The sequence below is a fragment of the Stegostoma tigrinum genome, chromosome 34 (genome assembly GCF_030684315.1).
Source record: "Stegostoma tigrinum isolate sSteTig4 chromosome 34, sSteTig4.hap1, whole genome shotgun sequence".
NCBI classification, from domain to species: Eukaryota; Metazoa; Chordata; class Chondrichthyes; order Orectolobiformes; family Stegostomatidae; genus Stegostoma; species Stegostoma tigrinum.
The window spans coordinates 7,379,584-7,451,672 of NC_081387.1; the positions used below are offsets into that span (position 1 = coordinate 7,379,584).

General features: G+C 41.6%; 3 protein-coding genes and 2 non-coding genes across 8 annotated transcripts in view; 3 read left to right on the forward strand and 2 right to left on the reverse strand.

Moving 5' to 3' along the window:
* Positions 1-2,397: 2,397 nt before the first annotated feature.
* Positions 2,398-2,469, reverse strand: trnae-uuc (transfer RNA glutamic acid (anticodon UUC)). Its single transcript has one exon. It is a non-coding gene; the product is annotated as a tRNA-Glu (tRNA).
* A 3,616-nt stretch (positions 2,470-6,085) lies between these two features.
* trnas-aga (transfer RNA serine (anticodon AGA)) lies at positions 6,086-6,167 on the forward strand. The gene has a single exon. It is a non-coding gene; the product is annotated as a tRNA-Ser (tRNA).
* Positions 6,168-24,882: 18,715 nt separating this feature from the next.
* On the reverse strand, positions 24,883-38,381 carry LOC125446427 (zinc finger protein ZFP2-like). Of its 3 annotated transcripts, none has more exons than XM_048519994.1 (2): positions 37,992-38,381; positions 24,883-26,783 (listed from the first exon to the last, which is right to left on the reverse strand). In XM_048519994.1, exon 2 carries the CDS (start codon positions 26,686-26,688, stop codon positions 25,735-25,737), a length of 954 nt encoding a protein of 317 aa, XP_048375951.1. In that variant the 5' UTR covers positions 26,689-26,783; positions 37,992-38,381; the 3' UTR covers positions 24,883-25,734. The 3 variants fall into 3 exon arrangements, with proteins under 3 accessions (XP_048375951.1, XP_048375952.1, XP_048375953.1); XM_048519995.1 differs by lacking the exon at positions 37,992-38,381 and adding an exon at positions 37,877-37,984; XM_048519996.1 differs by lacking the exon at positions 37,992-38,381 and adding an exon at positions 37,631-37,827.
* On the forward strand, positions 38,110-41,697 carry LOC125446428 (zinc finger protein 239-like). 2 transcript variants are annotated; one of them, XM_048519997.2, is made up of 2 exons: positions 38,110-38,198; positions 40,549-41,697. In XM_048519997.2, the coding sequence occupies exon 2, from the start codon at positions 40,906-40,908 to the stop codon at positions 41,578-41,580; it is 675 nt and encodes a 224-aa protein (XP_048375954.1). In that variant the 5' UTR covers positions 38,110-38,198; positions 40,549-40,905; the 3' UTR covers positions 41,581-41,697. The 2 variants fall into 2 exon arrangements, with proteins under 2 accessions (XP_048375954.1, XP_048375955.1); XM_048519998.1 differs by lacking the exon at positions 38,110-38,198 and adding an exon at positions 40,257-40,298.
* Positions 41,698-67,476: 25,779 nt separating this feature from the next.
* The window catches only part of LOC132206226 (probable G-protein coupled receptor 139), a 5,346-nt gene continuing 733 nt past the window's right edge, over positions 67,477-72,089 (forward strand). Inside the window, exons 1-2 of the mRNA XM_059639598.1 lie at positions 67,477-67,560; positions 71,912-72,089. The exon at positions 71,912-72,089 is cut by the window's right edge and continues 733 nt beyond it. Of these exons, the coding sequence (XP_059495581.1) occupies positions 67,494-67,560; positions 71,912-72,089 (245 nt within the window). The 5' untranslated portion in view covers positions 67,477-67,493. The remainder of the gene's footprint in view (positions 67,561-71,911) is intronic.

Consider the following 72,089-nt stretch of genomic DNA (forward strand, 5'->3'; position numbering starts at 1 on the left):
CTTATTTGCCAACCTACTTTTGTACCCAATACTTTTAATCCTGAGTGCAGGAAGATAAAAACGAGCCTAATAGGCAGCATTTTAATGCAGAGGATGGTGCGGATGTGGATTGAGACACCGGAGGACGTGATCCAGGTGGGTCTAATTATAACATGTAAACAGCATCTGAATGGGTATCTGTATCGAAAGAGTTTGAAGGAATATGGGCTAAATGTTGGTAAATGGGATTAGATCAGTTTAGAATACCCGGTCGGCACGGACGAGTCGGACTGAAGGGTCTTCTCCATGTTGTATACCTTTTGTGACTCAAAGTTTATTTCTTCTCTTGTGTTGTACGAGCTGGTGATTGACTCTTGTTTTGACTTTCTCTTAGCCATCTCACGGATTCGGGTGATCGGTCTTTAATGACAGGGATTTTTGCTTTTCATTTCCTGAACAGCATATGCATTCGGTTAGTCCATTTAGATGCAAACTTGCTAAAGCGTCGAACCACTGCTCCAAGAAAAAAAAATTAAAATCTGCACCAAAATTCTTGGAGTCAAGTCAGTAATTTCCAGTTAAATCAAACTTTCTATCCTTTGCTTCCGGGCTTCGTTCAGTGGATTATTTCTGTATTTTGTCAAAATAAGAAAACATACCTGCAGAATTAAGAACAGGTTGACAGCTGAAATTACACGCTATGACATCGAATTAGAACGATTCCAGGTCACGGAACTGAAATATTATTTCACTTTGTCTTTTTACAAGTGCTGTAGTAACAATAAAACATTTAACTGGATTCCTGTCAGCAGCAGTGCAATTGACTTTGCTCTTAGTTTTCTTCATTCCTGTCGGTACCAAGGGACGAAGATCTGCCTGTCTCTCCTTCCTGGACCTCTCTGTGTCCATCTCTCGTAACCACCCTGGAAATGATATCTATTTCAAACCCACCAACTCCCACAGCTACCTAGAATACACTCCTCTCACCCACCTTCCTGCAAGAATGCCTTCCCCTATTCCCAATTCCTTCGCCTCCTCGCATCTGTAAGATGAGGCATTCCACACCGGCACATCCCAAATGTCCTTGTTTTTCAAGGACCGCAATTTTCGCCCCACCCCAGTGGTCGAAAATGCCCTCGACCGCATCTTCGCTTTTCCCACACCACAGCACTCACACTCCTCCCCGCAAAAGCAACAGATTTCCCCTCGTCCTCACGTGTCACCCCATCATCTGAATTCAACGCATCATCCTCCACCACTTTTACCACCAGCAATCTGACCCCACTACGAAGGACCATTATCTGCCTTCCGGAGAGACTCCTCTCTCTGTGACTTCGTTGTCCGCTGCACACTCTCCACTGGCCCCACCATACCAGGCACTTTTACGCAATGTCGTTAGCACTGAAAATAAGCTTTACTTAAATACATCGCATGAAATGATTGAGGAATGTAAGGCGAGGTTTCGAGGAGGACAGGTGCTTGTGTGGCGAAGCAAATATTAAAATGGTATGGCTTTGTATTTTTCAGCATCAAGTGCAGACTTGTAAGAAGTGATAATGGGAACTGCAGATGCTGGAGAATCCAAGATAATAAAATGTGAGGCTGGATGAACACAGCAGGCCCAGCAGCTCCTGAGATGCTGCTGGGCCTGCTGTGTTCATCCAGCCTCGCATTTTATTATCTCAGGCATGTAAGAAGGTTGTTATCTGAAGAAAATAAGTGCACACATTAAGAAAAACAGGTCTGCTTGCATGCAAACTCAGTTTATTCTTTCGGCTTTTTAGCTGGCGTCACAAAGATCAAAATGTCAAGCACACCTTTCGTCATAAAGCGGACGCAGTGAACACAAATGCTTCTGTGAAACAATTTAATTCTGTTCTTCCTGCATCTGACCTTCTGTTTGTGGATAATGTAAAAATGAAATCGGTACCGATGCCAGCTGACTTGCAACTGCCACCTCCTCCTCTTCAAGCTCCCCCACCCCCTCCCGCCTCCGCCGAAACCTCACCCCGCCCAGCGGTGCGATATCCTGCGTGCAACTCAGTGGAAGAATGCTGAACTTTCTGAAAGGTACACACTATACAAGGAGACGTGATCTCGAAAATGTGGAGGGTTGACTTCGTGAAACAGACAAAACTAATCAGATTCGCCGAATATAAATAATGTTCTCGGAAAAAAAAATCAGCTTCAGCAGATTTCAGGCTCGAAATTGGGAAATTTATTCACTTTTACAAATATTGCTCGATAGGTATTTCCCATGTGCTTTGTGCGGTTTATAAACGATGTGTTTTTCTTTCATGCCAGTGAATGCGGAAGATTCAGCCTTTCAATTGCTTGCATCCAACTTCCTTGAATGGGGTCAAAAGGCGAGCACCGTGCGCCACGCTTGTTAGATTGAATTTGAATTGTAAACTAAAATTCCCTGACCGGGAATCGAACCCGGGCCGCGGCGGTGAAAGCGCCGAATCCTAACCACTAGACCACCAGGGATGGACGACTAAAATGTCTTTAAACATTCTTTACAACGTATTTCTTCACCGACGCGCTAATGTTTTTCAATTGTTGGAAATTGCATTCGTCTTTTATTTTATACCTAACAAATGGCAGCCACAGAATCATTTGTGGTGATTTCTGCCGATCCCGCGCACTCAAATCTAATATTCCACAGGATCTATTTGCAGCCCTGCTATTTGTTATTTACAATCATCCCTTCAGCCTCAACATCAGGAAACAGTACTCGTTTTCATCTGAATGATGTTGACTCCTTAGCTCACCACCCCAACCCCCGTGCCATTCAGTCAGTTCCTGCATATCTGCATTCAAACACGGAAACATATGGCTCCTGGAATACACTGTGCCATTCAGTTTGAGCGTGGCTGATCTTCTATCTCGATGTCGCATCCCCGCTTTTTCTTCATGTCCCTTGAAGCCTTCAATATCTAAAGAAATCTTCAATATACACAGTGACTTGACCTCCACGGCCTTTCATTGTAGAGAATTAGAGAGGGTTTACTATCCTCTAAATCAAGAAATGTTTCCTCATGTCAGTCCTAATTGTCATACGTCCCATATTAAGTCTGGGACACGTAGCTCTATACTCTGCAATCAGAGGAAACTCCTTTTCTCATCTGAAATAGTAGGAGCTGCAGATGCTGGAGAATCTGCGATCGCAAGGTGTTGAGCTGGATGAACACCGCATGCCAAGCAGCATCAAAGGACCAGGAAAGCTGACGTTTCGTGCCTAGGCCCTTTTTTGTGAAGAAATGTCTGGGGGCGAAACGTCAGCTGTCCTGCTCCTCTGATGCTGCTTGGCCTGCTGTGTTCATCCAGGTCTTTACCTTGTTATCTCTCCTCTTTTCATCTACTCTGTCTATTACAGTGAAGAGTTTATAGACGTCAAAAATATTCCATTTCATTGGTCCAAATTTGAGTGAATACATACGAGTCGAACTAGTCTTAAACGACAATACTGCCATTCCTGGTGTCAACCTCATGCTTTTGCTGTGTACCCTCTCTGATAAGTGCATTTTCTGTTTGACGGGGAAACCAAAGCTGCACTGAAAATTCCATGTCTCGTCTCCACCTGTTTATTTTCATTGACTAAAGTGCAAAGACAACCAGATGCTCTCGCTCTATATATATATTCCAATCGATAATCAGAGGTAATAATCCCTCTTTCTGATTTCACATCAGTTTTCATAACTGCGCATTTATTCACACGGTACTGCATCTGTTTGCCTCCACGTTTAATTCGCCTATATTGCTTTGATTCCTCTTTATATCTTCCTCAAAACTCACAATCGCACTTAATGTTATTTTCCAGTAATATACAACTAATTAATATTGATCATCCGGTAAAAAATAAAAAGCAAATGCATTTTTATTCCCGTTCTGTTCCTGTTTACTAACTAATTCAAAATCCAGGTCAAAATATTACTCCCTACCGAGTTTCAAGTCTTTCAATTTTCCCAAACAGCTTCTCCATGCGAAACCTTATCAAAAGCATTCTTAGAATCCATGCCACAGCCAGATAATCATCTGTGATGACGCTTCGTGTTCCTGATGACAAGGAAATCCCAGAGTGAAGGAACTTGACAGAACGTCCGTGTGAAACTGATGGGGGGAGGACACAACATCACTTTGAAGTTGGAGTCTGCGTGGAAGTGTGTCAGTATGATCTGGGAATAAGGATTGACGTCACAAACTCAAACTAGAAGAGAGAAAGCAGTGCCAGCGGTCTCAAAATAAAGAGCTTATAGACTATGGGGTCAGAATTACTGGGCATTGATAGATGTCCCTGGTAGGAGATTCGTACAAACAGCATATTGTTGGCAATGTTGGTCAGCATGAAACAAGTCAATGTCTCTAAAATTGGGAGACATAAATGAATTTCTGTGTTCAATTATGTGGAAATACAGTCAGTCAAAGCTAAATAAAATGCCATTCTTTCTTTAACACAACTGAATGATGTCACAAAATGCTATCATAGATTTTCCCGTTGTGCTCGCGGACTGCCTTTCCAGTTGCCGGTGGTCTATAGACTACACTGCACAGTGTAATTGGACACTGTTTGATCTTTAGCTTTGGCCAGATTGGCTTTGTTCCTGAAACCTCTGTGGCGTCCTCTTTCATGACCGCAATGCTCTCCTTAACTAATGCCACCAATTATCCTCCTTCCCTATCTTTTCTGAACACTTTGCACCCGGGGGTAATTAGCAATAAGTCGACCACTGTTAGGGCTAGGACTCTTTCGCGTTTTTAACCTTGGCATTATTAGGGCATTAGCTTGCCAACTGAGTCAAACCTGCACTGGAAGTCGCAACGTCAGATGAAACTTATGTGAGCTTCACGCTTCACTTGCAGATAAGTTTTTAAAACATTTGAGAACCGTCGGAGTACTTCCGACAGTTCATCTTTCTAAATAATAGCCTGGACTATTGATTGCGCACACGGCTGCTCCTGACGTAAACACAAATCACTGTTTTGAAGATGGGAGAGACAAAACCTGAAAATTCCGGAAATGCTCGGCGGTTCTGGTAATATTTTCAATACTCTTGGAAGGCTTTCCGTTTAAAAGGCTAACTTTCTTTTGCTTTCATGGTATTGTCAGCCATGCTGTGAGTTTTCAGCAGCTGTAGTGGGTAATTTTGTGTGAAGCTAATGGATGTTTAGTGATTATTATTTCCCCTCTACTTGTTTGGACACGGTTTCGGATCAGAAGCGCTTGCAGCAGCCTTACTGACCACGTCTTGCTGTTCCCCTGCGAAGACAGGGACAATGTGATTATTTCGTTTCTTTATTTTTCTGTTTCGTACTAAACGTTCTCCTGGCTCTGCCAGTTATCGGCGAATATTTGTCTATTGTTCACCATTTCCTTTTCAAAAACATTTTTCTTATTTCCTAATGGATATAAGTTTCAACTGAGCAATTGGTTCAAAATTCAACCAATTTTCACATCTACCGCATTTGCAGCTTACAAATAAAAGCATACATATTAAAACTTAAAAACAACTGCATAATTATATGTTGCTTCTAAGATGTTACTTTGGTATCTGCAGAATCGGCATTTTTCCCGTAAATTATTGACCGTACTCCTTGAGGCGCCCTGAGACGTGTCAAATTTGTGACAAGGTAAACAATTCTTCATTTCCTGAATTATCAGAGCTGGAAAGGTGAAACGTGTCTATACATTTCATCGTCTATATGACATTTGTTTCCACCTATCTCACTTTTTCTCGTTCCCTTTTTATGTCTCGGTATCTTTGACCAACCTCGGGATTCCTGACTTAAACTGCTTTCTGGAATTAAAAAAAACTACTCCCTCCAGGGTAGGTCAGTGTAATCACTTTCTTTTCACGATGTGATTGTTTAATTGTATGAAATGTAGAGCGGCAAACACCACCAATAATTTGCAGTTATTGCATTAAATATCCCTGCCGGATACTGTAAGACTGAAATAACGCGAGTGTAACTGTCTTAAGATGAAAAATTATCTTTAAACAACTTGCGAAGCTTCATGTTAGAACAACAACCATAAAACAGAACGAAAACTATAAACACGATCTATACGACTTTAATTGATCAATATCGAAGACCCCCCACAACTGTAGTCGTGGCCGAGTGGTTAAGGCGATGGACTAGAAATCCATTGGGGTCGCCCCGCGTAGGTTCGAATCCTACCGACTACGGCCATTCGTTAGTGTTCTTAGCTAATCGTACCTTGCATTTTTGTGATATCGCGTTTTTTTCTGCCAGCCAAGAACTGTGCTTTTTTCTCTGATTCGTATTCACAGTCACGCTGGTTGTCTGTTAATTTATCATTAGTAACCTAATCCAGTAACCTTTCAAAACGGAGGACTAAGAAGGGTCTAGGCCCGAAACGTCAGCCTTCCTGCTCTCCCGATGCTGCTTGCTGCTTCGCCTGCTGTGTTCATCCAGCTCTACACCTTGTTATCTTAGATTCATGTCTTTCAGGTGCAGGTAGTCGCCACTGTGCGTGGAATTTACCTGTCTTCAGACAGGTGGCGAAATTAAGGAACGTGACTAAGTACCAGCAGGCATAGCTATATTGGAAATGTAGACAGTTGAGTACAGCTTCGATCTCTGTTGCGAATATAGACAAGTGCACAGAGCCAGGTCTCATTTCAAAATGTAGCCAGGTACCTACAACTGATGTCTATTGGGATGAGTCTCAACTGCGATTGTCGCCCGGTGCACACAGCCGAGACCCTATCATTAAGTATCAGGAATTGGCATAATTTACGGAACAGGGGTTAACTCCAGGAACGCAAATAAGTACCTGCACATGAAGTTTATGTTCGTGATTCACAAAGACGAGTGATCCTACTGTAGTCGAACATTAGCCCGAAGTCAGAAGATAGGTTCAATTGACGGTGTGACCTTTTGAGAGTGAACGCAATGCGCGGAATGAATTTCCTGAGGAAGTGGTTCCGGGTAGAACTCCAACCTTTAAAACACGTCTAGATAACTAATTGACTAGGAAAGGTTTGGAGGGATATGGGGCAGGAGCAGACAGGTGGGACTATTTTATTTTAGAGTTACATTCGGCATGGACTGTTTGGACCGAAGGGTCTGTTTCCGTTCCGTATGCTTCGATGACTTTGACTCTGCGTTCTCGAAACTGTCGCTAATTCCGTGAAGTTGATAATGGAACGGTGAGAGCTGCAAGCCATTAAGCAACATAAAGATAACTTAGTTTTGTCGTTGAAACAGAGAGGGGGTTAGCTCATGTTGTACAAAAACACTCAAAATTAATTCTCGAATTTCACTTGAAAGGTTGTTCCATAGGTGAATGTCGGAATTAGGAGCAGGAGAAGGCAAATCAGACCTACGAGCTCGCTCCACTATTTAAAATGATTATGCTTGATCTTATCCTGGTCAAACTCCTCTTTAATGATGCCATCTTTCTGGGCTTGAACCTGAAAGATGAAAGCCCGTTAGATTTCAAGTACAACGCCTTAACCACTCGGCAATCACACATGCTTTGTTCGAAGGTGAAGGTTTTGATCGGGCAGATCCAGAAGGAGTGATAGCGTTGGCCTGTATGTGTATTGTCTTGCGTTGCCATCACTTGTGGTCGGGTCATCATGACTGGACAATGAGCCGTTTTCTGAAGAAGGGTCTAGGCCTGTAACGGCAACTTTCCTGCTCCGAAGATGCTGCTTGGCCGGCTGTGTTCATCCAGCTCTACACCTTGTTATCTAAGAATGACTGACAGATGGCGAGAAGACGCCCATAAACTGCCGAGTTTCGCGATGATGTCGGCAGGCCGTAAGTCCTGGAGAAAACCCATAGGTTTTGGGCCTTCCGTTCTGAGGCCGAATTCCGCTTTGATAACAAACTGAGGGTAGTGGCGATAAAAGTAGTCGGAGGTGGGCGGGCATTCCGTAAGCCCTCATCCAGGTAGACGCCGCTGCGACGAAGCGGAGATGCCTCCAGCGTGAGGGCTGTCAAGAATTTTGGAATGTGGTCAGGTGTCTACGCGCGTGTGCCTGGCGCCGTCAGGGTCCGGCCAGAGCGGCAACTCTTCTCGCTCCAGCGATCAGCGGTGGCCCTGTGACTCCTGGCACAGTGAGGTCGTAATGGCGAAGGGCGATGGTGTCATGAGTAATGTTCCTTTGTCCGGTCCCCGTTCCCCGCCTCACTGCTGTCCCTCCCCATCCGTTCCATTCCCCTGTAATCCAGATTGCCGCAATACCGTCCCCTCCTACCACCACCCCCCCAACCCCCTGGTTTGTGCCCATCCCCCTGTCCTTACTCTCCTCAGGCCACTGCCCCTCGACCTTGCCCGATTGCCCAGGATCATCTCGCTATCTTTGCCCCTCTGCTGTCCCTGCTCCCTCCCCATCTGATTGTGCCCGCGTTCCTGCATCTCTCCTCCTGCCCGCAATCGCTTTCTGCCTTTAACCTCACACTGCTGTTCTCTCCTCTCGCCAGAATCTTCCTAGCCGTCCACCCACTTTCCCATTGTCCTCTTCCTCTGCTGCTCACCTCCCTGCCGTGACTCCATCTCTTGCCAGATCACTTCCCTTCCCTGCCTGACCTTTCAGCTGTACTGTGTCCTTCTGGCTGCTCCCTCAACCCTGCCGGCTACCTCTATTCCCAAGCTCACCCTCCCCCTTTTCATGCTCTGCTCGCTACTCCCCATTTGCCTTGACCTTCTTACTGCCCCTATCCACCTGACCCTTCCATTGAGACCCTCCACCTATTTCTCATTTGCTCTCTTCCCCACCAAAGTCTCTGCCCTTGGAATTTCTCCACCCCACCAGCCACACTCGCTGCTCCCCATACCCTGTCGTTCATACAATCCCCTGTACCTAACCTTCCTGCTCTGCAGAAGCCTACCTCACGTTTTTGCCTCCTATAGCTGATTCCCACTGCACTGTCTGCTGCTTCCCTGCTCCTCCAATTTCCCACTGCCTCTTTCCCTCTGCCATGACTCCCTTGTTCTGCACCGTACCCCTTCAACCTTTCCCTGCCCTTCCCATTGCTTCCCGTCCCCGGAAGGGATCAAACTTTTAATCCCCTTCCCATGGCCTGAGTGTTTCCAGGTCCAGATTAGTTCTTTTTACCAGATTTTGGATTCAAACGGTGAGGTTCACTGTGAAGTTGACCTGTGATCACGTGTGTGGTCTCTCGATTTGTCTTGTTCGAGCTGTTCCATTTTTATCGTGATTTGACAACTGGAGAGCCCCTGTGATCCTAACTCTTTTTCCTCAGACATCACTGTTCTCTGTTCTTTCAACTGCGTGCCCATTTGTTTATTTCAATGTTTTACCTCTGCTGTTGAACGTATTTTCGATTTCTCAATTGTTATCTAATACAACTTTTCACAGAATCTGCACACAGTAAGACGAGCAGACAGGGCACAAAAAAAATGAAAGTGCTGAAGGATCATGAAGACTTGGTCAGAAGTAAGATGGTGGAATATTGGATACTGCAGGACTGAAACTGGGTCTGCACTCTGAAATGAAGTTACCTGCTTTTCTAATTTCATCACTGATGCTACTTCCAGCTAGCCATTTTAGATCATAACCCTCTCAGTGGAAGCTAATATTTTTCAATGTAAGTTTTGCTTTTTCTCCTCAGCATTGAATTGGCATTTTATTGCAAATTTTCTGAATTCTAATTCACACTGGCTTTTTTTTCTTTTTGTAGCAAGGTAACAAACTATAAATTAAAACGTGACTTGTTAACAGCAAAGGAAAACAAAAGAAGCAAAACTGCAAGTGTCTTCTCTGGGATGGTTCTGCTTCTATATTTCATTCTAAGAGGAACAAAGAATATTAGCACTTCTAGTAATATAGCATTTAATGATTGAATAGAACTGTAGTCGAGTGAGTTAAACTGGCTTCATCGATAGAGGAATATATGTATATATGATCACTCCACTGAACAGTCAATGTGGAATATATATGACAAATCTAAATTGAAGAAAACTTGCTTAGAATACATTAGGTGCTACATTTTTAGATCTATGCAGACACAAATATTGTTTTTGTTTGTTTTTTTTTGAGGGCACCTCTTGGGGATTTTTCTGAAGGCTAATTTTTCATTTTCATTGGCTCATTTATTTGGTGATATAGTCATGAAATAACTGCAGTTAGTTTCTTGACTTACTACCAAACCCAAATTTGGACTCACCCAGAAACAGAATTGGAATTCACCAATTTCTTCAATTACAACCAACTCTCTATTAAAGTTTAAGGCTGCAACACACAATGAAAATATTACTTTTCTGGATACCACAGCACTTAAATTGATACAATGGGACACATATGTGTGTAACTGTAGGAAATGAGTGAGGTTCTCAATTAATCTGTTCTATGTTTACGGTGGAGAAAGACATGAAGACTTGGGAACTTGAGGAAGTTAGTGGTGATATCTTGGGAACAGTCCATATCACAGTAAGGGAGGTGTTAGATGCATCAGAATGTATAAATGTGGATAAATCTCTTGGTCTGGATCAAATTTATGCAAGAATGCTGCAGAGGTCAGAGAAGAAATTGCAGGGCCCCTAGCAGATGTGTTTGCATCTTCATTGGCCATGGGTGAGGTCACAGAAGACTGGAGGTTAGTGAATGTTGTGCCCGTATTCAAGAAGGGCTGCAAATAAAAACCTGGGGACTATAGACAAGCAAGCTTAACATCTGTGGTCAGTAAGTTACTTGTGAAGATAATGAGGGATAAGGTATGCATGCATTCGGAAAAAAAAAGTTTGATTAGGAGTAGTCAGCATGGATTTGTGCTTGGGAGATCATGCCTCACAATGAGTTAGAATTCTTTGATGAAGTGATCAGGACTGTTGATGAGGGCAGTGCAGTTGACATAGCCCATGTGGACTTCAGTAAAGCCTTTGATAAGGTTCAAAATGGCAGGCTGCTGTGGAAGGTTAGATCACATATAATCCAGGGAGAGTTGACATATTGGTTGTTCAACTGGCTTGATGCTAGGGAGCAGAGAGAAATAGTGCTTGTCAGCTTGTAAGGATGCATGTCAGATGGGAGGTGTCAGGGATTGGTGCTGGGCCCATTTCTATTTGTTACCTGTATCAATGATTTGGATGAGAATGTAGAAGGCATGGTTAGTAAATTTGGGGATGACACTCAAATAGGTAGTATTGTTGACAGTGAAGAAGGCTATCAGAGATTGCAGCACAAGTTTATTGAATTGGGGAAGAGGCCCAAGAAATGCCAAAAGGAGTCTCATATAGATAAATGTGAGGTGTAGCATTTTGGAAAGTCAAATCAAGGTCCGAGTTTGAGGTGAATGTTAGGGCCTTGAGGAGTGTAGTGGAATATAGGGACCTTGGAGTTTAGGTGCATGGTTCTCTGAAAATGGAGTCACACGTAGACAGGGCAATGAAGAAGGTTTTTGTCACACTGGCCTTCATCAGTCAGTGTGTTGAATATAGAAGTTGAGAAATTATGTTGCAATTGTACAGGGTGGTGGTGAGGTCACACCTGGTGTAGTGTGGTCAGTTTAGGTCACCTTGTTATAGGCAGGATGTTACTAAACCATAAAGAGTGCAGAAGAAATTTATAACGATGTTGCCAGGCGTCAAAAAGAACTAAGTTATAGGCAAAGGTTGGACAAGGTAGGAGCTTCTTTTTCTTTAGAGCATAAGAGACTGCAGAGCGATCTTATAGAAATGAATAAGATCACGAGAGGCATGGATAGAGTGAATGCACTCAGTCCTTTCCCCCACAGTTGGGGAAATTGAGGACAAAAGAGCATCAGTTTAAGATAAGAGATGAAAGAATACATGGGAACCTGAGGGACAATATTTTTACACAGAGGGTGAAACGCAAATGGAATGTGACACCAGTAGAAGTGGTTGAAGCAGATACATTAACAAATTTTAAATGGCATTTGGACAACTACTTGGACAAGAAAGGTTTAGAAGGATTTGGGCCAGTGCAAGGAAGTGTGGTTAGCATGGATGGATATTTTGATCAGCATGGATTCATTTGGGCCACAAGGCCTGTCTCTGTTGTAGGATTCCACGACTCTACGGAAGAGGCTAGCAACAATTTTCTTTTCCAAAATTACTCACACACGCTTCTACATATACAAAATTGTAACCCTAACTACATCTGGCACATATTAATGAGGTCACAGCTAATAATTTTCCATCACATATACAAACAACAGTGAACATTTAACCAGGTAGTTACTAGAATTTTGTTTTTAACTGCATTTCAGATCGCAACCTCGATGGGCCGAAAGGCCTCACTTCCACTCCTATATCTTATGGTCTTAAATTTACCAACTATCACAGTGTCATACATTCAGACAATTACATTTTTCTAAGTATAGCAGTAGCTCCTGAACTTGCATAACCATAAGCAAGAAATTCCACATTAATTTGCAAGGAATTCATTATCACAGTAAAGATCTAATGGATCCCAGCTGATTGTGCATTCCTTTTATGACAGGTGTAAAACTTCTGTCTCCATTAACCTCCCTTGCTCACCTTGGTAACTTCCTTCTCTTTTCAACCTGTTTTCAGCCCCCTTTTCACACACTCCTCTTCAGTCTCTTTGTCTCCACACAATCCTCTTGCAGACCCTTCTCTTCCCACAGCCAAGCTGCAGATTCCCTTTCTCTCCACACTAATTTTGCAATCTCCTTATCTCCACACTACACTTGTAGCTGTTTCTGTGCTTCACACAGTCACCTAGCCAACTCCAGAACTGCTGGATGCAATTCACACCCTCAGCAATGGTCTGCTGTTCTGCCTGTTAAAGATGTTTCCCAACAGTGGCATTAACAAAGGCATGCCCTGATCCTAGGTTCAATTGAAGGGGACCCGAGGAACTCCCTCATTGCTATCACTTACTTCCTGAATAGTCAGTTGTTCCTCTATTCATAGATTTAGAAGGAATCATACAGCAACGAATGCAGGAGAGAATTGGCCTATCAGTAGTAAGCTTGTGAGCAAGCTGATCCAATTGTAGGTGTGGATTCCCAATTTATTTTCTTTATGGGTTCACAGGATGTAGGTGTCACGGACAAGGCAGCGTTTATTGCCAATCCCTAATTACCCAGAGGGCAGTTAAAAGTAAAACATATTGCTGTTGTTCTGGAGTCACATGTAGTCCAAACTTGTAGAGATGGCAGTTTTCTTCAATAAAGGACAAAAGTGACACAGATAGGTTTTTCCAACAATCAACAATGAATTCATGGCCATACTATTACTCTTAATTCCAGATTTTTGTTTTGTATTAAATTGAAGTTCCACAATCTGCTGTGGTTGGATTTGAACCATTCAATAATGCCACTATACCATGGCCTCCCCTTTTTCCGTTTGTTTTACAGGATCGACATTTCTATGATTAGTTGTCCCCATCATGGCATTTTTCTGGGCAACTTGGAAGTTGATTCTCTCACCATCCCTTCATGTTTTCAATGTGATTACAATGAAAGTATCGAGAGTCTTTCATCTCTCAGATTATTAATTTCTAAACCATAACATGATATTGCTGTTATTCTAATATTTGAAATATTTTCTCTCAATTAGATGCTGTGTAAAAATGCAAGCTTTCAATGTAGAACATGGAATAAATTCGTTTGCCTGCATAAGCTGCCAACACATGTACTGTCATATTGGGTGGAGGATGTTCAGACATTTCACAGGTCCAGCGTTAAAAGTTCGGAGGAGTTGATGTGCAATCAGTGTGTTCTTCCTCCGTGATGTTGTGTACATGGGAACTAATTTATTAATTCTACCTGCTAACATTCGATGAGTTAAAATTTGAATCCAGGCCTGTGTTCTGGTTTTATTGCTGCTGGTATTCACTTCTCAGATTAAAAACTGCCAGAAGATATTTGCATTTCGGGTTTTGCACGAAATTGAGTAATAATGTTATATCTTGGCCCTCTGATCTCTATTAATAATAGAAAATAGTAATTTGCAACCAACTGCATGGTTTATCGGGCAGTATTATTAGCCAATCTTCTTTACACTGCAAAGCACAGTGCCTTACATCTTTATAGGGTACAGTGTGTAACTTGGCACAGCATGATTATCCTCGGCCCAAGAAGTTGAATGACAAAGTGTTGTGAATTTCAATCTTGGACTGACAACAATGGATTTTGTGAAGTCCTTTTTACACAGTGATTTAGAAGGGAAAGATTACACACAGCCAACTCAAACCAATTTTTGTTCATTCTGAATTTCTAACCTAGACTGAAAGTGATGACTATGGTGAAATGAAAGATTATAGCTTTTGGGAAAAGTTGGGGCTTTTTGATTTATCCATGAGAAAACAAAGTTATCTGATGTAGAACTTTAATGTTCTGATAGGTTTGGAAATAACATTTCTGTTTGAAGGTAACGCAGAACCGGAGGAAAGAAACAGAGCCATGGAAGTCATTAGAATGTGGAACTTTGCCCGTCAAGGTGTGTTGATGAAAATGTCTTGAGTGTTTTCAAAGGAAACTAAATGTTTACATTAAAGAAAAAGGAATAGAGAAAAAAACAGGTTAGATGAATTAGAAGAAATGACAGTGTCGAATTGACTACAAACATGAGTAGTCATTAGCTGAGCGGAATGTCCCCTTTCATTATGTAATTCTATGCAAACACTTTTAACAGGATATTATATGAACAGAATTTGCAGATAGGAAGCTCAAGCCAAATACTATGTCAAGGTCTGTCAGACTCAATTCATCAGGACCTGAATATCAACAGCCTTTGAATGGGCAAGAGAAATATTTGTGTGTTTTGCCAGCTGAAAGAAAAGAAACTTCTGTATGACTGAGAAAGCAACCAAACAAAAGTATCAAACTGTTAAGTGCTCCAGTGCACTGACGGCAGAAACAGTTTTAATCAACTACTGCCTGAAGAAAGACAATCTCCCATTGACAGGGCTGGGGTCAGGGATAAACTGTACATGTATTCTAAGTGTGGTGAAGGCATCAACTGATAATCCAACCTAGAAAGATGCAAACATTCTTGCACCACAGAGAAACTGTGGAAGGGGTTTCAACTATCCCTCTGAGCTAGAAACTCATTGACGCAGTCACACTAGAGAGAGACCATTTATCTGCTCAGTTTGTAGGAAGGGATTCACTCAGTCATCTGGTCTCTACATGTACCAACGAGTTCACACTGGAGAGAAGCCATTCACTTGCCTTATGTGTGAGAAGGGATTTAATTTTTTATCCAAACTTCTAACACATCAGGAAGTTCACACTAATAGCAGACCTTCTGAATGTGAGGTCTGTGAGAAGAGTTTTAGAAGTAAGCATGATCTGCTGACACATGTACCCACCCATGCTGGGGAGAAGCCATTCACTTGCTCTCTATGTGGAAATGAATTTAGTCATTTATCCCACCTGCTGAGACATCAGTGAGTTCACACAGGGGAACGACCATTTATCTGTTCTGTCTGTTTAAAGAGATGCACTCAATCATCCCATCTCACTGAGCACAAACTTGTAAACACTGATCAGAGACCTTTTAAATGTTCTGATTGTGAAAATACATTTTAAAGCAAAAAGGACTTCCTGAAACACCAGCAACTTCACAGTGGGGAGAAACCATTCACGTGCTCTGTGTGTGTGATAGGATTCACTCGTTCATCACATTTAAAGAGGCACCAATGACTTCACATCTGACTGCAAGTGTTAGATTTAATTCTTGATGCTAATCATAATCTCAAGCAGGTGGCAATCTTGTCCTGATTTTGACAATTAGTGTTTGCACCTGAACCATCTTGAATTTAATTATTTTGGATAAATGTCAAATAAATTTTGTTTTAGACTTGTTGTAATTTTTCTGTCTTTCTCAGCTGCATAATTAGAATCCTGTGACTGGAGCTCAGAACAGATTATCTGGTAGCAGAATTACATGGAACAGAATTTGGCCCGAGATATGGTCCTTCAATGCCATATGAGTGGTACAAATGGCACTTTGGCCTTTTGCAGCTTTCTACACTGACAGCAATGACCTTATGCCAGTTAATTTTGAGGCATGTAAGAAATATGTTGCTACTGATCTGTTCCATTATCTAACTTTTCAACGCATTAATGCTGATGAATAAAATAAGTTGTTGTTCAGATCTTCTTGAACCCAACGGATGTCTTCTTTACAATTACGTGCAGATTTCAGATAGAAAATGGTGACCAGAGATTGATGTACAACTGTGATTTCTCCTATCTGAAAGTGGAAATGGCTGGTTTATGTTGTCAGCCTAAATGTGACTGTGGAAATGATTCTACCAAAGTCTAATGCATTGATGTGATTGTGCTGAGTCTGATATTTTAATGCAATTGTTAATCCGTTTGAAATCAACCAGTTTAAATAAACGGGTTCATGTTTCTATTCAAGTAAGAGTAGCAGGAGGTTACAGGGTCCAGTTACCTGCTGGTGTGATGTAAACCAATACAGGGCTTAGAAATTCCTGAATGATAGATGTTATTGTTCATGAACACAGGTTCGTCTGGAATACGGTTTAACATACTCACTCATCTTGCAATGTGTGTGCTATGTACACCATTTCCCTCAATGGAAAGTTTCCTATACGCCTGTTTGAGAGTTCACTGACATGGATCAGTACACATTTGTGCAGAGTGGAGCAGAAGATCTGTGTACCATGATGTAATATAGGCCTAAGCTATTTTGCCTTTTCAGCCAGTTACTAGTCAATATAATAATGACTCATCTAGTTGTGATCTCAACTCCAATTTTCTATCTACCCCCTATAATCTTTCATGTATCATCTATCTAAATTAGATTTGTTTATGTACTTCTTGAGGAGACAACTCTATGTGCTCACAAGCCTGAGAGAAAAATAAGGCACATCTGATTTTGAAGGGAGGTTTCTTTTTAAATTATGCCAGATTGTTTTAGTCTCGATCACAAGGATAAACATCCTCTGAATATCTGCCTTATCCAATCTCCTTAGGTAGCCATTTCAATATCATGAACTCTTATTCTTCTAAGTTTCAATAGGTACAGTCCTAACTGATATAACCTTCCTTCTAAGTTAAGCCTGTCATCCTAGAACAACGTTCAGTTCTGTGAATTTCTGACACAATTGAAATTTTATTCTTCAAATATACACAGCAATGTCGTACACTACTCAAGATGTGCTCTCAACAGCTGCAGTACAACTTTGCTCTTTTTATGTTCCAATAACTATGTAATAATTGGCTGTTTCCTTGGCCTTCCTGATCAGTTCTTGAAACTCTGTGACAATTTCCAGAATGTAAAGAATTTGCAAGGTTATAATCTGTGCATCTTCTCAACCTGTTGCTCACACCCTTATTGTATTGAATGTGATGATTTTAAGTACATCCCTCTCTATTGTCTCTTGATTTTCATTAGGAGGTTTCTCAAACTTATATTTTTTATAACTTTTTTCATTAACATATTTTTCTAATTAACCATTTCAGTGTTGTTATTGCACACCTCTGGATCAGGTGGAACTGTGAACTGGGGCCTTGTGGTCTCCAGGTAGAGATATTACCACCGCACCGCAAGAGCCATTTCTTCATCCTCACTTATTGCATGAGGCCAGACACAAATCACCTGTTCAAAACCTCAGTGATTTATTTCCTTTACATGCTCAAGTGAGCAGACTCCAAAGGACCAGTACTATCTTTAGTTACTTTTTTCCTGTCAGCATATTCTAGAATATTGCAATCTGTTTTACATTACTAGCGAGCTTTACTTCAATTTATGCTCGCTGTCCTTTTATTACCTTTTTAGTCATTCTTTGTTCATTCTTAAAACTGTCCAATCCTCTGACAGACCATTAATTTATTTTAATTTATTACGATCTTTACATTCCTTATTTTGCCATAGATGATTCATCATTCTTAGACATACGAACCTTTTCTCCTTGGAATAAATGCTTAAAGTTATTTACTATCTCCTTTACAGTTTGCCACTACAATTTGTTCAGTATGTTTTTACCTGATATTGCCTGTTGTAATTCATCTACGTAATCAAAAGCTGAAAGGGAGTACGTGGCCTAATGATAATCCACAAGACAAGGCTGTATGTTTCCATAACAACAGCTGATGGAAATTGATTTTTACTAATAATTCTGGAATTGCAAAAGCAGAGTTAGAAACACTCTGAGATATAAAAAAAGTTGTTGTAAAGATTGTTATAAACCCTGGTGACAGATAAAGATCTAGTGAAGTGCATCCAAGGATATTGAGGGAAGTAGAAGATGAAAAACATAAATACACTGGTCATAATTTTCCAATTCTCCTTTGAAGCAGGGGTGGTGCTTTAGGAGCAGAGGATTGCATACGTTTTAATAAAAGGATGAAACAATAAGCCTAGAAACAATGGATTGGTGAGTTTCATCTCACTGGTCAGGAAACAGATAGAAATGTTACTTTGGAACAAAATGAATCCGGACAAGTATTATATAATATGTTAAATTATTTAAGGAAGGATGTTAAAGTCTTTGATAGGGTACAGAGGACATTTGGTACCAGGATTGAGCTATTTTCGATACAAGGAAAGATCAGAGAAACTGGGCTTATTCTCCTTGAAGCAGACATGATTATGAAGCGACCTTATTGTGGGGTTCAAAATTATGAACAACTTTGACAGAGTTATGAAGCATTTTTGTTTCCACCAAGTGATGCATCTTTAACAAAGGGCGTCACAGTTTCAAGGTTATCAGCAAGAGAAATGAGACATGAGATGAGAAACTTCTATAATCAGAGTCTTTAGGATTTGGAATGCACTGTCTGGAGGTTTGGTGAAAGCAGGCTATGTACGAAATTTCAAAACAGAGCTGGTTATCTATTTGAAAGTGATGAAATTAGAGTACTGTGGACATAGGCCTGAACAATATGACTAGCTGGCTAGCTCTTTCCAGAGCTGGTATAGACACAATGGGTAAAATGGCTTCTTTCTGGAGGTAAAATTCCACGGTTTTCATTCAGATTCTGAGGACAGGTTAATTAAGAAAAGAGCAAATTCAAGTTTGCTTGAGTCTTTTATTCAGAAACAAGAGCGTATAGATGAAGTTAATGTGTTGATCAGGAGTAAATCAATATACAAAAATATTTGCTTAAACTGTCTCACAACAGACCTGTGAACACTTTTTGAGGTAATTACATAAATTAGAAATTATAATTGGGATGCAAAAAAAAGGTCTCCAGAAATGAACTGTGACATTGGTAAATTGTCAATGATGTTCCCCAGGGCTAATTGTTATCATTTAGGCACATTAAGCAGCAGCTGTCAGTATTGAAGCAAAATTAATCTGATAAATCTTGGCAGCATTTTTTTAGCTTCTTTAGCCGACCAAAACTCACAGCATTTTACTTTTGTGGGAGATTTTAACTTGATTATTGCAAATAAAGACATATTTTGTTGGAACTTTTTTGCCAGCATTTATTTTGTATGAAGGGCGAAAACTGATTGGTTGGAAAGTGGACAAAATTTGGTACAGGTATTAGGCTGTTATGTGCCAATGAACACACTCCCCAATACATTCTAAATTTGCTTTCCAGATCCATTGGTCATTCTTTGTAAATTATCCTGGCGATTGCAAAACTATTTTCTTTAAGGAATATTTAAATTCTGAATAACCAGATTGGAATTCAATTCGTTGAAGACTGTGTTTGAGCAGTTTTGATGGGTAAGTGGTTGAGATTGTGGATTTCACATCCAGTAGGGTTTCCCGACCAATTTAACATCCAATATAATATGCGAAAGAGTACACTTTAAAGAAAAAAAATCGACTTCATCTGGAAAGATTTTAACACAGGATTTTGATATTCATCCTGGCCTATTTCCAAAAAGACCTGCATGTGATTTAAAAGTATTGATTCAGCACAGGAAATGTTATTCTGACAGTAAAAGCAACAATACAAAACTTTTCTATTTTTGAACAGTTACAACTATTTATGTTTATCTTGCTCTTAAATGTAATGGAGGTCACCAAAACGCTTCATAGAAACAACATAAAACAAATTTTATCAGTGATAATGGGAACTGCAGATGCTGGAGAATCCAAGATAGTAAAGTGTGAAGCTGGATGAACACAGCAGGCCAAGCAGCATCTCAGGAGCACAAAAGCTGACGTTTTGGGCCTAGACCCTTCATCAGAGAGTGATCTAGGCCCGAAACGTCAGCTTTTGTGCTCCTGAGGTGCTGCTTAGCCTGCTGTGTTCATCCAGCTTCACACTTTATTATCCTATATAAAACAAATTTTGTCCATTCGGAGTGAACTTCATAGCTTGGCCTTATATAGCTGAAAGAAAGGCTGGTAGAGAAATTTTACAGATTACAGAGCAAACTGTAGAATTAGGATAATTTGGGGAAATTGGGAAATTTGAACCCTGGATGTTGTTTGGCCATATTAGATTGTATAGCTATGGTAAAAAATAAATGGAACACAATGGATAAATTTCTTTTAGCAGGAATAACATAAGAAAAAAGGCATAATTCTGCTGATGCAGGAAACGTGAATTAAAATTTTAAACAAACACATCAACATTAAGTTCATTGTTAACCTTTGTTTGTATAAGCTAATTTTCAGTTTCTAAACTGATTCTTAGTGTTAGCTAAGCATTCAGAAAATAGATTGAATAACTCAAAAAAGCTGGAATTGATTAAACATATTTTAGAATTGTTTTTGTTGCACCACAACTTTCAATGTTTACTTCCTTCATATGAGTTGCAACTCCTGTCTGTCAACTCTTCATATTAAACCTAACAAGTTGCTTGACTAACAATAAATTTCACCTTGTCTATTTTTTGGGCTGTGAAATAATTAACCGATTGCAGGTACTTGCATTTATTCTATAATTTTTAACTGTTGACTCCATAAAACATTCATTTGAAGACTATTAAATTGTGAAGGTACTTAAATAGGATCTTTAAGCATATGAGCTTCCCAACTTCAGACAATAATTGATTGAAGTATTTAATTTCAAGCACATAATTGGTTTATATTAAGCCTTTCTCTAGAGCCCTAGTTATGACAGACCAGGATACTGGCCTCAGTCTGGTTTAGGGGGAGACCATCTGAATGGTCAAGGCCCAAAGTTATCTACAACCCTCAGCAGACCTCCTTTCTTCATCCTCCTTTTATGGGTGATATCACCATAAGCGGACTATGGACTGAGGCAATCCTCGTAAGCCGGGCACCAGGCGAGTAACATAACATCAAGACTCCTGTTGTGAGCTGAGTATTTGTCCTCTTAATTGTAGTATCTGCCTCTACCTTTACATTCCCTTTCCTCCCGTCACTTGACGCACCGTTGTTGGGTCTGAGGAAATTCTGCGGAAGGGCCACCGGACCCGAAATATTAACTGTGTTTTTAACTTCGCAGATGCTGCCAGGCCTGCAGAGTTTTTCCAGCAACTTTGTTTCTGTTTCTGATTTACAGCATCCGCAGTTCTTTCGGTTTTTGCCGCAGAAAGAGAGAGTTGAACTGACGATTGGATCAGAACACAACACAATCTGAATGGTGGCACTTCTGGCATCTCCTCGCCATTCATTTTATCTGAGGTGCGGAGGGAGTGCACTTACCTAACGATGTCACTTCTATGATTGCTGCAGGGCAGTTGTAGAATAGTACGCATTGTGGGGCGCTGTGACTTTATAGTGGTCAATACTCTATTTTGTGGTTGCAGCAACCTCGGCGCGAAACCGAGGCATGCCAGCGTTTACTTGAGACGTTTTACTCTCTGTTACACCTCAAAGAACACACGTACGCTTTAAAATTTGGATGTCAAAACTTATTTACTCCTTCCACGTCAATTGGTCTCAGATGCATATGCTTGACGCAAAATAATTCAAACCCGTTTCCTCTCTGCTCCCATCCACTTGCCTTCCATCTTTTTAAAAAAAAATTAACTTTACCGCGTGATCTAACAGCTACATTCCAAACTCTCACCACTAGATTTGTTCTATTCTTATCGCTGTCGCTGGGGTGCGAGTACCAATGCGTCAAAGCACATCGATGCTGAGAGCAGTCACTTGAGGGCAACCTTCAGAGCCCTGATGACGTCTGCTGGCGGAAGTGCAACCTGAACAGACGGGCTCTGTCAGCGCAACATTTGGGCGCTTTCACTTACCAGCCGAGTAAAAAAGGCTTCTTTAAAATAAATGAGTGCGTGGCGCCGAAAGTTGCGCTCAGAAATGGGAGAGGAAAGACTGTGTGGAAATCTAAGGAGCCCTGAGGAATTCCATCAGCATTTCTGGACAGAGAGATCGAATTCACGTTTCGGGTTAATTCATTTTCTCCATTCTACACAAACACGGGTTGATGCTAATTTTTGCAAGACCCGAAAGCCTGAATCATCATCTTAATTGTTTTTCAGATTCCGTCTTCCACGTCTTTGTGGTATGAAGTAAAACTGCAAAAAAAAATCAAAACAAAACATTGAAGTCGTTGTGAATGAAACTAACCAGAAAATGCTGGAGAACGAGTGCCAGCGAAACACATCATTACCGTTTCAATTCGTTGTGCTCTTTTTCGAACTGAGGATATGCAGAATTCCTTCGAAATATCCTTCCATTAATGCCCTTTAGGGGAGGCAGCTACCATCCTGATCTGATCTACGTGGAGTCTAGACCTGCAGCAACCTACGTGTTGAATACTGTCCACTGGGCAATTAAGATGGGCAATAGATGCTGTCTTACCCAGCACTGCCCTCATTCCTATGAATGAATATATAAAATAACTTCTTCCCCCGAAATTACCGCCTACATCACTGGCGTCACATCCTAGTTTACCGATTCAATACAACCACTTGTGTGGTCGTCTCGCCATCATATGCAACTTTAAAGTGAGTTCTCGATTTGGTCTGCAAAAGTGTGGTCATTCTTTCCGGAACTATCACAACACACATTATTTTCAAAAACTGGCTCAATACGATACCTGTGAAACAACACTTAGGAACTAATCTTGCATGCATGATGAAATTGATTTTTTTTAATGAGAATTTTTTCTTTGCAAAACCCACCACCTTCACAGCTGGCATTACAGATCTCAAGCCCTCATCTTCTCTTCGATTCTTCTCTCTCCACAATCACTAAGCCTCCTTTACATCCCTACTTCCTTTTCATTACATTTTTAAAAAAAAAGTCTAACACCAACATTCAAAATTTGCACCGTTGACTTGTTTTACTACCATCACTCTGTCTGGTGGTAAATTTCCTGTTTACACCAATATACATCCTAGCCTTGAAACAAATTGTGCTTATTTTGACGTGTATAACCAGAATATGGACACTTAGAGCTAAAGTGCAACAATATGAATGCTCCTGAAGTTTTCTTGGGAATAATGAGATAGGTATAAAGAACTGGATTTTGTTTGAATAGCAGATTTATATTTTTTCCCCCCCTCGATGTCTTTGACATAAACGATTGCTGGGTTGACAAGGTAAGGCCCAAAAAAATGTGCTCAGAATAAATACCATCTTCCTTGTTAAAGTCATAGAGGGCCTTTATGTCTCCCAAATCCTTGCCTATCTCTCTGCAACTTTACTTCGAATGTTCAAGATAAATTTCCATTCCTGATATAGCTTGAAATCATGCCCCAAAGAACAACATCTGTAAAACCAGACCTATATTACCACCTCCCGTGGTATTTTCTAATCCATTCTTCCTCGAGAGCAAAGGAATGGAAAGTACCTTCAATAATGCTGTCAGGTGGAACTTACCCATAAATAACTTGCTAACTTGTGCTCAGATAGACTCCTGCCAGCTCAACTTAGGTCCTCATCTCATTGCAGACTTTATCCAAATATGGACAAAAAAATCTCTCCTCCAAAAGGTGAATTGTGGATGAATTCCTTGATATCAGAGCAGCATTTAATCTCGGGTGGTATCAAGGAAACCAGCAAAAGTGAAGTCAATGGGAAACCGTTTTGGACGGGGGAGCTTTCCACGGGTTAAAGTCATGTTTAGCACAAAGGGAGATGATTGATATAGGTGAATTATAGGTGCAACAGAACAACTCTGAAGGTGTTCCTCCACTTAACCATTATCACCTGTTCAACAATGACCTTCCTTCTATCATGCTGTCAGTTTCGTTTGTCCACTGATGTTTGCACAAGGTTGAGCACCATTTGTGACTCCTGAGATACTGAAATAATTGAAATAATCCCTATTTACAACTTCTGAACAAGATAAAGCCTTGGCTAACTAGTGTTAAGTAAAATGCATGCCAGGCAAGTAACATCTACTACAAAAAGAGGATCTAAACATCACTTCCTGAATTTCAATGCTGTTCCATTTATTCCATTGCTGAATTTCACTTCTATCAGTATCCTGTTTGTGGGGTTAGTGTGTTTACCACTGTCCAGAAACTAAGCTGAACTCAACAAGCCATATAAATCTACACTTTTCTGGATACTTGCGGCTTCAACGTAACTCAAGAAGTTTGAGACCATCCCATACAAAGAACCCACTGATTAGCAAATCATATTTCACAATAATCACTCACTCCTTTCGCCAAAGACACATGGTGGCAACAGGATATTACAGACAAAATGCAATGCAGTAACCAACCAGACATCTTTCAACAGCAACTTCCAAACTCGTACATAGAAAGAAAAATGCAGCAGTTGTGGAAGAGAACCACCTGTAATTTCCCCTAAAATCACACAACGATTTGGAACTGCACTGTTGTTTACTGTTCCAGGGTCAAAAACTGGAAAGAAAGAATACAGCATGAAAGAAGACTGCTGAATCTAACCGCATGAGGGTAGCCAGAGGTGGTCAATAACAGCTAGCCTAGCTGGTGAAGTGTGCATCCAATCAACAAATAAAATGTGTAAACATTGCTGAATTCTCAATTAATAGCATGTGTATGATGTTTTTGATAATTAAAGACACAATGCTACTTTTCGAAGTCAGATTGAGATTTATATTTAATTAGGTTATTCGAGAAGAGCCCACATCAATATAACAATCCTACTGAGAAACATGCTGTAGATTTTTCTGTACCTGGAAGTTAAATATCTGTTACACAATTATACCAGTAGCTAACAGGCTCCTGTGAAATTGTACATCTGTTATTTTAATGCAAACTCCAAACAAATTATTTTCAATAGATATTAAAATAGTAGACTCATCTCTTAACCAACACATTATAACTTTGCACAATTACCAACAGGTCAGTTTTCTTTCAGTTTCAGTGAGGAATAGGTCACAATTTGACATGAAACCATGATCTGATGGCACATGATTCTTTGTCGCTCTTGCAAATTCTAACCACAACTATAGAGACCACTTATGTGTCATTAGGGGCTCTGAACAATGGCAGAGAGGGCTCATGCCACAATCTTAATACGCCTCATGATTAAGCAGCATGTGTACTTTGCTATCCGAGCAGTACAATCAAGGAAGACCAAATGTGATTCACTTATTTTCACCTAGTACTTGACTATCACACAACGGAAAATATCCTTTCAACATTTACCAAGTGAAGTCCACAGGACCCTTGACCCTGAAGGAATGTGTCTAGACTCAATTCCTGTTCGATCCACGTGACCCTTCTCCCACATTATTCATTTCTAGTTCCAGCCAATTAATGCTAAACACTGGTGGGAAAGTCAAAATCTTGCAGCAATGTGTTCAAAACAATGTTGACCTAATTCACATTTTAAAATAATCTTAAAACTCCACTCCAGTATTGGGATTGCTAACATTATCAGAAACAAATCCTAAATGTCACAATGTTCAAATTTTGACTTCATTTACAGCAGCAAAATCAGCACAAATTAAAGTCTGCATTCACTTGTGAACACGCTGGTGTTTCAACAGATTGGATGACACAGTGAATCCTTTCCCACATGTGGAGCAGGTGAATGGCCTCTCGCCAGTGTGAACCCGTTGATGTTTCAGTAGGTTAGATGAACAAGTGAATCTCTTCCCACACACAGAGCAGGAAAAAGGCTTCTCTCCATTGTGAACCCGTTGATGTTTCAGCAGGTAGGATGAACATGCAAACCCTTTTCCACACTCAGAGCACGTAAACGGCCTCTCCCCAGTGTGAACCAGTTGGTGCTTCAGCAGGTAGGATGAACGGCCAAAACCCTTCCCACACACAGAGCAGGTGAATGGTCTCTCGCCAGTGTGAACTCGCTGGTGAGTCACTAGATGTTTTTTGCTTTTAAAGCTCTTCTCACAGTTAGGACACTTAAAAGGTCTCTTATCAGTGTGAACAAGTTGGTGTGTACTGAGCTGGGAAGACTGAGTAAATCCTTTCCCACACACAGGGCAAGTGAATGGCCTCTCCCCAGTGTGACTACGTTGGTGTACAGTGAGGTCAGATGATCGCCTGAACCCAGTTCCACAGTGAGTGCACCTGAATGGTCGTTCATCAGTGTGAACACGTTGATGGCACGTAAGTTCCCAGGAACTTTTATAGCACTTTCCACAGTCTGGACATTTAAAAGGTCTTTGGTCAGTGTGAACTCGCCAGTGCTTCCGGAGGGCAGAGAAGTGAGTACACCCCTTACCACACATGGTACAGGTGAACAGTTTCTCCCCAGTATGCATGCGCTGATGAATTTCCAGCTCAAATGGGTAGCTGAATCCCTTTCCACAGTCCCCACACTTACAGGGTTTCTCACTGGTGTGGCTGTGCTTGTGTCTTGATAGGCCAGATGATCGGCAGAAGCATCGACCACATATAGAACACATGTATGGTTTCTCCCCATTACGACTGGTGCTTTTTGCTTCCATGATTGAATGCTGAAGATGTTCAAGTCCTGATCAACAGTGTGATGTGTCAGCAAGGCCTTGAGGTTTCTGCCTAAATGTCCTCTTCTTCTAACACCCTATATCAATTTTAAACAGGAAAAAAATAGTGTCAAAAGAGAGAATCATCAAAAAGGTATGATCAAGGAATAAGACTAGGCCACTTGGCCCTTCAAGCCTACTCCACCATACAATAACATCACGGCTGATCTGATTTTAATATTCCTACATATCCCTGATAATCTTTCATCACCTTGGTAAACAAGAATTTATCTAGATTTGCCTTAAAATATTTCAATACTCTGTACTTACTGGATTCAGAGAAAGGGAATTCTGACCTTGGAGGGAAAGAAAAGGGTTCCTCATCTCATTCAAATGGTCACTGATTTCTTTTGAAACTGTGACTCCTAGTTCTGGATTCGCCCACAAGAGGAAACAGGCTTTCACAGCATACGAACCTAGCCTAACCAGTCTTTATTTATAAGGTAATTCACTGCTTCCCAGGTAGGAGTCTAATGAACATTCACTGAATTGCTTCCATTGTATTAACATCCTCCTTGTAAATATAGTTGTCAGTATTGCACACAGTATTTATTGAGCCTGCATCTAAATGTCCTGTAAAACTGAAGCAATAACCTGTGTACTCTTCCATGTAATTGCCCTCGTAATAAACCATGACATTCCATTTGCTTTCTGGATTACTTGCTGCATACCGACATAAGGTTTATGCACCTGGACATCTGTGTCTTGGCGCTCTGCAACCTCTCACCATTTAAAGACTATGCTTCTATTTTTTTCCCACCAAAATGAACAATTTGACACTTTACCACATTGCACTACAATTTCCAGGTTTAATCCCATTCATTTAGCATAGGTATGGCCCTTTGTAGGTTCATGTCCTTTTTCCATCTGTATTAATCAGCAAATTTTGTTACCATGCTTTTGATCCCTTCATCCAGATCACTTACATAAACTGCAAACAGCTGAGATGCCAGCACCAGCCCCTGTGGAACACTCATGACATCCTGCCAGCCTAAAAGAAACACCACTTATTCTTACTCTGTGCTTACCGTTAGGAAACTAATCTTCCATCCAAGCCAGTATGTTATCCCTTAGACCAAGAACTTTCCCTTTGCTCAATAACCTTTAATGCAGCACCTTATCACTGTTACTGGAAATCAAACTGCAGCCCATACAATTGTTCCCCTCTATTTACAGCTCAAGTTACTACTTTCAAAGAAATCCAATAAATTAGCAAAACATGATTTCCTTTGACAAATCCATGTTGGCTCTGCATGATTATCTTGAACATATAACTTTTTTAACAACAGCTTTGAACACTTTACCTTTGACAGATGCTAAACTAACTTACCTTTAGTTTCCTGTCTCATTCCCTTTTTGAATGAAATGAAATACATTTGTAAGTTTTCAATCGAAAGGAATCTTTTGAATTTACTGAATTTTGTAAAATTAAAACATCCACATTGGGTTGTTTCCCTACCACTGAGTTAAGTAGCCTGGGTCAAGTCCTATCTGCTTCAGAGGTGTGTATAACATTTCTGAACAGGTTGATTAAAAATATCTAAGAAAAATGTCAACAGGCTGCACCTTTTAAGTCCCAAGGTGCAATCCATCAGGGCTTGGGGACCTGTCAACATGCAGTTCAAACTGCTTAGTCAGAACTATTTCCCTTGTAACTGTAACTTTCTTGAATTAATTATCCTTCACAAATCCAAATTTATAGCTATTTCCGGGGAAAATGTGCAAACTTCACACAGACAGATGCCCGACAGTGGGATCGAACCCAGGTCCTTCACACTGTTAGACAGCAGTGCTAACCACTGAGACACCGCACTGCTCCCGTCCTAGCAATAATCAAAGCCCTAAAATCCGTCATAAAGATTTGCAGTGGTAAAATAGATAAAAGGTTCTACAGAATATTTGTTCTTAATATAACAATTTTACTTGTCTTCCTTTAAGGATTGTTCTGTTTTGTCATTAAGTTTCCTGTACAGTGTCCTTCCAGTGCCAGCTTTACGTCAGATAATACTGGGTTTTGCTGGGCTGAAATCATTTAGGGCTAAACCCACAAGATCCACCTCCATGTTCACCACAGCTACAACTCATGCAAATCTACACAGCAAGACAAGACGATCTACTGCATCAAATTCTAACAGAAACAGACATTTTCATAATGAGTATGTCAAGACACAACAAGAACAAGGCCTGCCATTGTGAAATACCATAGATTTTGGAAATGCAAGTTAGGAGAATGAATGCAAAAGTTGGTCAACAGATCAGATAATGTCTGTGGGAAGAAAATAAAACAAAATTAACATTTCAGGTTGGAGACCTTTCTAAATTTTATAGGGCACTAGTCAGACCAGAGGTAGAATACCGTGAAGAGTCTTGGTCCCCTCATCAAAGGAAATATACATTGGTACTGCAGGCAGCCCAAGAAAGTTCACTAAATTAATCCGAAATAGGGAGGAATTTTCTTATGAGATGTTGAGTGCATTAGACTTGTACATAGAAACATGGAAAATAGAGCGGGAATAGGCCATTATTCAAAATCATTGTGTCTGATCATCCAACTCAGAAGTCTACTTTCACTTTCTCCTCCATAACCTTTGATCCCTTTAGTTCTATGGACGATATTAATATTTCTTTTGAAAGTTTTCAACGCCTTGGCCTCAACAATTTTCTGTGGCTTAGAATTCCATATGCTCGCCACTGTCTCGGAGAACAAATTTCTCCTTATCTCAATTCTAAATGGTTTACCCTGTATCCCTAAAACTGTGATATCTGAATCTGGACTCCCGGTCATCAAGAACATCTATCCCGCATCTACCCTATCTAGACCTAGTAGAATTTTAGGTATTTCTGTGAAAGTCCTCCATCATTCACCTAAACTTGAATGAATATAGTACTACTCAGTCTGGTTTCTCTCCATATCTCATTCCTGCCATGTTGAGGGCATACAAGAGACTTAGAGTTAGATGGCTTGTAGATTAAGAGAAATGATTACATAGCAGGATCAGTCTGGCAAACTTCTTTGCACTCCCTCAAATACCAGAACATCCTAGACCAACAAAAGTGCAGACCATAATCTAAGTGTGGTCTTACCAATGTTCAGTACAGTTGCAGCATGACATCTCGGTTCCTGTACTTGAACTCTCTTGCTAAATCCTAAAGCTAAGATATCATTTGCATTCTTCACCACTTCCTGAACCTGCATGGTTACATTCAATGAATGATGCATAATAACATTCGAGTCTCATTGCAGAAGGTCTTGTTCCTCAATTTATCATCATTCACACAGCCATCTGCCTGCCTGTTTTATCCAACAAATGTGGATAACTTCATATTTATCAACAGTATGCAATGTATTTGCCCACTAAGATAACATGTCCAAATTATACTGAAGCTGGTCTGTATCCTCCTCAAAGCATACACTCCTACCCAACTTTGTGTAATCTACAAACCTGAGATATGACACAAAGTTTTTTTCCTACGTTAATGGTACACACTCTGAAAAGCTAGGATCAAAACACCAATCCATGCAAATTCATTGGCATTTAGAACAATGAAGGAAGGCTTTACTGAAACACACTTAGGAGGCTTTACAGGTTAGACCTCCATTGTCCTAAGGGACATTGTGCTACACTGTCCTTAGAGAAATTTCTGATGGTTTAAACCTAATGGTCAACACTCCTCAGTTGATGCATTTCGATTCATCTGTGCTTCTTTAATTGTCAAAAATGCAAAAAAAAGATTTTTTTTCCTAATGGTGTTGTTTAATGGAAATTTCGGAAAGGCCTACACATATCTTACTGGTAGATGTCTTAGTTATCACATTTCTATAGTATGAGATTTTTATGACGATTCATTTTTGGTTCTTTTAAGGTCCAAAATGCAAAAAGAAAAAAAAAAGCACACACTTGTCTTGGAAGCAGAGTTCTGTTAACAGATCTTTTGAAGAGGCCAACACGTGGTCAACGTTATTTTTATTCTCTAAAATTATATGGACAGAATTAGGATTCTTTTTAAACAGAGTTATATTTATGGAGCTTTTGTAGAGGCCTGCCTGTGAACAGCAGTCTAGAGTGAGTTCTTGTTTGATCAGAAGGTTGAAAGCAGTCAGCTGGACCAGTTGAAGAGTTGTTTTTTCAAATTCCATTATTCAACTAACTAATTGATTTTATTTATGATTAGTATATTTGTTTATTTTAAAATTTCTTACTTTTGGCATGCTTAATATTCATTCCTTGAGTAAGGAAAGGTAGTTTATTTTACATATAACGTGCTATTATAAGCTGCTTACTTTTATGCATAAGGATGTTGAGGGCATACAAGAGACTTTGAGTTAGATGGCTTGTAGATTAAGAGAAATGATTACATAGCAGGATCAGTCAAATAGACGGGAAACTGTCAGGAAAGGTAAGAAGTAGTTCAGAAGTCTCCTGTGTCTATTCCTCTCTCAAACAGATATTCTGTTTTGGGTACAATGGAAGAGGATAGTCTCTCAGAGGAAAGTAGAAGAGACAGTCATATCTTGGGCACGAAGACTGAATCTGATGTTTGGCGGTGTTGGGCAAAATTTAAAAGAATAATTATAGGAGACTATAATTCATAATTATAGGAGACTCTCCTGTCAATAACACAGATAGGAGCATCTGAGGCAGTGAGCGTGAATGTAGAATAGTATCTTGCTTTCCTAGTACAAGAATTAAGGATGCCTCAAAATGTTTGAAGCATATTGTTAAAGGGGAGTGTGAGAAACTGGAAATTATTGTACACATTGGTAGGAATAACATAGTTAGGGAAAAGATCAAGGCTTCACAGAGTGTATATAAGAGGCTAGATAGAACATTAAAAAGAAGAACCTCAAAATTAATAGTCTCTGGTTTACTTTCCTAAGTAGCAGAATAAATGCAAAAATAGATGACGATGATTTTCAATTTGAAAAGAACCAGTTAATTAGAAATGACATGCAACAGTAAGTCAGAAAACAAAATAACTGAAGAATTCAACTACATATATTTCAATACAAAGGGTTTTACATGTAAGGCTGATGAACTTAGAGCATGTTTGGGAACGTGGGATTGGCACATCATTATTATTACAGCTATTACAGAAACTTGGCTGAGGGATGGACAGGATTGGTAGCTCTGGGTTTCAGATGCTATAGAAAGGACAGAGAGAGAGGCAAGAGAGGGGCAGGGGCATTTTCCATTAAGAAAAACACTACTGCCATATATACAAAAGATATTTCTGAAAATTTGACCAAACATATTGAAATTAGCAATAATAAAAAAAATCACCTTGATGGGATTGTGCTATGCACCTCACAATATTCAGAGCAAAATTGAGGAACAAATATGTAGACAGATCTGATATAAATGTATGAATAATAAGGTTGTAATAGTAGGAGATTTTAATTTTTTAAACATTGACTGGGACAACCACAATGTTAAAGGCTTAGATGTTGAAGAAATTATTAAATGTGTTCAAGAATTTTTTCTTTACCAATACATAAACATTTTAATCAGAGAAGGAAGAGAACTCGACCTTCTCTTAGATAATATGACACGGGAAGTGACTGAGGTGATAGTCATGTTTCTGTGTAGAGCTGTACACAGCAAAGAAACAAACCCTTCAATCCAATCCGTCCAGGCTGACCAGATACCCTAAATAAATCTAGGCCCATTTGACCCATACCAGTCTAAACACTTCCTACTTAATGATAGTATAAGGTAGCGGTGGAGATTAGATAGACCTTAGATATAGAGGAAAAATTCGGCACAACATCATGGGCCGAAGGGCCTGTACTGTGCTGTACTGTTCTATGTTCTATTCATATTCACATCCAGATGCCTTTTACGTACTGTAATTGCACCAGCCTCCATCATTTCCATGGAAGCTCATTCTGCACACGCACCATTGTGTGAAAAAAGTTGCCCCTTAGGTCCCTTTTAAATCTTTCCCCGTCACCTTAAACCCATGCCCTCTAGTTTCGGGGAAAACTACCCTGGGGAAAAGGCCTTGGCTCACTCTTCAGCCTCCAATGTTCCAGGGAAAATAGCCCAAGTTTATTCAGTCTGTCCTGAAAGGTAAGATTCTTGCAAATCTTTTCTGAGCCCTTTCCTGTTTCACAACGTCCTTCTTAAAGCAAGGAGACTAAAATCGAATTCAGTATTCCAAAAGTGGCCTAACCAATGTCACGTACAACTGCAACACGACCTCCCAACTCCTAAGCTCAATGTACTGGCCAATAAAGGCAAGCATACCAAATGAGTCTATCTGCCTGCGGCTCCACCTTCAAGGAACTATCAAACTATATACCCAGGTCTTTTTGATATGAACAACACTCCCCAGGATCTTACCATAAGTGTCTAACTCCTGCCCTAATTTGCTTTTCCAAAATACAACACCTCACATTGATCTAAATTAATCTCACCTGCCACTCCTCAGCCCATTGGCCTGGCTTATCTACATCACATTGTACTCTTGGAGGTAACCTTCTTCTACACCCACCAATTTTGGTGTTATCTGCAAACTTACTAACCATGCTTCCTATGTTCACATCCAAATCATTTATATAAAGTGACAAAATGCAGTGGACGCAGCACCAATCATGGTAGTACACTGCTGATCACATAGCTCCAGTCGAAAAAAAGCAACCCTCCACCATCACCCTCTGTCTCTTACCTTCAAGCCAGTGCTGTATCCAAATGGTTAGTGCTCCCTGTATTTTGTGATCTAACCTTGTTAAGCAGTCTATCATGCTTGATGAACACCTTACTGAAATCCATACAGAATATGTCCAACACTCCTTGTTACGTTTTCAAAAAACTTAATCAAATTAGTGAGATACGATTTCCCATGCACAAAGGTATGTTGTCTATCTCCAATCAGTCCTTGCCTTTCCAAGTACAAGTGAATCCTATCCTGAGAAGCTCCTCCAACAACTTGCCCACCACTGATGTCAGGCTCACTGGTCTACCTTTCCCTGGCCTTTCCTTACCACCTTTCTTAAATAGCAGCTACAAGTTAGCCAACCACCCTGTGGCATCTCACCTGTGGCTATCAATAATACAAATATTTCAACAAGGTGCCCAGCAATCACTTCCCTGGCTTCCCACAAAGTTCTGCAGTACATGTGATCAGGTCTTGGGATTTGTCCACCTTATGCTTTTTAACACTTCCAGCACCTCCTCTTCAGTAACAGGGATACTTTTCAAGATATTGTAATGTCCTAAAGCTCTTTAGCTTCCATATCCTTCTTCAGAGTAAACACTGATGAAAAACACTTGTTTAGTACCTCCTTCATCTCCTATAGTTCCACACATAGGAAGCCTTGCTTTTCTTTAAGGGGCCCTACTCCCTCCCTGGTTAGTCTTTTCTGCTTACTGTATTTTTAGAATCAGTTTGGATTCTCCTTATCCCTACTGATCAAAGCTATCTCATGACCCTTTTTTGCACTCCTAATTTCCTTCTTAAGTACACTTCTACTGACCTTATACTCGTCTTAGGAGTCACTCGATCCCTGCTGTCTATATCTGACATTTGTTTCCTGCTGATAGTAGAAGAACACTTTAGATCTAGTGATCATAATTCTAGTTGTTTTAAAATAGTTATAGAAAAGGATAAACCTTCCATAAGAATTAAACTGAAGTAAGGAAAATGGTGTGAGACAAGAACATTCAAAAATTGATTGGAGTATATAGACTCTTAGCAGGTAAAGAGACATCTGATAAGTGGGAGGCTTTCAGAAGTGTGATAACAAGAGCTCAGCATCGTTAGATTCCTCTTAAAATGAAAGGTAAGGTTCATAGGATTAGAGAACAATGGATGAATAAAGATATTGATGTTCGAGTCAAGAATAAAATAGAATCAAAAATATTTTATATACAGATAACTGGATTCAAATGAAAACTTTGAACAGTATAAAGAGTTTAGGGGCAAACAGTGGCTATGAGATAGCCTTGGCAAATAAGATTAAGGATAATCCAAAGAGATTCCACTAGTAAATTAGTACATTAGGAAAAAAGAGAGCAACGAGATAGAGGTGGCCCTGAAAGATCAATGAGGTCGTACTGTGACATACCTCGGAGATGGGAGAGATATGAAATGAACACTCACATCAGGTTTTACTGGGGAAAAAGAAACGGAGGCTACAAAACTCAAGAAAATAAATTTTGATCAAAACAAAATTGCTGGAAAAGCTTAGCAGGTCTGGCAGATCTGTGACGGAGAAAACAGAATTAATGTTTCGGGTCCGGTGACCCTTTCTCAGAACTGATAGTATCTGGGAAAACATCACTTTATATGCAGAAAATAGGGAGGTGGGTGGGGTAGGGGGTAAACTACAGGATAGAGCCCAAAGGGAGGCAAAGACAAAGGAGTTGCTCATGATCAGGCTGGGGGAAGGTGAGTAGCTGTTAATGGGGACTGTTAGTGAATAACAACTGTGGGTGTGCATTGGCAGGCTATGTGGTGACAAGGCCTGGCGTGTGGGGTTGGGCGCTGTTACATGGTAGAGTTTAGATCCAGGGTGGTGCATTGAAGTGACAGGCAACAGATAGTCCAGGGTCTTTTTTGCGGGCAGAATGTAGGTGTTCTGCGCAGCAGTTGTCAAGTCTACGCACCAGCCTGCTCCCTAGCCAACATCTCTGTCTCTGACTTGCTGCAGTGTTCCAGCAAAGCCCAATGCAAACTGGAGGAATGACACCTCATTTTCCACTCAGGTACCCTACAGCCCCCCAGACTCAAAACAGAGTTCAATAATGTTCGGGCCTAAAGTCTCCCATGTCCCAGCCCCCCACCCCACATACCGGGTCTTGTTACCACACAGCCTGCCATTACACACCCAATACTGTTAGTTACTCACCGCCCCCATTAACAACTATTCACCCTCCCAGCCTGATCGTAAGCAACTCTTTTGTCTGTCCAATGGTCTTTCTTTCTCTTTGGGATTTATCCTATTGTTTACCGCTCTACCCCATGCACGTCCCTACTTTTTGCATATAAACTGACATTTTCCCAGCCACCATCAGTTCTGAGGAAGGGTCACCAGACTCGAAACATTAACTCTTTTCTCCTTCACAGCTGCTGCCAGACCTGCTGAGCTTTTCTAGCAACTTTGTTTTTGTTCCTGATTCACAGCATCCGCAGTTCTTTTGGCTTTTAAATAAATTTTGATGTTTTGAAAACAGTTCACATCACAGAGGAAGAGTTGCTGGACTTCTTAGAAAATATAAAGATGGATAAATCTCTGGAATCTAATCTAGTGTAAACTAGATGTTCAGGAAAAAATTGCAGGGCTCCTTGCAAAAATATTCATATCATATATAACTAATGGGGAGGGGCCGGATGACTGGAGAGTGTCTGACATTGTGCCTTTAAGAAACAATGCAAGGAGAAACCTGGGAACTGTGGACCTGGGAGTCTGACTTCAATGGTGGGTAAATTGTTGAAGGCGATTCTGAAAGATAGGATTTACATGCACAGAGGGGCAAGGAAGCATTAGGGATGGTGAGCATGTTTTTGTGCGAGGGAAATGGCGTCTTTCAAACTTGATTGAGATTTTTGAGGAAGTAACCAAGATGTTTGTTGAGGGCACAGAAGTAAACATTGTCAAAGGCTTCACTGAAGTCCATATAAACAATGTTCCACTTTGTAGACTAATTAGTAAAATTAGATCATACAGGATTCAAAATGAGCTTGCCAATTGTAAACAAAATTGGCCTAAAAGCAGAAGACACAGACTCATGGAGAAGGGTTGTTTTTGGACAGGAGTCCTGTGGCCAGTGGTGTTCTTCGGCACTGGATCCACTTTTGTTTGTCATTTATATAAATCATTTAGATGAGAATATAGAAGGCATGGTTAGTAAGGTCATGGATGAGACCAAAATTAGTAAAATAATGGGCAGTGAAGGTAGTTATTTAAGGCTACAAAGAGCTCTTGATCAATTGGATAAATGAGCTGAAGACTGGCAAATGGAGTTTACTTTGCATAATTGTGAGGTATTACATTTTGGTAAAACAAACAAAGGCTGGACTTACATAATTTAAGGAGGGCCTTGGGTAGTGTTGTAGAACAGAGAGGCCTAGGGGTTCGTGCACGTAATTCTTCAGAGTTTGTGCCACATATGGATTGGGTCCTTAAAAAAGGGATTTAGCATGCTTGCCTTCTTTGCTGAAACCTTTGGTTTTGGATGAAATTTTGAGGCTATACAGGATGTTGGTGACGTCTTTTCTGCATTATAATGTCTAGTTCTGGTTACCCCGTTGTAAGAAGGACTTAAGCTGCAAAGGATTCAGAAGGGTTTTAGCATGATGTTGTTAGGAATGGAGGGTTTGAGTTATAAGGAGAGGCTGGGTAGACTGTGATTTTTTCACTCAACCCTAGGAGGTTGAGGCGTGATCTTTTAGAGGTTTATAAAATCATGAAGGGTACAGATAAATTTAATGATTGGTGTCTTTTGCCTAGCCAGGGCAGCTTCGAGGCTAGAAGGTATATTTTTAAAGTGTGAGAAGAAAAATGAAAAAAAAAAGACATGAATGGTAAAATGCACTCAGTGGGCTGAAATGCACAGATTTTAAGTGCCATAGACAGCTGCAAAAATAATCAAGAGCCTAATGGAATGCTGGCCTTGATATCAAGAGAAATGGAGTTTAACAACATGGAAGTTTTGCTGCAGCTGTACAAAACGCTATATAGAGTACTGAGAGCAGATCTGGAGACCAGACCTTAGGGAGGCAAATTGGCTTTGAAATGAGTACAATTTACAAGAATGATTTATCTCCTGCACAGGTTAAGTTATGAAGAGCAATTATAAATATTAGGCCTGCTTTCCCTATAATTTAAAAGGATAATTTCAGTCTTCAAATTATAACCGGAAAAGAAAAGAAAAATGGCTACCTTATTTCCAAACTTGGGGATTTTAGAATAAAGGAGCACAATGTAAAAATTAGGGCCAGACCATTCAGGAGAAATGTTAGGAAGCACTTCATGCACAAAAGATGACAGAGTTTTGAAACTCCATTCCAAACATGGCAATCGGTGCTGGTTCACTTGTTAGGTTTAAATCCGAGAGCGATTTTCTTTTTGTGAAGCAAAAGTCCAAAAGACTCTGGGCCAAATTGAGTGAGACCACAGATCACTTACGATCTCACTAAATGGCGGAACAAGGCTTGAGGAGCTGAATGGTCTACACCGGTCCCTCATGGCACACTTCCATTCCTAGGTCTTACGGTCGTGAGGCCTGCTCCAAAACACTCACCGCCTGGAAGGTGGGGGTGAGGCAACAGCAGGGGTTCCATTGTTCCCACCATGCTCCGCGCCTTTGAAATCGCTCTATCCGAAAGGCGTTCGTTCCCCTGCCCGCTGACTGCGCATGTTCGACATGGGCCGGACGCGGGGCACACTGGGCGTCCTCTTTGTCGCGCGATTGGGACTCGGTGGAAACCGGAGCAGACAGCTACCCACGGTGGGTATGGAGGGGGCGGGGCGAGCCGTGGCGCCGGCTGCTTCGCCGCGCTCCCCACCCGTGGTGGATCCTTCTTCGTTCGTACGCTGCACACTCACGGGCCCGGCGGCTCCGGTCCGAGATCGCAGAGCTAAACTCAGTCTCACCCACACCGCGCTCGCATCCGCTCAGCTTCCAGGCGTCTCTCCGCGCATGCTCCACGCCGATGTCTCCATTTCAGGGGCGGGGTCAAATATGCGCCTGCGCGTTACTGCGTTTCTGGTCCACAAGGTCGTATTTACTCACGCATCGCCTTCTGGGTATTACACACCGCCATTTGCACTTTCTCGGGCGAAAATAATGCTTTTCCTACATTAGAAAATTCGAGTGATTTGAAGTAGTAACTTTTTCAGTCTAACTCCAAATTAGTATTACAAAAACGTTTTAAAGATCAGCGAAATGTTAATGGTGAGTTTCGCATGCCGTAGGACGAAAAAATGAAACAGGTCATTCAGCCCAGCGATAATGGGAACTGCAGATGCTGGAGAATCCAAGATAATAAAATGTGAGGCTGGATGAACTCAGCAGGCCAAGCAGCATCTCAGGAGCACAAAAGCTGACGTTTCGGGCCTAGACCCTTCACCAGAGAGGGGGATGGGGTGAGGGTTCTGGAATAAATAGGGAGAGACGGGGAGGCGGACCGAAGATGGAGAGAAAAGAAGATAGGTGGAGAGAGTATAGGTTGGGAAGTAGGGAGGGGACAGGTCAGTCCAGGGAAGATGGACAGGTCAAGGAGGTGGGATGAGGTGAGTAGGTAGGAGATGGGGGTGCGGCTTGGTGTGGGAGGAAGGGATGGGTGAGAGGAAGAACAGGTTAGGGAGGCAGAAACAGCTTGGACTGGTTTTGGGATGCAGTGGGTGGAGGGGAAGAGCAGGGCTGGTTGTGTGGTGCAGTGGGAGGAGGGGACGAACTGGGCTGGTTTGGGGATGCGGTGGGGGAAGGGGAGATTTTGAAGCTGGTGAAGTCCACATTGATACCATTAGGCTGCAGGGTTCCCAAGCGGAATATGAGTTGCTGTTCCTGCAACCTTCGGGTGGCATCATTGTGGCAGTGCAGGAGGCCCATGATGGACATGTCATCTAAAGAAATGGTTCGCAACTGGGAGGTGAAGTTGTTTGTTGCGAACCGAGCGGAGGTGTTCTGCAAAGCGGTCCCCAAGCCTCCGCAGCCTAATGGTATCAATGTGGACTTCACCAGCTTCGAAATCTCCCCGTCCCCCACCCCATCCCTAAACCAGCCCAGTTCGTCCCCTCCCCCCACTGCACCACACAACCAGCCCAGCTCTTCCCCTCCACCCACTGCATCCCAAAACCAGTCCAACCTGTCTCTGCCTCCCTAACCTGTTCTTCCTCTCACCCATCCCTTCCTCCCACCCCAAGCCGCAGCCCCATCTCCTACCTACTAACCTCATCCCACCTCCTTGACCTGTCCGTCTTCCCTGGACTGACCTATCCCCTCCCTACCTCCCTACCTATACTCTCTCCACCTATCTTCTTTTCTCTCCACCTTCGGTCCGCCTCCCCCTCTCTCCCTATTTATTCCAGAACCCTCACCCCATCCCCCTCTCTGATGAAGGGCCTAGGCCCGAAACGTCAGCTTTTGTGCTCCTGAGATGCTACTTGGCCTGCTGTGTTTATTCAGCCCAGCGAATCTGTTCTGCCACTCAGTCAGCTCATGAAATCATCGATTTCAAATCATTGTCTTCAATGGTGCTTACCCCGTTGCATTTCCAACTGAGTTGCTGGGGTCTTGTTTTTCTTTCATCGAATCTCATCTGTTGATAGAACATTGGCGATTGTTGGTTAATTTTCTTCTACAACTTCAGCAAGATAGTCCGAAGGCATAAGACCCAGGGAGAAGCATGTGCTTGAGAAGCAGAAACTGATTCAGTCAGATAGATGAGTGAGTTTGAAAAAAAAATCCCTGATTCATTCTTTATTTTCTTCAGTTGGTTTAGATTCGTTTAGTTTAGTGATTGGATTTTCTTGTGTTCTAAAGTTATCTTTTCACAGCTCCCAGCTGAGAACAGCCTTCTAACACTCACTGCAGGTGTTGATGCAGGTGAGTATATATGAATATGGGAACTGAAGAACTTATGCTAACTCAAATTCACACTGTAAGGAGAGGGGAAAAAGTATTTACAATGACATGGTGGGTTTGAATTTCACTTCAGTTCGGAGGAAAGTTTAAGTGGAAATGGAATTTACAGTTTTGAGCTCAGGAGAGGAAACAGTGTTTTGCAAAATGTAGAATTGTCTGATCGGATGTCTAACTTATACTTACAGTGTTAGTTTGTAAACTACTTTTACAGGATATTAAAATGTTGCAGTCTGCTGAAGGCATACTTAAAGGATGCATCACACCAGGATCTGGCAGAACCGTTCGGTCTATCAGGGCCTGAATATCATTGGAAATTGAGATTGTGAAGTGAATATTTGCCTGTGAGTTTTTGTGAAAATATTTTAAATATCTATGTGACTTGAAAAGTACTGAGACATAAATGCCAGAGTCAGAGTATTCAAGCAAACTGACTGGGAAAAGAAACTTAATCACCTTGATATCAGGAAAATATTGCACTATTCGTAGTGGGGAGAAACTTCGTGTATGTTCTGTGTGGATAGGCTTTGACTGATTACTCAGCCTGGGGAATCATAAGGACACATACATTATGGAGAAACCATGGAAATGTGGAGACTGTGGAAAGGGATTCAATTATCCCTCCAAGTTAGAAACTCATCGGCGCAGTCATACTGGGGAGAGGCCATTCACTTGCTCCCTGTGTGGGAAGGGATTCACAGAGTTATCCAAGCTTCATGTACATGTGCGAGTTCACAGTGGGGAAAGGCCGTTCACCTGCTCCATGTGTGAGAAGGGATTCACTCAGTTATCCACCCTGCTGGCGCACCAGAGAGTTCACACTGATAAAAGACCTTTTAAATGTTGTGAATGTGAGAAGAGCTTTAAAAGCACAAGTGAAGTGCTGACACACCAACGCACTCATTCTGGGGAGAGACCATTCATTTGCTCAGTATGTGGAAAGAGATTTACTCAGTCATGCTCCCTCATGAGACATCAGCGAGTTCACACAGGAGAGAGACCATTCAGCTGCTCTATTTGTGGGAAGGGATTCAGTCACTCATCAACTCTACTGAAGCACCAGCTAGTTCACACTGGAGAGAGGCCATTTATCTGCACTGTGTGTGAGAAGGGATTCACTCGTTCGTCCAACCTACTGATCCACCAGCGAGTTCACACTGGGGAGAAGCCATTCACTTGCTCAATGTGTGGAAAGGGATTTGCTCAGTCACAACATCTACTGAGACATCAGCAACTTCACATGTGACACTGTATTTTAATTGTGTTCTTCATTATGTTATTTGTTTCTACTGCTGGAATTTACTATAACAGGTTTGTTGTTCAATTTACTGAAAATCTGTCAAATAAATCAAATGAAATTGAAGCATGCTATGTCCTTTATTTTTGCAAGATCAGTTAAACCTAATTAAGAAGAAGAACATGAAATTCTAGAAATGATCAATAAGCTAAGCAACATTTGTAAATGAAAAAGTTATTTTTTAAGTGTGCAAACCTTCATGAGAATTGAGAAAAATATAGAACTATAGTCGGTTTTGAGCAAGAATTGGGTGGATGGATGTTGCTCTGTGAAGGGTCTAAATGACAGGAGAGCTTGAAGGGGGCAAAAAAAGTTAGTCTTCTAGGTCCAACAGACAAGAAAAGAAACATATGCCAAGTGCAAGTATGCTGTTAATTGAACGCAAAAGAAAAATGCACAAACTAAATCAAATAATTAAAAGGAAATAAAAATTGATGCTCAGAATTAACTTATAATCGTTTGACTCAATTTTAACTCCAGAAATCTGAAGTATGCCTAATCAAAGTACGAGGTACTGTTTTTCACGTTTACATAAATATTGGAACAATGCTGAGACTGAGGACAGAATTGTCAGTGTGAGAGCAAATTGGAGCCTAAAAATTGCATGCCATTGCAATTTTTTGGACCTGTTTATCTGCTAAATAAAATGTTTGGCAGGTTGGCAGGGAGTTCATTGAATCTCTGCATTTTATGTTCCCAACGCAGAAGTGCCCATATTGAGACAGTGAATTTCCTAAACTAACTTGAAACACATTCAACTAAATGCTTTTCTTTTTTAATGTGGAAGAAATGGGTTATGGTCTTGGATGGTGGTGAGAGAAGAGATAAAATGACAGGTGTTATGTTTCCTGTGCTTGTGCAAAAGAAAACTGTGTGGAAAGGATGGACATCTGCGATAATGCCTCCACACCCCCCACCCCCACCCCAAGTTCCAAAACAATGCAACGGTTTATAAGAGATTAATTACTACTCCAAGAATTTGAGGGAGTCAGCTCCAACATTGAAAATACCTCAATACAGGAACAGCTCTTAAAGCCACGATTTTTCCTGCCCTTCATGGAAACAGAGACAACTAGGCATTTGGATACAGAACTGGCTTGAATGTAGAAAACAGAGGCTACTCTGAGCAGAAGCAGGTGGAATATAAGTTAGATAAATTTGAGGTGCTGCTGTTTGGAAAGACAAATCAGGGCAGGCCTGATACACCTAATTTTAAGGTCATGGCAGTGTTGCTAAACAAGGAGAACTTGAAGTGCAGAAAGAAGTGGAGTCGCATGTAGGTAGGATAGTGAAGAACGTATTTGATGTGCATGCATTTATTGGCCAATATATTGAGGAAAACAGCAGGGCGATGGTGGTACGGTGGTGAGCATAGCTGCTTCCCAAGCAGTTGATCTGGATCAGATTCAGGCGGCACAGTGGCTCAGTTGTTAGCACTGCTGCCTCACAGTGCGAGGGCCTCAGGTCCAATTTCACCCTCGGGTGACTGTCTGTGCCGAGTTTACACATTCTCCCCGTGTCTGCATGGGTTTCCTCTAGCTGCTCTGGTTTCCTCCCACAGTCCAAAGATGTGTAGTCTAGGTGGATTGGTCATGCTAAATTGCCTGTAGCGTTCAGGGATACATAGATTAGGTGTGTTATGTGGAATGGGTCTAGGGGGATGCATTGATGATTGGTATGGACTTGTTGGGCCAAGAGCCTGTTTCAATACTGTAGGGATTCTATTCTATGATTTACAAATCTTGAAGGTCATGCTGCACCTGCACAGAACAATGATGAGGCTCCATTTGTAATACTTCGTGTAATTCTGGTCTCTCGGCTGTAAGAAGGAAGTTCTGAAATTTGAAGGGGTTCAGAATAGATTTACAAGAATGTTGCCATGGTTGGAGGGTTTGAGCAATAGGAAGAGGCTGCATAGGCTGTAGCTATTTTGTTGGAGGCTGAGCAGTGACTTTATACTGGTCATGAACATTGATAGGTGAGTAGCCAAGGTCCTTTGTCCCAGCGTGGGGGGGTCAAACTCTAGAAGAAATAGGTGAGAAAGAGAAGATTTGAAAAGGACCTAAGGGGCATTTTTCTATTCAAACTGACAGTGGTGCATGTATGGAAAGAACTGCCAGAGGGAATGGTGGAAGCTATTACAATTACAACATTTAAAAGGCATCTGGATGAGTAAATTGATAAGACGAGTTCAGAGAGACGTGTCAAAATCTGGAAAACTGAACGATAAGAAGGTACAATATCTGGTCGGCGTGGAGGAATTGGACTGAAGAGACTGTTTCCATGCTGTAAAGTGCTATAGTTCTATGACTCAAAAAACAGGAATACAGCAGAAATGCCGTACAAGGTTTCTTCCCTTTTACTTGTGAAAGGGCAGGAGAGGTATTATGTGCTCGATGTGTTAAAAACCAGACCAAAACCCCTCAAATATATCAAGGAGATAGCCTAGACACCAGCTTTTATCTTATTTAAAGGCAAGTGTAATGTACTGTGTTCCAAATGAATTTTATTGTTTATACTACTTCCACTTAAAGCAAAAAAAAAACACTTTATTCTTACCCTACAGTTAAATACAAACGACAGAAAGAAGATTTGGTATAACTTTAACCATTGGAACACTTAACAGAATAAACTTCGATTTAACTACTAACCGACAACTGGTCCAATATAATATTATTGGACCAGTTGGCAAAATCAAATTTAGTGAAATTGATTCAACGATAGAATTAGCTGGAAAAGCTCTGCAGATCAGGCAGCATCTGCGCAAAGAAATCAGAGCTAACATTTTGGCATCAGTGAGCCTTCTTTCTCATTGTATTATTGCAAGAGCACAACAACAATAGCCACATCATTCACATTGACAGCCAGTTTGAGTGGCTTTGCATAATTAGGTGTGGTTAACACTGGAACAATGTTAACACAGTTTTCAAGCTGTCAAATGCCTTCTGTCATTCCTGTATTCACTAAACATTTCTGCACACCATGTGACTAAAATTTGATACTAACTGTTGATAGAAACCACTCAGCCCAAGGAATTGTATTACTTCCCTGTTTGTCAATGCGTTGGGAAGCTAGCCAATAACTTTTGTTTTTGCATCCGGTGGGGCTATCTGTCTACATTCAATAGTATGGCCAATAAATGTCACTTGGGCTTTTGTGAACTCACTGTCAGACAGGTTTATCACCTAGCCCGCCTTCTCTAGTCATGTAAATAATTCCAATAGATGCTGCAAATATACATTCCATATGTGACTGAAAATTACTAGACCATCCATGTGGACTAAACAACTGAGTAATCTCGAAATGAATTTATTGGTTTGTCTTTGAAATGTAGCTGGCACAGTTTTCGTACCAAGTGGCACAACTTCAAACTGGTGTCATGAAAGATGAAATTTCCTTTACAGTCTCAGCTAAAGGTACATCTGAGTAAATCGAGATTTAACGTATAAGTTGCTTGTCCCATCTGCTCAATACAGTCTTCCATATTTGAAATGGGATAAGAATAAGATTTTGTAAGTGCATTGATTTTGTGGAAATCAATCCATAACGTTGGGAACCATGTGCTTTTGGCACCAACACTATTAGTGACCTCCATTCACTGCATCTTACTTCGATTATATCATTTTGAGTATGCTGTCAATCTCTTTTTGAACCTATGCCAATTTTAGAGGGTTAAGTCTACAAGGATGTTACTTAATTGTAACATAATTTCATGTATATACATCATCCATAAGCATGTTTGTACTTTCCAGTTTTTATCCCCATATCTCTCCATGTGATTGTAATAACCCTTTCAGTTCATTTTGATTGTCCTCTGGAAGGTAACTCAATAACTTATTACAGTTTTGAGAACGGTCTGACAAGTGACACACGTTAAATCAGTTTCTCTTTTCAAAAATACCGCAGGAACTAATGCGCATTTCCACTTTATTTAGATTTTCAGCGTGTGTAGTACTTTGCCTGTTTGAGAAGCTGAAGGATATCTGACAAAGCTTTTGAAAAGATGTTCGATTCTGACTCAAAACTTATAGCCGCTGGAAAACCGTTTAGGACTATTGATGGACAGACAACAAAAAAAAACCAAGCTTTCAGAGTAACATGGTAAAAAGAAAAGATTGGCGCATGAGTTTATTTTATGTTCTGGCCTCAGGACCACATTTCGTAGAGTATTCAGTGCAATGTCAATAGCTTCAAAACTGAAGTCAGTTGTCTAAAGCAAGTGGCTCAAGCTGTGAACGCAGAATTCGAAACAGGGGCAGGTGTAGTGTATTCATCCACTCAAGCTTGCTTCACCATTCACTGAAATCCATGGCACATCTGATTATTGCTTTAACGGCACACTCCACCTAGCTGCCATAAATTTCAACCCCTTGTTAGTGAAAAATCCAGCTACTCCTTTTTGAAATAAAAAAAAACACACAAAAGAGAAAAAAACATGATTCTGTCTCCAACTAAGCGTGCTAAAGAATACTAAAAAAAGCTCACCATCCTTTCACAGAGAAACAACAATATCCACATCTCTGGCTTAAATGAAAATATTTTTCTTTTGTTAAAATAAACCTACATCTGCTGGTTCTAATTTATCACACAAGGAGTCATATTGTCAGCATCAACCTCGTAAAGTCCCCTAAGAACGTTATATATTTTGATAGTCGCAAGGTAGGCACAGAGTAGGGCACGGGAGGGGAAGCGGGCCCCAGTGCAGCGAAATGTACCTTGTTGTAGCTAAGTGCCAGTGAGGAGCTGTTTAGAGGCTGGAGAGGAGCGGGAAAGTTGTTGGACTTGGGCTTTGCGGGGCAGGTCAGGCCACGTGCTAAGCCGCTGCTATTTGAAACTCTTTACCGGACTGTTGTGTCAATCCTACATTATAACTATCTTATTTCTATTTCATTTTTAGGCATTGTAAGTAATGCTACTACTTTTCCTTTTATTTCTTTTTGTAACTTTTGTAACTAGGCACTTGTACCTAATGTTGCGTCATTAGAGACAACCATTGTAAAACAAAACTTTTCACTGTACCTCTGTGCTGTTATACACGTGACAATAAAGGGTCTTCTCCTAAAATGATCATTCCCATTCTTCTAAATCTTAATGGATGCAGACAAATGATGCATTCGTCTTCATAGTGAAATGATTCGGGTACAGAAATAGCATACTATTCTGGATGACAGGACTAACCACTGGATCAGGTAGGAGGACATTCACTGGAGGTTTGGAGAATGAGTTGTATGGGAAGGAAATCCAATAGAAGCTTGTAAAATTCTAACAGTATCAGCGTAAATGTAGAAAAGATTTTACAAAAGATCAGAGAGTCCCAAATTCAGGGGATGCATATAAAGACACAAAAAAGGCAAATAAAGGCTACATTGAGGCAAAATTTCTTCACCTAGAGAGTCGTGAGCATATGGAATTGAGGCTATTGAGGCTAAAGCAAAGAACATTTATCAAAAACATTTAGATATAGTTATTATGTCAAACAGGATCAAAGCATAAGGGAAGAAAGTTGGAACTTAGTGTTGGGTTGGATGATCATCGATGATCATAATGAGTGATGGAGTAGACTTGAAGGGTAAAATGTTCCTGCGATCCTAGTTGCTCGCAAAAGGTGTCAGTCAACTTAGCTCCAGCAAAGTTATGTCGGGATTTGTTGCAAACATTTGTGATGCCCTTTTTCAGAGTTATGGGGTAATACAGCATGGAAACAGACACTTCAGTCCAACCAGTCTATGTTGAACATAATCCTAAAATAAATGACTCCCACCTGCGTGCTCCTAGCCCACATCTCTTCAAACTTTTCTTATTCGTGTACCTATCCAACTGTCTTTAAAATGTTGTAATTATACCCACATCCATTACTTCCTCAGGAAGTTCATTCTACATACGATTCATCCACTGTGTAAATTAAATAAAAAACCTCATGTCTTTTTGAAATCTTTCTCCTCTCACGTTAAACATGTTCCTGATAGTCTTCAAACCCCTTATTCTAGGGAAAAGACAGCTATCATTACATTATCTATACCACTCATTATTTTTTATAAATTTCTATAAGGTTGCGTCTCAACCTCCTATCTTTTCGTGAAAAAAGTCCCAGCCTATTCCATCCTTTCTTTATAACTCAAACCTTCCATACTCAAAGGACTAAGCAATGGAGGCAAACATACCAAACACCTTCTTAACCATCCTGTCCACATGTGATGCGAAGTTCAAATAATTATGTACCTTCACCTCTATGTCCCTATGTTCAGGATACAGATAATGGAAGTCAATGGTGACTGTAGAAGTGTATCACAAACTATGACATGGACCCCGAGTAATGACTTGGACTTTGGAGTTGAAGCCTGTGTGAAACAATGGTGCGGAAAGTCTTAAGGTATAAAAGGAGCTGATCCATTACGACCAGATATCTAAGAACTCTGGATTGGCAATTAATATTGTATGTGGTCTCAACAAACATGGTACACTTGTACAGAATATTAATGAAACCACTTTTTGAGAACTGTGTACAGTTCTGATCACACACTAATGGGGAGTATATTACTAAATTCGAAATTGCACAGAAAAGTGCATGCTGCTGTGCAGAGGGACATTGGTGTCCTTTTGCATGAATCACAAAAACAAAACAAACTTGTCTGCAGATGCAACAGGTAATCAATAAGGCAAATGAAATATTGTTCTTCATTGCGAGAGCAAGGAGGGTTTCAAATAGAAAGTTTATGCGGCAGCAGTATAGGGTTCTGGTGAGGCGATAGTGTACAGGTTAGGTCTCCTTAATTGAGAAAGGAGTTTCTGGCACTGGACAGGTGCAGAGGAGGTTCACAAGGTTGATTTTGGAGTTGGCAGGGTTGATTTATGAGGAAAGGTTGAGTACTCTAGGGTTATCCTCGTTGGAACTTAGAAGAATGAGGGGGAATATTATAGAAACTTGTAAAAATATAACGGGAAAAGACAAGATCGAAGTAGGGATGTTGTTTCCACTGGGTGGTGAAACTTGAACTGGGGGCCATAGTCCCAAAATAAGGGGGTTAGATTTAGGAATCAGCTGAAGAAAAGCTTCTTCACCCAACAGGTTGTGAATCTGTGGAATTCCCTGCCCAGTCAAGCAGTTGAGATTACCTTGTTGAATGCTTCAAGGTAAAGATATTATTGAACAGTAACGGAATTAATGGTACGGTGAGCTCACAGGTAAGTAGAGTGGAGACCATAAAAAGACTAGGAATGTTGGAGCACCATCTAAAGGTCAGATGGTCTACTCATCTTAAATCTTACGTTCTTATGTAAAAAAATTACAAGGATGTTACTGGAAGTAAATGATTTGAGAGAGGAATGACTAGATAGGGTGGGACTTCTTTCATTGGAACTTAACAGGTTGAATGGTCACTCAATAAAGGTCTATAAAATCATGAGAGGCATAGATAAGGTGAATAGCAAAGATTTATTTTTTTCTGTCCCAGTGTAGGAAAGTTCAAAAATAAAGGGTTAATTTTAAGTTGAGAGGAAAGAATATTTAACAGAGACATGTGGGACAATGTTTTCACATAGAGTGTGGTTCATATGTGGAGTGAACTGACTGAGGAAGTGCTAGATGCAGATGCAGTTACAAAAAAGACATTCAGACAGGAACATGAATAGAAAAGGTTTCGAGAAGTATAGGCCAAACTCAGGAAGATAGGACTAATTTACTTTGAGAAACCTGGTTGGCATGGATGAGCTTAGGCTGAAGGATCGGTTTCTGTGCTAAGCGACTCTATCATGCTTTCTGTAAACAACTATCTGACGTTTTGCTCTGGAGGTGAAATCAAGAACAGAATTAGGGATTTCGCGGCCTGCAATCAATTATTGCAGGAAAGTGTAATCAGTCTTGACTTTTATGGATGTAAATTGATGGCAATAGAATGTAAAAACCAAAGGATTTCTGGAAGAGCTCTCACGATATTCCAGTTTCAATTGATACAATGTGTGTAAGTGAAAGTGGTACTTTAATCAACAGAGGGACTGTCTTAATATAATTGGTGCCATGCCAGCAATTTGGAAGAAATATTAAATTTGTTGTTCGCTCTGGCCCTTTTACCGTAGCACGATTGTTTATCACTTCAGAAATTTATTCTATTCCCTTCAAAATATTCTTTTGAATTCACAGAATATTTCCAAAACAGTACATTGCTGATTAGAACAAATTGATTTTTAAAGTAATATGGCATCTATTTCTTAACTAAAGTCCCTGAATAATGACAACAGATCTTGATATCAGAAGATTTTCACTATTTCCAAAATTCTGAATTTTGTTTTCATAAATTAATTCACTGGATTTGGACAAGGCTGCAATTGAAAACATTTGTAAAGTTTTCTTATTTTTCTTTCATAATGTAATGGATGGACGCCGAAAACCAGAATTCATAATGTCCTGCAGGTGCTTCTGCTGTGCTTTCATTTTGACCTAGATACTGATCCAGTAAATGTGAATGTGAGGTCTTCTGACACAGTACCAGAATTCCTGTCTCTGAGTCAGATGTCCAAGGCAGGTGCACTCATAGCACGGTTAATCAGATTCAGTATAAACGAATATATCCTTCCAATATCAGGCATTAGTAGCGGTTCAGTTATTTTTATTTAATTGTGTGACAGAAAGTGTTTGAAACATCTAGGAAGTCTATCGAAGTGGCATGTGAAATATATGCTTTACCACATAAACTCAGAGTCATTGACAGGCTGTTGCACTCATTGACTGGGCAACTTGTGCGTGCGACGAATGGCAACAAACTGTTGTTAAGCCTCTCTAATTTTGAAAAAAGCAAGCACAAGAAGAATAAACATAAGGTATGGTTGGCATAATACCAAATCAGGATTATGTTCCAGCTTCATGGAAACAGACAGATTGCCAAACTCCCGTTGTCCTGGACCTCGACTGCATCAATAAACTTTAGATTGAAAATGTTAAAAGCCAGGAAAGTATTGCAGTTCATGTTGTATGTGTTGTGTAGTGTTGATTCGTGCCAGTAAATTGCATTCCTATAGCGGAGAGTGTAAATTCTATAAAAATTGAAACCCTTATGAACCATTCTTTAAACGATGAACTGGAATTTCATACTTATATTGATAAGCTACTAACTGTGGATGTCACTTGATAATGAATGTGGGTGTCGAAAATTATTTGATTGTTTCAAAAACTCACTTGAACAGGGATTTTATGTCATCAAATGATTTAGCGAAAAAGCAATCCAGTTGGAGAATATTCAGACCAGGATGTTAAGTAACGTCAAACTGACCGAAGGAAATATTTGAGTGTGGAGATGGAGTAAAATGGAAAAATCTAGGCATCAGTTTCTATTTGGTACCTCTTCTCGCAATTCTGGAAGGATATTAATTGCAACATTGCTAGTTTTACAATTATAGAATGAGGTGAATTACATTGGTTTTATTTAATTGCAAATCGATAACTAACGTTGAAATCATCATTAAATTATGTCTGTCACTTCATCTGGAGTTGGAAGAATATTATTAAATTGAAGTGTGTTCAGAAAAGATTGACCAAGATGTTACCGCGACGGGAGGGTTTGAGTTATAAAGGCGGGGCCGGACAGAACGGGACTTCTTAACGGGAGCGCAGGAAGTTGAGGGCTAACGCAATAGAGGTATATATGATGATGAGGGGCAAAGATAAGGCGAATAGTAAAATTGCTTTCATTAGGAAAGGCAGTTCAAACTCGAGGGCATCTTTTTAGGGTGAGAGGAGAAAGATTTAAAAGAGATTGACGGTATTTTTTTTCGCACAGCAAATGGTTCATAAGTGGAATGAGCTGCCAGAACAATTGATAGATGCGAGTGCAGTTGCAACACTTAAAAGTCATTTGGACACGAATAGGAACAGTGTGTAAGGATAAGGACCAGGTGCTGTCAAGTGGCATTAGTTTAGTTTAGGAGCTTGTTCGATCTGGCTGGATTGGACTGAAGGGTTTTTTTTTCCGTGTTGTACGACTCGATGGAGTAAACATTGGCGATGTTTGGTTTTATCAAAATGGTTAGTTGACATTTTTTTGAATTTTAATCAAAGTCTATCATTGTTATTGGATTGCTAAGTCAAGAAAACGACGAAATCGAAGTCTAAATTGGGCTTTACCCAATTGAAATGTGAAACATCCAGTAACAACAACACCACATTTGGTCGATCTTCTACCTAATTATCAAACTGATGACAGCAGTTCACTGGTTTTGAAGACTCATTTGATATAAGGCCATGGTAATTGTTACGAATCAAATTATAACTAATAACAAAGACTATTCCAGATCAATTTAGGAAAAAAAAGGAAAACAATATACCTAATGCTACATGTAATTCTGCAATTAAGCTGCACTTGTTAAACGATCAAGAGTGCGTTAATGCTAATACACAACAAGTTTAAGGCAAGAACATTAGCTATGGACGATGTATATGTGTGCACAGATGACTGTTGTCGGAAAATAAAAGTAAACAAGTTCAAACTATTTCAATGACCCCCCCCCCATCCCAGGAAACCTCTTTCTACATCGAGTTTTGAGAAGATTTGTAGCTCAGGTTAAGTCTCTGGATGTGAGTTTGCTCGCTGAGCTGGAAGGTTAGTTTTCAGACATTTCGTCACATTTTTTATTTGAAAAAATATACTTTATTCATAGAATGTACAAAATAATAAAACATTTATACACCCACCCAGTCATGCAAGCCGCGCCGGGTTACCCAGGGGGTACGTACACCAACTAAAGGAAAAAAAAAACAAAGAAAATAAAACAAAAACAAAGAAAGAAAAAAAAAATACCCCGGCAGTCCTCTCCTCGCACAGTCCCCGTTGGCCCCCGGATCAGTTGGGGAAGGCGCTAGCTGGGCCCAGTTACCAGATAGGGCCCTTTTTTCTATTCTGGATGAGGGGTTTCATACGGTGGTCTTTCCCCACTGCGCCTTGGCGGCGGCTGCCCCAAGCTTTAGCGCGTCCCGCAGCACGTAGTCCTGGACCTTGGAGTGCGCCAGTCTGCAACACCCGATCGGGGTCAGTTCTTTCAGCTGGCAGACCAGCAAGTTGCGGGCAGACCAAAGAGCGTCTTTCACCTCATTGATGGTCCTCCAGGCGCAGTTGATGTTGGTCTCGGTGTGCGTCCCGGGAAACAGCCCGTAGAGCGCGGAGTCCCGCGTCACGAAGCTGGTCGGGACGAACCTCGACAAATACCACTGCATCCCCCTCCAGACCTCCTACGCATAGGCACACTCCAGAAGGAGGTGATCGACAGTCTCGTCCCCCCCGCAGCCGCCGTGAGGGCAGCGTGCGGTGGCGCAGAGATTCCGGGCATGCATAAAGGATCTCACTGGCAGAACCCCTCTCACCACCAGCCAAGCAATGCCTTTGTGCTTGTTTAAAAGTTCTGGTGATGAGGCATTCTGCCAAACGACGTTGGCAGTCTGCGCGGTGAACCACATGACGGGATCCACCCTCTCCTTGTTCCGAAGGGTCCCGAGGATACTACGTGCTGGTCACTGCCTGACGGCCTTGTGGTCAAAGGGGCTTCCCTTCAAAAATTTCTCCACGAAAGACAGGTGGTACGGGACGGTCCAACTACTCGGAGTGTTCCGCGGCAGCGAGGCCAGGCCCATCCTTCGCAACACCGGGGACAGGTAGAACGTCAGTAAGTAGTGGCACTTGGTGTTTGCGTACTGAGGATCTACGCACAGCTTGATGCAACCGCACACAAAGGTAGCCATCAGGGCGAGGGTGGCGTTCGGTAGGTCCTTTCCCCCATTCTCTAGGTCTTTGTACATGGTGTCCCTGCAGACCACGTCCATCCTCGACCCCCAAATGAAGTGGAAGATGGCCCGGGTGACTGCAGTGGCACAGGTCCGGGGAATTGGCCAGGCCCCACAGACAACAGTAACAAAAGCCCCTCACACATGGCAACCAGGTTTTTACCCATGATGGAGGGGAGCCGGAGCATCCACCTGCCCAGCTTCTGTTTCAGTTTGGTGATACGCTCCTCCCAAGTCTTAGTGCACGCCCCAGCTCCACTGAACTAAACACCCAGCACCTTCAGGTAGTCTGTCCTGATGGTGAAGGGGATGAAGGAGTGGGCATCCCAGTTCCCGAAGAACATGGCCTCACTCTTACCCCTATTGACTTTGGCACCCGAGACCAGTTCAAACTGGCCACAGATGTCCAACAGCCTAGTCACCGACCGACGATCAGTGCAGAAGACGGTGATGTCGTCCATGTACAGGGAAGTCTTGACCTACAGGTCCCCGCTGCCTGGGATAGTCACGCCCTTCAGGCTCACGTCCTTCCTGATGGATGCGGTGAAGGGCTCCATACAGCACACAAACAAGGCAGGAGAGAGCGGGCAGCCCTGCCTGACTCCAGATCTGATGGGAAAACTGTCCGATTCCCACCCGTTGATCTAGACTGTGCTAACAATGTTGGTGTAGAGCAGCCGGATCCAACTGCGGATGCCCTCCCCGAACCCCAATTTGGAGAGGACGTCCCTCATGTAAGCATAAGAGACCCTGTCAAAGGCCTTCTCCTGGTCCAGGCAGACGAGGCAGGTGTCCACCCACCTGTCCTGCACATAGGCAATCGTATCCCTGATGAGTGCGAGGCTCTCAGCGATCTTGTTTCCTGGCACAGCACAGGTTTGGTCAGGGTGAATCACCGACTCCAGGACAGACCTGACCCGGTTGGCTATGACCTTGGCCAGGATTTTGTAGTCCATGTTCAATAATGAAATGGGATACCAATCCTTAATTTCTTCCCTCTCCCCCTTCCTCTTGTAAATGAGGGTGATGATGCCCTTCCTCATGGACTTGCACATTTCCCTTGCCTGAGGTGCACTATCGTACACCTCCAGCAGGTCCTGGCCGACCAGGTCCCACAGAGCGGAATACAGCTCAACCGGTAAGCCATCGCTCCCAGGAGTCTTATTCCTTTCAAAGGACTTGAGGGTTCTGGTCAGCCAGGGATATCGGCCGGTCCAGCCACTCCCTCGTGCCATCATATAAAACATCCTGATAGACAACAGGAATGACTCGGAGGCTGTGCTGTCCGTGGACTTCGCGTTGTACAGTCCAGCATAGAAGGATCTGCTGATCCTCAAAATGTTGTGCCAAGACGACGTCATGGAGCTGTCATCCACTTTCAGCCGGCTAAGCACAGTGCTCTCTTTGTGCACCTTCTGAAAGAAGAAATGTGAGCACGTCTCATCGTGCTCCACGGAGTGGACCCTGGACTGGAAGATTATCCTGGAGGCCTCCACGGTGAAGAGCGAGGCTTGCTTGCCCCTCAGCTCGCAGAGGTCCTCCGCGACATCAACCCCCATCGACTGCAGAAGGAGCAGGTTCTGTATCCTCTTCTGGAGTCGCGACAGCTTTCCCCGCCTCTCTCTCACCTTCCGAACACCCTTGAGGACAAAGAATCTCTTGATGTTCTCCTTCACCGCCTCCCACCAGTCACCCGGAGACTCAAAGAGGGGTTTCACGGTTCTCCAACCGGCGTACTCCCTCTTTCCTGGAGATTCTCTGGGGTCAACAGAGTGGTGTTGACTTTCCATGTCCCTTTGCCGGCCTGCTGGTCATCCTGTAAGTGACAGTCGACCAGCAGGAGTCAGTAGTCTGAGAAGAACACCGGCTCGATGCCGGTGGACCTGACCGCGAACGTCCACAAAACAAACAGGAAGTCTATCCTTGAGCAAATAGAACTGTCTGGCCACGACCAGGTGTATCTCCGCTGCGCTCCATCTGCAGCAGCGCTGAAGATGTTGAGCAGCTTGGTGTCCTTCACCGTGCCCATCAGGAATCTGGACATGACGTCCAGTTTACTCACCCCACCCACTGTCCCCTTACGGATCTTCCATCTGCATCGATGATGCAGTTGAAGTCTCCGCCTAGGATTACCGGCCTGGACGTAGCCAGCAGGGGTGGAAGCCACTGCAGGATGGCCAACCGCTCACTCTGTACCGCTGGGGCGTACATGTTGATTAGCCTCAGGGGAGCGTTCCTGTAGGTGATGTCAGCCACTAGGAGGCGCCCCCCACCACCTCATGAACTTGTGAGATGGTGAAGTTGCAGCAGAATAGCCAGGCCTGACGAGCGACAATTGTTACCCCGCAACCAAATCGAAGGCCCACGGGTCCAGGCGCCCAACCATTCTCCATACCTGCTGAGGTGCAGTGTCCCGCACTCCTACAGAAACAGGAGGTCTGCCTTGATGGTGGTCAGGTAGGCCAACGTGGACACACATGGTGCAGTGGACTTGACGCTGCGCACATTAATGCTCGCAACTCGTACCCCCATTGTGGGCAGTGACCGCAGTACCCTCCCCAAGTCTAAGGTCCAGCCCCTGCATCTGTCCCTTCATGCCCATTGCCCGGGCTAACTGCTGGATGCTCTCCGGGCTCAGGGAACTGTCCTTGCTGCCTTCCGGGTGGCATCTCCCCGTCGGGGATACGGAGGCAGAAGTGTCTGGCTCTGGGTCAGGCTGGGGACACGCTGTTTGCTGCTTCCCATTTGAAGGTTCTGGAGCGCCCTCCAGGGCCCCAACGGTGCATTGCTGGGTGTTGGAGGGAGCCTCAGGACACCTCCCGTCACCTGGGATTGGGGTGCTGCTTTCCTTCTCCCCGGAAATCTTCAGCTTCTGCTTTGGGCGGACCTCCTCCGAATCCCCCTCATCAGAGGAGCTCTTATAGCCCCCCTGTAGCTGCCTCTTCCCGCCTGATGGTTGCGGTGCTGGGTCCTGCCGGCGCGCCTTCCTCCTCACCTTCTGGACTGTCGTCCACTCCACTGGGTCACCTGTCGCCTCCTCCATCGACTCTGGTTTGTCGGGGGTGGAGCGGAGTCTGCAGAGGCGCTTTGCTGGCCTCTGGTCCATCCTGCGGGGCTGGGCCCTCCTGCACGACATGGCCCTCCTGCACAGTAGGGCGGTCCTTGCAGGGGTCTGGTGCCTTCCTCTCCTCTGTGGGGGGGGGGGGCTTGCCCCGCATTGCCCCTGCCGGCGACCTGGGCGTAGGTGGTCCCGCGCCGCAAACATGCCCTATAGAGGCAGCTCGCTTCCCCGCAAATGTTGCAGCTTTTTACTTTTGGGCAATCCTTTTCAAGGTGTCCCTCCTCCCTGCAGTTCCTGCAGATGGTGGCTTTGCAGTCGACCACCACTTGTCCTGACCTACCACAGGCATGGCAGACCTTGGGTTGCCCTGCATAGGTCTGGTAGCCCTTGCTCCCGCCGATCGCGAAGCTGGACGGTGGGTGTACAATGTTACCATCTGCGCCCGTTCTCAGCATCACCCTTACCTGCCTCTTACTGGTCCAGATGCCAAAGGGGTCCATGATGTTGGTTAGGTCCCCTTCAACCTTCATGTACCTTCCGAGGAAGGTCAGGACATCAGCTGCTGACACATGCGGGTTGTACATGTGGACAGTCACCATATGGTTCCTCTGCACCGGCATCATGAACAGTGGGACAGCGGTCAGTACAGAGAGGGGGCCCTCACCTCCTTTCTCCTTGAAAACCTCCAGGAAGCGCTCGCAAAGCTTGGCACTCCTGAAGGTTGCATCGTAGAAACCTCCTCCAGGGAAATCCTGCAGGCAGTAAATATCCACAGCAGCGAACCCACAACAGTCCAACAGGACCCTCTTCACGATGAAGGTGCGGTCCACAGCTGCACCTTCATCCACCTTCTTCACGGAAACACGGATGCTGTTCTATACTCCCTGTCCCGGGGCACGAGCATTCGCCGCAGCCATCGTTGCAGGTTGGCTGCTCCCCTGAAACGGCGTTAGGCTGAAGCCAGCATTAAGATCCACCGGTTGCAAGGGTGTACAGCCAACCCGCCGTCTTCCTTCCACCTCCAACACAGTCGCGCTCTCCTCTTCTCGGTCCACAAAAGAGTGGGTCTTTATTTTGTGCCAGATGTAAGCTGGTTCACTGAGCTGGAAGGTTCATTTTCAGACACTTTGCCACAATTCAAGGTAACATCATCAGTGAGCCTCCGGTGAAGCGCTGGTGTTATGTCCCGCTTTCTATTTCTGGATATAAGTTTGCTCGCTGAGCTGGAAGGTTAGTTTTCAGATGTTTCGTCACCATTCTAGGTAACATCATCAGTGCGCCTCTGACAAAGCGCTGGTGTTATATTCCGCTTTCGATTGATCTGTTTAGGTTTCCTTGGGTTGGCGACGTCATTTCTTGTGTTGGTGATGCCATTTCCTGTTCTTTTTCTCAGAGGATGGTAGATGGGCTCCAAATCAATGTGTTGGTTGATGGAGTTCCGGATGGATTGCAATGCTTCTAGGAATTCCTGTGTGTGTCTCTGTTTAGCTTGTCCTAGGATGGATGTGTTGTCCCAATGTATCCTTACATACAGATGAGGAAGGACACAACTTTGATTGGGACAACACATCCATCCTAGGACAAGCTAAACAGAGACACGCACGAGAATTCCTAGAAGCATGGCATTCCAACCGGAACTCCATCAACAAACACATTGATTTGGAGCCAATCTACCATCCTCTGAGAAAAAGAACAGGAAATGGCCAACCCAACCCAAGGAAACCTAACCAGATAAATAGAAAGCGGGACATAACACCAGCGCTTCACCGGATGCTCACTGATGATGTTACCTAGAATCATGACGAAATGCCTGAAAACTAACCTTCCAGCTCAGCGAGCAAACTCACATCCTCTTTCTACATCATTTAACTCTCACAGTTTAGGTCCTCGCTATGCATGAAGGTCTGATTATGACTGACATTACAGTTATATACCTTTATGAAACCAGATACGGAAAGTAATTTCACATGATATTGACTAGGAATATTTTGTGCATCTCCAATGTCTCAACGTCTTTCCACTAATGTGGCGACCAGAAGTAAATGCAATTCTCTAAGTGTGGCCTAACCAAAGTCTTATAAAGTGGCAACAAGACATCCTGACTTAATTCTTTGACTGTCTTGGATCACAAATTGTCTCGAAGAGTTTTTTTTTCGGATCCGGTTAAATGCATTTAAGAGAAGACTTGAGAGCAATAATTTGCTTAAGTATGAATATTTATTGAGCAATAATAAAAGACAGAAAAATAAAGGAACATTAATGAATTAAATAAGAACAATGGAAAAGTGAGGAAGAAGTAATAAGCCTCACACCCTTCTGCCATTTGGAGACCCTTCAAACAACAGCTCCTCTGAAGGCCGAGCTTGTTTCCGGCACCGTTCGTGATCCTGGTCTGAGGTGAGTCCGGCGACTTGGAACGAAACTCTCTCTCTTGTACAGTGTAACAAACAGCAAGACACTGAAAAAAAAACATTGATTGTGTTATTGATTGTTCACAGTACTCATTTAAGGTTGTACAGCTGTCAAATATCATTAATAACGTCATTCCTTCAGCCCATCCTAAGCTTTCCTTCCCTGATGATATTTAACAGTGCATGTTACAATTGAAGATGCAGATGCAAATCAATGACAACCGTGCGAGAACTTATAATAGTATGTAATTTACTTGAGAAGATTAAAACTACAATGAAAATAGCCGTCACCAATATTTAAAAAAAATCAATAATATGGTCTATTATCAAAGTGATGATCGCATTGACCTTAGGAGACCAACCCTTAAATATATATCCCACCCCTGAAGCTTGGTCAAGGCCATAGTAGAACCAGCTACTCTTGACACTTGACTGAGGCTACAACAATATGGTCGACAATTTTTTTTTAGTTAATCCATTTGTATAGTTTGCTGTAAAATTCAGTATATTCCAGATTCAGGTTCCTTAATTTGTATTTTCTTTCTCCACCCTCCAGCTCCCTATCCTTAGATCACTTTACCCAATAACAGTTAAATAACATCACGCATGGACATAAAATTTCTCCAGCTCTCTTCATCTGTATTTGTCTTGAGGATACTTCTTCAACATATTTCCTTCCTTGTCAATTGTATGATAGACTGTTTCATTGCGTGGTGACTGTGTCCGTATGCAGCAACCCCCCTCTGAGCTACATTATATATGGTAGCAAACAATACAGCTCTAACGTTCATCAGGCTTTACCCTTGTTCTGCCTTTTGTATTTCCCAGGGTTCCCTTACTACAGGCTACTACACCACCTGGGTCTCAGCTCAGAGACAGTAGGAACTGCAGATGCTGGAGAATCTGAGATAGCAAGGTGTAGAGCTGGATGAACACAGCAGACCAAGCAGCATCAGAGGAGCAGGAAGGTTGGCATTTCAGGCCTAGACGTTTCTTCTGAAGAAGGGTCTAGGCCCGAAACGTCAGCCTCCTTGCTCCTCTGATGCTTCTTGGCCTGTTGTGCTCATCCAGGTTTACACGTTGTTATCTCTGGGTCTTAGCTCAGCCTTCTTTCACATACACTAACTGGCCTAACAGATTACAATTTCACCCATTGATTTAATCATGTAAATGCTGAAGATTGGGTATCTGTATGTCCACTATATTTATTTCACTAAATCCACTGTTACTCCTCCCAGAACCCATATTATTTCCTTACTGTAACATTTTCACATAATAACCAATTATTATATAATATAACCAATTACCCTTCTTTTTGTTCATATGTTTTTATATCCCTTTCACTAATACTACTTTCCTTGTTTTTAAGTCAGCTTCTTCATGGAATTAGTGTCAGTGCCTGATGTTTCATATTATGTTTTAGTGCTCTTCAAGGCCTCAAATCCTTTTGTCAAGTGAGTACACATTTCTGAGGCTTGTTCTTCATTTCATGTTTGTTTTATCTAGTATGACCTCATGTTTCTTACCTTCAAAGCAACTCCAAAGTATCGGTGTCCAAAGACTATATAATGCATTCTTGGCTCCCTCTGTGAGGTGTTACGTATCTCTTCACGTATGGTCCTGATGCCTCGCATAGTGCCTCAATCACAAATTCAGTCTTTTTAAAAGAGGAAGGCAAGGATGCAGACATCAGCAAGAGAAAGCTCTCAGTTTGCTGCACTTACCACTAAATTTTTAAATGGAATTGCTTTTTCAACCCATTATTTTATTTTTGTCTTCTGCTGTCAGCCTCCACCTGTAATTACTTTGTCTCATCTAATTTTGTAATTTTGCTATTTTATCTATTTCCAGAGATCTGCAGAGACTTGTAGTCTGTAGAACATTATTGTATAATATTTTAAAACAGAAGTCAAGCATTTTTGTTTGTTTTAAGCACAACATACTTTGTTTTTCCCGTCTAAGATGCGTCACTTTTCTTCAAAGGTTACTTGATGACTCATTGTATCTCTATGTAAATTTGTATGAGTTCAACATTCTGTATACCCCCTTAAAGTCACAAAACATTTTTGTTTATTCAAGCTGTTGAAACAGTGTGCACGTAGTTTATCATTTCCCAGAATCCCATTATTTTCAAGTAACTATTCCTTTTATATGTTTTAGAATACCAGGGTATGTGAGTCTTAAGTTTTTGTCATGATGTGCTTAAGTGTACACAGGCTCAGTGGTTTCAAGATTCCTAACACTGACTACAATTAATATTTCCACTGTACTTCACTAACACTGAAACGTGTTATTGATGAATGGCTTAATGGTTTGAGGGTAGTTCATTAATCACTGTGTTGTGACATTAAAATGCTGCAAAGGGGTTCAAGGTTCTGTGTCTCCAATTTCTTTTAAAGAAGACAAACAAGCTCCATCAAGCAGAATGGGTTAATTAGTATTAATCTACTATGGATTCAAAACAGGGGGCTAGGGTGTCAGCTCCTGCATATAATTATGTCAGATGCCCCTCCTCCAGCCAGTTAAACAAGTGAATATACTTTTAGGGAAAGAAAAGTACATCGTTTTGTTAAATTCGTCTTTCCTAAACCCCTCGCATTTTCAAAATTCCAATTTCCCTACTTTATATATTAACAACAAGTCAATTTTATCATCCGGAATTAAAGATTCATTCATACGTTAAACAATATTTAGAAATTCACGGTGGCCAGAAAATGAAATTCTAAATTTGGGAATTTATTGGAATAAAAACTAGCCAAGATCTTTTGGATTTTACTTTTTCCATTTTAAAAAAAAATCTCCTATGATCAATTTCAAGAAATAATTTTTACATTTGCTTTAAGATACAAATTGTCGTTCATAAACTCATTGCAGATTTTTGCTTTGTACAACCGCTGATGGTTTCTCAAAAGGACATTACATCCACCATACATGTCTCACACTGATACAGGCACACAGCAGACTTTCAAATCACAATGCACTCCCAAACTAATGTCAAAGTATCCCCAGGTCTCGCAGTCCAGGGAACAAAAACAAACAAATTGCACAAGACATCATTTAGCAACCAAGAAACAAAGGTGTGTTCAAACCAGACTGCAAAGAGTTGACAATGGTACATGGTTCTCTACACTTGCACAGCACAGAAGCCTGGCCTCCGGTTCTCTTCTTCTCCAGTTATAACCAAGCTCCAACATGTTAGGGGTCCTAATTGTCCTAACATATTAGCCATAGAACTGAATCCAGAGTCTGCCACATTCCACCTAGGAATATGGAAGATCTTTGGAATATCTGATTGCTCTTCTTTCTCTTATCAATTTTCCTGAATCCCGAATTTGTCTCCAAATGGGCCAAAGACCACAGCATGTATCCAAGTGGTCCTTTTCGGATTCGGTTAAATATAGTTAAGAGAAGACTCAAAAACAGCAATTTGCTTAAATGTGAATATTAATTAGGTAATAATAAAGGATGCAAAGAGAAAGGAACATTTATTTTGTAAATAAAAAGAATGAAAGAGAGAAAGAGAGAAAAAAAAGCCTCACGCCTTTCTCACTGTCGTTTCTCTCCAACAGCTTCCCAACCACTGATGTGACAGTCAGCAGTCTATACTTTCTGGATTGTCCGTATTTCAGTTCTTGAACCAAGGAACAACATTAGTCACTCATCAGCCCTCCAGGACCTCTCCCAGTGGCCAGCAAGAATAATTTCTCTTGGTCAAGCCTGAACATTATTCACTGTTCTTTCTCTCAATAACCTGGGGTAGATACCATTGCAGATATATCCACTTTAATGCTCTTCAAGAAACCAAACACTACTTCTTTCTTATTTTAAAATGCCCTAACATTTAAGCATGCTCCACACTAATCTCAGTATCCTCCATATTCGTCTCCTGGGTGAATACTGACATAAAGTACTTATTTAGAATTTGGCCCAAATCCTTCCAAGCACAAGGTTTTTCATTTATCCTTGAGTAGCCCTATTTTATCCCCAGTTATCCACTATTATTTTTATTAAAAAATATATGTACATAATGTATTGGGATTGTCATTTAACCCTAATTGCCAACATCATTTCATGACCCCTTCTTCATCTCCGAACTCTCTGCTTTTTTTTTCTCCTTTCTTTATATTCTGCACAGACCCTATCCGAGTTTAGCTTCCTAAAGCTTATATACGTTTCGTTTTTTTTTTACTTTAGACTAAATTCTGAATTCACAACCCCCCTCGTTATCCAAGAATCCCTTAACTTCCTATCCTTGCTCTTCCTCTTTCCATGCCAGTTCTGAACTCTGACAGTCGGTATTTGAATAGCTCCCACATGTCAAATGTAGTCTTGCTCGATAACAGCTCCTCCCATGTAACATTTCTTAGCTCCTAATTAATAGACATAATTTGAACTCCTCCAATTTCGTATCTTACCACAATGTCCTGACAACCTTATTCAAAGCTATCCTAAAACTTAAGGAACTGTGATCACTGTTTCCAAAATGCTGTCCCACTGGGAAGTCAGTCTCATGACCAGGCTGATTTGTGAATACAAGGTCCAGAATGGCAGCTGTCTCGTTGGAATAACCACAGACTGTTACAAAATTTAAAAAAAACCCTCTTGCACACACTAAACACATTTTGCCCCATCTATGCCTCTTGCTGTAAGGGATTCCCAGTTAATATTGGGGAAGTTAAAGTCACCCACTATGGTAACACTGCTGATCCTGCACATTTCCATAATCTGCCTACATATTTGCTCCTCAATGTCTCTGTGGCTGTTGGGATGTTTATCATGTAACTCTGTCAGGGTGCTTGCACCCATCTTATTTTCGAGCTCAACCCATATTGCCTCATTGGACGAGCCCTCCAGTATGTCCTCTCTTTGTGCAGATTTAACATTCTCTCTGAGTAGTAGTCAAATTCCTACACTTCTTTAACTTTTCTCTCTAACTAGCCTTAAGCAATGAAACCCTGGAAACGTGAGAATTCAATCATGTCCCTCCCTGAACCAAACCTCTCTAATTGCCACAACATCTTCGTTTAATGTACTGATCCAGGCTCTGCGGTCATCTGTCTTCCCTGAAATAACCTGTCTTCCCAGCAGACAAAATAAACACACTTCAGCCCATTGGTAGCATCGTGGCCATTTACCCATTTCTGCTCACCCTTCCATTCTGACTTACAGGTCTTAACATCGTCTCCACCCTCCCCTAAATCCGTCCACTCGTTGATCTGCTACTTTGGTTCCCAGCTCTCTGTCACTCGATTTTAAACCCACCCACGGAGTACCAGCAAATTGCCCTGTGAGGATATTTGTTCCCAATTAGGTGTAATCTGTTCCTCTTGTGCAACTTATCCCAGTCCTAGAAGAGGTTCCAATGACTCAAGAACCTGAAACCCTGCCCCCTACACCAGTTACTTCGTTATATTTTCATGGGGGGCTGTCTTTTTATTCCTTGCCTAGCTTGCGTGTGTCCTTGGTAGTAACCCAGAGATTACTCCCCTCCAAGTCCTGCTTTCAGTCTCCTTTTCAATTTCTTGTACTCACTCCACAGCACCTCATTCCTCCATTTACCTATGCCATTGGTACTGATATGCACAACAACATATGGTTGCTTACCATCACCCTTAAGAATTTCATGCAATCACTCAGAGAAATCAATGAACCTGACACCAGAGGAGCTACACATCATGCTGGAGTTTTGAACACAGCCACATAAGCACTTGCCTTTGCCCCTGACTAACCAACCATCCAACTAGCACTATTCCTCGCTTGGACTTTACCCGACCCTGCTCTATAGCAGAGCCAGCTGTGGTGGGACAGACCTGACTGCTGCTGTTTTCCTCCGTTGAAAGGCTATCACCCCCAACAGTATCCAGAACGGTATACCTGCTAGAGAGGGGAATAGCTGCAGGAAACTCCGGCACTACCTGCCTGCTTCTCCTGGTGATCATCATCTGCAGTCCGTGACTGAACCTGTGCTGTGACCACCTCCCAATAACTAGTATCTATCACATTCTCCGCCCCCCGTCTACTTCTCTGTGTATCCAAATGCCGCTCCAACCTAAGTCATGGTCTGTGAGAAGCTGCTGCTGCTGACACTTCCCGCAGACAGAGTCATCAGGGACACCAGACTGTTCCCTGATCTCTCGCATCCGACAGAGAAGGACAGCATGTTATGGGCTGTGCATTTAAAAAACAAGAATAAATCTCTGTGAAGCTTTTAACACTGAAACTCACACTCATTCCGCAAAAAGAAGGTCCATGCGGATTATGTGAACGAAGTATATATTATTTCAAGGCATTCTGCTTTCGTGGATGCACGTTTAATTGTAGGTCTGCCGATGGTATTAGCCACAAGCAGCAATCGACCAATGCTGAAATTGATAACAACCAATGCCTGAAGTATTGGTGAATTGTGGCATTGTTGGCAGCCTAGTATCATGAAAAGCTGGCTAAAAATATTCTTTAGTCGTGCGAATTAATAACGCGATATCTAATGTGCATACAAGACTTGTGGAAAATGCTCATTTCGATTCAAATCGTGACGCCGAGGGAAAAAAAAATGCTTTTGGCCTTTGTTTTGTCTTTTTCTCAAGCTTTGACCTGTGAACTGCAATCTACAAACTTGTAAAATTGCAACATGTCATGGTACACTCAAACCTCAAATGATAATCCGACCTCCGAACTGTTTACATCATAAGCCTAGGAGACCATTAAATTACAAGACAAATCAAGTCTCAGAAAGCAATGTCTTAAATCTTAGCATTAAGGCTGGAAATGCACTTATATGATGTCAAGTTGTCAGAAGGATAATGTTGAAATGGTTAGGTGCACTAATGTTTTCAATCAATGTATAACCTTGAGCATTATTTGCGGATTTTACCTGTTTGTACCTGTGCTCTTCTTGAGACGCTTAAATTATTACACAAACTTTGGTAATTTATGGTCATCAAACTTAATACCTTAAGTTTCATAAAAGTATAACAATATGTCCATGAGAAATGAATGTTCACGTTATTAATTTAATTTAAGATCCTGCACACAACAGACTGGGGTCAGTTAAAATAGTTCTGGGGTCAGATTCAGGGACATGATAAGAAGAGATAGAACCTCCGAACGAAGCAAGTTTGTTGGTCGCTCTACTGTAGAGAGGAACTCAAGCGCAACTAGATGGCTGTGTGGTATCAGCAAAAAAAAACTTTGTGGAATTTGTAAACAACTAATAGTTAGAATCAGAACTCAGAGAATATAAATTGGGAACTGCAAAATTTGGACGAGCAGTGGCTGTGTGTTGTGGGAAGCCATAAAGGCCTTAAAATAATTCGATTAGGGACTTCAGTGTGACTGGGAAATAGTCGTAGCCGAAAAGCTTGTAAATAATATTCGCGTCTCTAATTAACAAGAATGGATTTCAGTGAAAAGACAAAAACATACCTTACTTATGAAGCTAGCTGTTGGCCAAGAAGAAAGTCCAGTTGTGCTGATGAGTAAGTGCTGAAGTGTCGTTTTTAAAAGTTCAAAGGAGCGTTCAATGACGGACGGCACCAGAGCGGGCGTTAAAAAAAAACACATCAACAAAAGTGAATACTGTTTTCCCTGCTGAAGTTTATCAATACAATCATTGGCTCATCATCGTTAATGGCAACTACTGAGAAATCCGTGATAATGCTTTGAAGTCTTTTTTAAAATTTACACCGTATGCTGTTTGACCACAGAATATGCAAGTGGACCTCCTTAATTCTGGGTGTTGGAAATAAGTTATATGTGCACAGTAGACTTTGTTGCTGTACTAATTTGAGCAATTAAATGTCGCTGATCGTTAAAAAATGAAACTTTTGATTTCATCCTGTTGATAAGCCCCACAGAAGTAATTTTTTTTAAAAAAAATCCAATTTAAGTAGAAATCTAATTGATTCAGAACAAGATTATAACAGAATTAAGTGGACTTCTCCAGGATCACAGCGTAAGGTTGAAGACCTGTTCTTGGATAATAATGCTGTAATTCGTAATAAATCTCTCACGTTGTGCTCGTTTTGATAACGACTTCGCACTTTAGAACAATCTAATTTTAGAAAATATAGGGAAAAAAAAGAAATATGTCACAGATATGAGACTGCGCAATTAACCGTTTCAGAGACAGATATACACGTTATGTTACTGAAAGGCTGCGATTGAAGGGAGCAAGATTTCTAAACTTGTGACAAAGCAGGCTAAGAGGCCTCTTTAGCATTTATAATTGGGATATCGAAAAAAAAACCCTCGAAAAATTAGGAAGGCCATATTGTAGAGTAGAATTGAGGCACTGTGTGAGTACTCCATACACTTCAGCCATGGCAATCTGAAGGTCGTTGCAAAAAAAAAAGACGAGATGTGTAGAACATACATTCGAAATAAAACATGGTGCGTTTTTTTTGGAGTTTTCCAAATCAATGTCAGTGTTTGCTATGTCCGATCTCAACAGAGATTTACCAGCTATTGTAATCTATCTTAATTAAACAACTCATTTGAAGACTGTTGCAACCCAATTCTCCCAGTGGAGTTTCCACGTTGGAGAAAATAAATTGCCTGGGAATGTATGGCTGAAAAGCACGAGTCAGGGATTGCTAATAAACCAAGTAATATATCAGTTCATACAGAAATGCGTAAAATACTTTACAGTGTCAGAAGAATATACTATATGATTCTTGCCATCATCGGTGTTCCTGGTAAGAGAACATGATGTTTTGATTAATGTAGAAGCATATGTTGGCTCGACTTTTGATCAGTCTCTTATGCTATGCTGTGCTGGTTCAAAAATGATTCACTTTGAAAGCCGTGTACTATGTGATGAATGTTTCCATTCCAAAAGGTCACCTCCGTCTTATTTCTAAAAGGAATAAAGGAGAAGGTGCTTGCAACATTGATGTTGCCTATTATTTAGTAGCTGGGTAAGGTTTGCAGGACAATTTATTGATGGTTCAGTGTTTGTACGTGTAAAATTGTCAGTGATCTTTTTCCTTACTTAAATATTATGAATTCCTGCAAAGAGAAACACATTTAACTGAAGAGCCAGCAATATTCAGTTTGTTTTTCTAATTCAAGGATCAGTTCTGGAAATTTAAATATCGGCGTAGTAAACATTTAAATGAGAAACACATAGTATGTGATTAATTTGTTTCCTTCAGTGTACGGTGTTGCAAAAGCATAAATGCTACAAAAGTTAGAAGTCACTCAACACCCAGGTTATAGTCCACTTTTTTTTCCTAAAATCATAAGCCGTCGGAGTGCTGTTTCTTCGTCAGGTGAATATCAATGCTAAGATAAATTAACACCAGAACATTGAATTAAATTTGTTGGCCAGATTTTAATCAGCAAGCTCTGTTTGGTTAAAGTATGTTTTTAATCAGTTGACAACATCCATACATTTCATCTAAAGTTCCCAGTAGATCTACACTGAATGACTCCCTCAAGTGCTTACTTATTAAAGCTGTCATGCATCAACGTAATGGATATCAATAAGTTCGTATTATAACTTCATACTAAAACACTGATGCAAAATACTTGTTTAGCATCCTATCCCCACCTCCTGCAGTTATACAGAATGGCGCCTTGCTGATCTTTAGGAGGCCTTATTCTCCACATATTTATTCCTTTGTCCTAATGTATTTATACAAGTCCTCTGGGCTTTCATAGCCATGTTTGCCAAATCTATCTCTTGCCCTGATTTTGCCTTCCTGATTTCTCCCTTAAGTATTCTTCTTCTGCCTTTACAATTTTATAACGATTCATTCGGTCTCTTCTTTATACCCGATTCCCTTCTTTTTCTTGATGAAAGGTGGGACCTGTGCAGTAAGGTTGCACCTGAACCGGAAAAGCAAAAATATCCTGGGAGTGAGGTTTGCTCATGCTGTACGGGATGGTTTAAACTAGATTGGCAGGGGGTGGGGAACCGGATTTATAATTCAGAAGATGAAGTATTCAGCCGTCCAACAGTCACAACAGGGAGTGAGTTTGTTAATAAAGAAATGTGGTCGATGGAGCATAATGGTGGACGCAGGAATGGTTTGAAGTCTGTATACTTCAATGCTAGAAGTATCAGAAATAAGGCAGATGAACTTAGTGCATGGGTCACAAATTGGAACTAGGTTGTTGAGGCCAAGGCAAAAACTTGGGTGACTCAGGGACAGGAATTATAGTTGGAAGTTCCGGGATTTAGATGCTTTAAAAGAAATAGGAAGTGTGGTAAATGAGGCAGGGGAGTGGCATTGTTAGTCAGGGAAGGTATAGCAGCTACCGAAAGGCACGTCGAGAATGATATGTCTACAGAGTCAGTTTGGGATGAGGTCAGAAACAAGGAAGGAGCAGTCACTTTGTTGTTTTTTTTTACAGACCCCCTTATTGTTGCAGAAAAGTGGAGGAGCGGATAGGGAGGCAAATACTGGAAAGGTGCAAAAGTCACAGGGTTGTAGTCATGGGTGATTTCAACTTTCCACATATTGATTGGAACCTTTTTAGTTGTAACAGTTTAGATGGGGCAGATTTTGTCCAGTGTGTTCAGGAAGGATTCCTGACACAGTACGTAGATAGACAAAGGTAAGGAACCACTTTGGATTTGGTGCTTGGCAATGAACTGGGCCAAATGTTAGGATTGTTGGTAGGAGAGCATTTTGGCGGTAGCTATCGTAAATTTGTTACTTTTACAACAGTCATGGAAAAGGACAGGGAAGGATTATGATGGGGTAAGGGTAGTTACAATTCTGTTAGGCAAGAGCTGGATAACATAAAATGGGAACAGATGTTGTCAGGGAAGAGCACTATTGAAATGTGGAGAATGGTTAAGGAAAGCACAATGCATATTCTCAATATGTTTGTCCCTCCCAGGCAGGGAAGATGCGGTCAAGTGAGAGAGTCTTGGCTCTCAAGAGAGGTCGTATGACTGGTCAAGAGGAAGAAGAACACTTATATCAAGTTTAGGCGACTAGGAACAGAAAATGATCTAAAATGATATAAGTTAGCCAGGAAGGAGCTCAAGAAAGTGCTTAGGTCAGCTATAAGGGGGCATGAGAAAACCTTGGCAGACAGGATCAAGGAAAGCTTCAAGGCTGTTTAAACGTACGTGATGAGTAAGAGAACGACAAGAGAAAAGGTAGGGGCAATCAAGGACTGTAAAGGTAATGTATGCATGAAGCCTCAAAAGATAGGAGATATCCTTAATGAATACTTTTCTTCGGTATTCAAAACTGAGAGCGACCTAGTTGTAGGGGAGGACAATGTGAAATGGGCTGGTAGGCTAGAGGAGGTGGATGTTAGTGAACAAGAGGTACTAGGAATTTTGAGGAAATTAAAAATTTTAAATCCCACAGGCCTAATGGGATTTATCTAAGGATTGCATGGTAAGCGAGGGAAGAGATCACAGAGCCTTTGGTGATGTTCTAATCATCTTCACTGACTACGAGTATAGTGTCTGAAGGGCAAACATCATTCCTTTGTTCAAAAAAGGGAATAGGAATAACCCCCGAAATTACAGGCCAGATAGTCTTACGTTAGTGGTGGTCAAAATACTGGAAAGGGCTCCGAGAGAGAGGAGTTATGATTACTTGGAAAGGCACACTTTGATTCGTGACATTCAGTATGGTTTTGTGAGGGGTAGATCATGCCTCACAAACTTATTGAATTCTTTGAAAAGGTGACCAACATGTGGATGAAGGTAGAGCAGTGGATGTAGAACACATGGATTTAAGTAAGGTTTTTTTTAAGGTTCCCCATGGTAGGCTTATGCAGACGGTAAGGAGGAATAGGATAGGGGGAAATGTGGCAGATTGGATTCAGAATTAGCTGGCCCTTAGAAGACAAATTGCGGTAACAGATGGAAAATATTCAACATGGTGCTCACTTACGAGTGGTTTACCACAAGGATCTGCTCTGGGTCCTCTTCTATTTGTGATTTTTGTAGATGATTTGAATGAAGGAGAGGAATGGTGGATTAATAAATTCGTGGATGATATGAAGGTGGGTCGAGTTGTGGATAGTGCGGAGGGCTGTTCTACATTACAAAGGACATTGATATGATGCAGAACTAGGCTGAGAAGTGGAAGATGGTGCTTAACCATGTAAAGTGTGAGTTGATTCATTTTGGAAGGACAAACTTGAAAGCAGAACACAGGATTAGCAGAAAGATTCTTGGCAGTCTGGAGGCACAGAGGGATTTTGGGGTTTGTGTCCACAGTTCCCTGAAAACTGCCACCCAGGTGGATAGAGTTGTTAAGAAGGCGCAGATGCATTGGCTTTCATTAATAGAGGCATGGAGTTCAACAACTATGAAGTTATGCTCCAGCTGTACAAAAGCCTGATTCGGCCACATCTGGAGCATTGTGTCCAGTTCTGGTCATCTCATTACAGGAAAGATGTGGAAATGTTGGAAAAGGTACTGAGGAGATTTTCCAGGATGTTGCCTGGAATGGAGGGAAGATCTTGCGAGAAAAAGTTGAGAGAGCTAGGGCTTTTCTCTTTAGAACAAGGAAGGATGAGAGATGACTTGATAGAGATGTACAAAATGATGAGAGGTATAGGTAGAGTGGACAGCCAGAGGCTTTCTCCTAGGGTATAAGTAGCTATTACAAGGGGGTATAGTTTTAAAGTGAAAAGAGGGAGATATAGGAGAGATATCAGAGGTTTTTTTTACACATCGATTGGAGCTTGAACGGTATGTGAAGGGTAACAAAGAGAACAACTCTTTGTTCTTCACAAACATTATGGCGACGCACTTTCTTTCTGAAACATTTGGACCTGGGCATCATCAAATTCCAAGTTCCTGAGTCTGAAGAAATGCGGCCAGTCAAAGTTCAAACATATACAAAACATACTGATTCTGAAAGCCGCCTTGAATTCGAAACAAAAATCTGAGTCGTTATTTGATATCAGATCAGAGTTGGCCAATTCTCCGTAATCTATTAAAGAGCAATGTGAAAAGTGGAATCAATGCCTGATTCAGATTTTTAAAACTGTGACCATCAACCCCAAACTCCGTGGAGAGCGTGTATGCAATAATGTAGTGTGTTTGCGTAATTTATTTTGCAGCTAATTCAATCGTGATTATGATACTATCCCGTAGAAGATGCGGACTTTCTTCGTGCACTACGCTTTACCTGGTGGCTATGGCAGTCGCAGATTTGCTGGTAATTATTTTTGAGGTAATTCTCTGGCGTACCAGCTATTATTTTTTCCCAGGCTCGTTCCTGGAAATAACTCCATTGTG

Bases quoted from the DNA above. Each gene is read 5' to 3' on its own strand.
- LOC125446427 (XM_048519994.1), bottom strand. From the start codon at position 26,688: ATGGAAGCAAAAAGCACCAGTCGTAATGGGGAGAAACCATACATGTGT.
- LOC125446428 (XM_048519997.2), top strand. From the start codon at position 40,906: ATGGAGAAACCATGGAAATGTGGAGACTGTGGAAAGGGATTCAATTAT.